The sequence below is a fragment of the Chenopodium quinoa genome, unplaced genomic scaffold (assembly GCF_001683475.1).
Source record: "Chenopodium quinoa cultivar QQ74 unplaced genomic scaffold, ASM168347v1, whole genome shotgun sequence".
Taxonomy (NCBI): Eukaryota; Viridiplantae; Streptophyta; class Magnoliopsida; order Caryophyllales; family Amaranthaceae; genus Chenopodium; species Chenopodium quinoa.
The window spans coordinates 4,683,079-4,755,167 of record NW_018743697.1 but is presented as its reverse complement, the minus strand read 5'-3'; the positions used below and the strand labels follow the sequence as shown (position 1 = coordinate 4,755,167).

At 33.8% G+C, this 72,089-nt stretch overlaps 5 protein-coding genes across 5 annotated transcripts; 2 read left to right on the top strand and 3 right to left on the bottom strand.

The window, feature by feature from the left end:
• Positions 1-993: 993 nt before the first annotated feature.
• On the bottom strand, positions 994-4,342 carry LOC110684407 (sm-like protein LSM1B). Its single transcript, XM_021860860.1, has 5 exons — positions 4,120-4,342; positions 2,603-2,671; positions 2,396-2,511; positions 2,243-2,305; positions 994-1,514 (listed from the first exon to the last, which is right to left on the bottom strand). The coding sequence occupies exons 1-5, from the start codon at positions 4,178-4,180 to the stop codon at positions 1,437-1,439; spliced, it is 387 nt and encodes a 128-aa protein (XP_021716552.1). The 5' UTR covers positions 4,181-4,342; the 3' UTR covers positions 994-1,436.
• A 1,850-nt stretch (positions 4,343-6,192) lies between these two features.
• LOC110684512 lies at positions 6,193-9,636 on the bottom strand. Its single transcript, XM_021860968.1, has 5 exons — positions 9,631-9,636; positions 9,453-9,525; positions 6,603-7,153; positions 6,322-6,496; positions 6,193-6,212 (listed from the first exon to the last, which is right to left on the bottom strand). Exons 1-5 carry the CDS (start codon positions 9,634-9,636, stop codon positions 6,193-6,195), a joined length of 825 nt encoding a protein of 274 aa, XP_021716660.1.
• A 22,147-nt stretch (positions 9,637-31,783) lies between these two features.
• On the bottom strand, positions 31,784-43,376 carry LOC110684405. The gene is made up of 13 exons (XM_021860858.1): positions 42,955-43,376; positions 38,519-38,671; positions 37,653-37,862; positions 37,370-37,459; positions 37,104-37,220; positions 36,651-36,920; positions 35,932-36,091; positions 35,715-35,792; positions 34,731-34,831; positions 34,048-34,218; positions 33,238-33,312; positions 33,011-33,118; positions 31,784-32,490 (listed from the first exon to the last, which is right to left on the bottom strand). Exons 1-13 carry the CDS (start codon positions 43,351-43,353, stop codon positions 32,152-32,154), a joined length of 2,271 nt encoding a protein of 756 aa, XP_021716550.1. The 5' UTR covers positions 43,354-43,376; the 3' UTR covers positions 31,784-32,151.
• A 10,200-nt stretch (positions 43,377-53,576) lies between these two features.
• Positions 53,577-54,380, top strand: LOC110684511 (uncharacterized mitochondrial protein AtMg00810-like). Its single transcript, XM_021860967.1, has one exon. It carries the CDS (start codon positions 53,577-53,579, stop codon positions 54,378-54,380), a length of 804 nt encoding a protein of 267 aa, XP_021716659.1.
• Positions 54,381-56,383: 2,003 nt separating this feature from the next.
• Positions 56,384-64,319, top strand: LOC110684404. The gene is made up of 8 exons (XM_021860857.1): positions 56,384-56,892; positions 57,244-57,560; positions 59,908-60,105; positions 61,185-61,457; positions 62,173-62,275; positions 62,410-62,528; positions 62,669-62,827; positions 63,033-64,319. Exons 1-8 carry the CDS (start codon positions 56,886-56,888, stop codon positions 63,840-63,842), a joined length of 1,986 nt encoding a protein of 661 aa, XP_021716549.1. The 5' UTR covers positions 56,384-56,885; the 3' UTR covers positions 63,843-64,319.
• Positions 64,320-72,089: the final 7,770 nt, after the last annotated feature.

Genomic DNA, 72,089 nt, shown 5'->3' with positions numbered 1-72,089 from the left:
AAAAAAGGAAGAAAATAAAGGATGGAGTAATAATTGAGGTCAGTGAAGAATTCAGAAGTTTTGTTTTAGGGTACTAAATAACTAAACACCATGTAATTACACAGTACTCCACTCCACTCCGTATATTTTATATGTATCTAACAAATAGGAGGATCGGACACTAGAGATGTGAACTAGTTAAGCTAAGTCATATTGTGTTTGTAGTTGTTTAATTTGAACAAGCTTGAGCTTTTAATAGAATTCGATAATTTGTTCAAGCTTGATCTATTGAGTAACTTACAATATTTGTGGTCGTCTCATGAATGACTTGTTTATAAGCGTTCCTTGTTTATAATCAAATTTTATGTTTTGTAGTACAACATAAAAATCAAATCATTTTGATGTACGCATATTAAGAATTCTTACATACACTCGAGTGTGCCTAGAGTTAAGTGCATTTAAAGATATCACATGAATAAAAACTTCTCTTGAAAGAACCTTTTCTTGTATTCATTAAGGTATACGATGTAGGGATTTAAAGAAAGAGTTTCAAATCTTCATACTACAAAAAAATAATCACAAAAGTCAGTTACGTAGTTTATTTTATTTTAGCCGAATTCAAGTTATTAACCAAACGTGTTGGGTACCTATCCGGCTATCCCTAGTTGTTTACTCTGTAACTACCAATAACATAAAAATAAAGATATCGAAATCACAATTAACAATGATTAATGATACAAATCTAGTTTGACTTATCAATTTCAGTGGAAAAAATAAAGCCAAGAGGAAAGTCAAATATATGAAAGGGTGAATTTACACTAATTCATTCGTATTATCCTCGTACTGTCGGTGCTGTCAGATCCTTCAACGTATTGGGCCTGGATCAACCACTTGATGGGCTTTATAATTAGTGTGAGTTAGCTGGATTGTACTCTCTAATCCAGGCCCAGGCCCAAGTCCACACTTAATTAGACAATTGCCTCTAAAATAAAATTAAAATGACTTAAATTTTCATTTTCTGCTGCTCATCAAATGGCTGAATCTACTAAAAATACTGAGATCTTCAAAAGTGTATAATTCTTCACAAGTCGGATCGATTCAACATTATATGAAGTAGTAGATGAGAGCCTACTCCAGTATACTAAAAGGTTAAACAAAGGTTCAGGCACTCATCTGTGCTCATTAAATCGAAGAAATGAACCAACACGGAAATAAAACAGGAGGTTAAACACTCCCAGGAGGTAATTTAGGACCATATAAAGCAGCCATCAACTAATAATTGTTAATTCTACACAACCTTGTACAGATTAGCATCTAAGCAACACTGCTTGCTGATACCGTGGCACATCATCCATTGCAAAATCTTGGTCTTTTGAATATTCAGACCGACTAGCAGACAATGTGGCATGGTGTTGACAAGGAAAAACAACTCTCTGAATACCAGCAATACACACGTTTCAGTCCATATCGAGAAACTCCATCCTCTTTCTTATTAGGCCTTTAAGATCAGAGGCATCCCTTTCTGCTTTTTGTGCCTGCAAATGAAAAAGTTGAACAATTGAATAGGTTCTCCACAAGACCAAAAAAAAAAAAAATGGTTTACTCAATGGGAAAGTATAAAACAGCTGGTGTCATTGCATTAGTAGAAATAGAATGACCCACTCAACATCTCAAATATGCACATATTATGGCATGAAGACGAGATAACATTTTCGATTGTTTTAGCAGAAACTTCACAAGTCTACTTAATCAAAATTATCCAATGACAACAGAACCACGTACATAAGGCTCATATATTATGGACAACTTTGTAAGCATAATCTTCTGCAAACATGTAATTCATTCTTCTTAGAAATAAAGTTTCTCCCAAGCTAATATTAGTTCTATCATTGTTTCAACGCAGGATTTAACTTCACGGCCTATGAAAAAGTTGCTCACTCATAAAAAAAATCCAATGTAACAAAGCTACTACGTTATAGTTCAGGAAGTTGGAAAATGAAGATAAAAAAAAAAAAATTAAATGAAGGGGAAAGCAGGATTGATTATTCAGAAACATCAGGAGACACAAAGTCTAATAGTCTTAAAGATTATTAAAAAGATAGCAGATACAGATGCAGTATAAGTATAGAAAACACCACGCTGCACAAGTGCACAGCATGGACTGGCAGTACAGTGTTTGCTAAAAAATGCTTGATATATGTACAAAACAAGTGATTTTAGTGAAAGAAGAACAAGCAGTAAGCATTTCCTCTTAAGCACCCACCTTTCTGATCTCAGCAACTGATACACGTGACATATGAGGGGGGAGATCTTCTTTTTCCGCATCCTACAAATTCATTGTTGATTATATCAAGCAGAAAATCAGGCACATTAAGGACACAAGAGAAGGCATAAGAATGACCATTATACAACATACCAGCTCACCAATCAAGACCACATTCTCCCCACGGATTACATACAAACCTAATGGGATGTCGCAATAAAGGTCACCGACAATGACTCTTTCACATGCACCTTCAAGAACAGCATTCGCTGCGATCAAGTCATAACAATGTACTCAGCTAGATATCAGGGAATTTAACTGAACTCATCAATAAAATACAAAACCATGCCAGAAATGTACCGAATTGATCAAATGAACAAAGTGTCCCTAAGAGTTTCCTTCCATCTCGTAGTAAAACAAGAATCTTTCCTGTATGATATAGAAGAAAGTACATATTACTACAAAAACAACTAAAGTTACGACGGTCTGCAACCCAAACAGGTTGACAGTAAGAAGGCAACTACCAACAGGTATTTTATGTTCACATTCCACCGAAATGATATTTTTTGTATACATAAAAGGTTACACTTGAAAAATGACCAACAATCCAACATGATATAGCAGCATCCAAATGATACACGAAGTCTCTTGGCCAAAATCTCTTTAGCACATACATTTACTATGATAGAATACCATATGATAGCCTGTTGTAGCATAAACAGCCACCACCACATAGGGATGCAACCATCTAGAACCCATTCCTCTATCACCTAGTGCATGAAAAGAAAACAGATATGCACAACAGAAAGATTGAGCAAACTTGGCTTGTTTAGATACTGTACAGCCTCATATGATGCACCTTCCAAGACATGACTTGAAGCTTCTGGGAAAGACTCCGGTTTTAGAACTAAAATACTTCGGAAGAAAAGAGAAGATAACCCATAAAGAGGGAAAAAAGGCTTTGGCTCTCAAAATGTCCAACATTTACCAAAAAAAATCAAAATAGAAGACCCATGTCCTTCTGCAACTAAACACACACACATTTGTAAATGAACAAACTTCCATGAATTGGAACAGCATGAAAATCAGGTCTCCTTTGGAAGTCAACTCTCACTAAAACCTTCACCATTGATTTGTATTCAACCAAACCCTAAAATAAATTTGCATTCCTAAGTAAATCAAGTGAAAACCCTAGCTATTTCGACAAGGTCCATCAATGAAAGTATTGAATTAAAGGTTTGAATAAGGCCAAATCCTCGGCAACTAAGTATTTGTAGCAAGAACTCAGAACTGAAAAATAGTTCCATCAGCTTTACAATCCACGGGTCACGGCTAACGGGCAACGTGTGGAAAACAGATGGCAAAGAATGAATTCAATTTCTTTGGTAACTCTATTGATTGTACTCTTGAGTCATAAACCAAATTGTCCCCCTTTCAAATTATTCACTCCCACCTTCACTCTATCTAATTTCCCATCAAACCAACTCAAGAATCATAAACCTAATAATCAAATTCCAACCTCAAAAAAGCAGCACCCACCAACAAGAAGCTATAACATACATTAACAAAGCACATAAAGATATGATGCCCAATAATTAAACTCAAATCAAGCATAATCAAGCCCACATCAAATAATTAAAATAAAAAATAAAAATAATTTAAGCCCAATAATTCAACTCAAACTAAACATCCCATCATCAACAAACAAGAGTACAAAATCAGAATCCCAATGAAACAGAAAGTAAAGTAAAGGGATTTAAAGTGAAACATACATGAATTAGAAAACAAAAAGATTGAAATTTTAGATAGAATTACAAATGAAATGAGATCTTTTGCAACAGAAGTTTAAAAGATGAGGAGAGAGAAAGAGAACAAACTGTCAAGATAACTGGCGAGAGAAGTTGAAAGATACAGATCTTCAGGACCGGCCCACGACATTTGAGTCTAGAAGTAGTTTGAACCCAGAAATCAAATTCAACCCAGAAATTCAATTTTCTTCTTTGAAGACAATACAATTAGAACTGAAAGCTCAAATATTTCTTCGTTTCTACACTTTTTTTTTTTTTTTTTGTTTTTTTTTTTTTTTTTGAAGGAAAGGGGGAGTGGTGGTTGAGGACTTGAGGGTTTGGGAAAATTTATTCAAAGGTTTTTTTTTTTTTTTTTTTATTTTTTTTTTTTTTTTTTTAGCTTATTAGAATTTATTTGAAATAAGTCAAAATTTCTTTAAATTAATTCTCTCTTTGAGAAAAAATGTTATGCACTTGAATGTACAATCGTAAATCCTCAAACAACACACATCTTTTAAGTGTTTTACTAGTTTTTAAGCCCGGGCGATATTCAGGTTATAATCTTTTGCTAAATATTAATATTTTGTATTTAAAAGATTATGCTAAATATTAATATTTTGTATTTACAAGATTACAGAAAAATCACGTAATCGATCCAAGAATCTCCTGAAATCGGGAGGGAAGTTCTAACCACTTGAGCTATTATTCACCTTTAATCACGTAGCTTAGTGATAAGATATTTAGTTGTAAAAGTATAGGTTGTGTGTTCAAATCTTGTTTTTTTTTTTTTTTTTTTTTTTTAAAATTATAAATGCATGATATGTAATGAAAAACAAATGGAAGGAAGAGCCACGTGGCATAATGAGTATTTCAGTGGATAATGTGGCGTAGTGAGGGGGGGGGGGTCGTGACACATGGATGTTCTTAGGAACCCCTTTTAATAGATTAGTGTAGATTATTTGTACTTTGAGCTATAAACATGTAATTAGTGGTAGTATTAAGTACTTGAATGGCATAAACAATTGTTTTCTCATGTCTGTATGCCATTACTATATATTTTCTGATATCTCATATCTCTAACATCATTTATTTTTAGAAAACCAGACAATAGTCACTTATTCTTGACAATTTCTCCTAAATGAAATACGAAGTAGAAATATTTATATTGCATTATCTTAGAATCACTTCTTCTAATTGAGATCGCATAGAGCATTTTGGTATAATTTGTTTTTATAATTTTGTTTAGTTTATATTTAATTCCTACTTGCACATATATTTAATTCCTACTACTTGCACATATATTAACGAAGAGGAGGTAGTAATACATTTGGAATGAATTATGCACAACTAAGGGCCTGTTCTCATATGATTATTTTCAGTTCAGTTCTTATCTTAATTTCCCTCTCACATAAAATATTCAGTTCAGTTCAGCTCAATGCAGCCAATGAGAACAGACCCTAAAAATGGCATTTCAACCTCTCTCCTTATTGGCTACATATATGCATACAGTAACATTATCTAACATGCTAAAATAAGCAATGTTAAATTTGTAACTCCACATGACAAAAAAGAAAATAACTGTCTTACAGATCTATTAAACTACTTCATCTATTCTTAGTTAGTATGAATCATACATTGTTTTATGTGTCAAACTCTCGTCCTATGCAAATTTTAACAAGCAGAATAACACAAAAAAGAAGAGAGGAAAAGAGGCTTCCATTTGGAAAATGGAAGAAGAATATCAAAGGGAAAGAAAAAAGGGGAGGAAAAAATTTTAAGCGTCTGGCTTCTGACAGCTTAAAATACAGAATGTTACATAACATGAGTTGATCTGAACATTAACAGATACAACCATGAAAAAAAGGGGCAAATTTTCCCGTTTCACAAAAGATATCAGGATTCTTTGAAGCGCCAACGGTTTCTTCTGTTATTTCCTCCATCAGTTTTATGAACTCATTCCTCTGACAAATCCAAGTTATTGAACAAGAAGACGATGCATACATATACTTAAATCTGCCAAGAAATATAGAGCAGTAAGTTAGATAAACCAGTTAAAGCGATAATTCAAGGAAATTCTTATTAATTTAAACCGTTTCTGCTAGGATGAACATGTAACAGGTTTTCATACCTTGTATAATATATCTGTATAGGGGTGATAAAATATCAAATCTCTAGAACAATATCTGCAGCAAGCAAGAACTTTAAATGATCAGTGGCACGCTCATAAGACACTAGTGAGCTTAACATACAAATTATTTTCATAACTGAGCATAACGGTGCAAATAAACTCACAATCTGAATCTGTCTTGTCCCATTTACATCCCTCGCTTGGCCTTGGTTTGTCATCTTCCTCTTCGTTAATTTTCTTTTCTGTAGTATTGTGTTTATCTTCAATATATCTCTTCATCGATGATGTCCGAGAAGCATTTTTAGGGTACATCTTCTTATGAATAATGGTTCGCAGTAGCTGGTGCATAGGCAAATAAAAAAGCATAAGCCTATCACTACACACAGAAATCCAGTAGAAGATATCAAGGGTTTACTAAAATTTTTAGAACTGATAAACAATGTACCTTCTCCATTCTGGTCTCTTGTAGAGTGTCCCTCAAACTAGGAGCTGGCGAGAACCCATTTGCACAAACGAACATCTTCTTAAGAAGAAAAGAAATAGATTTCTTCCCAATCGCATTCTGAGTCTTCTCTGCCCGGACCTCTTTGCATTTACCAATTATTACACTAATTGTGCGTTCAATATCATCTTCCTTGTAATCAGGATCAGTGCAAACAGCATTTGAAATCCTCCTGCTGACTTCCAAACTTGAAGGGCAGTTAAGGAATCTGTCCAGAGGAAGATCAGAGCTTTCCTCTTGTTTAGCTGATTTTCGTTTTAAGAGCTTTGTCAATTCCTTTTGCAATTGAACAAACTCTTCTGGAGAAAATTCTGACAAGTCCGGGGATGGAGCAGAGGTGGGATTCTGTTCTAGTTCTTGATCATGGGTGGCAGTCTGAATCTCAGAACTAGCAGCTTCTTCTTTGAGATCCTTGATACCAAATGTCCCAATTGTTAGCAGTCCATGAGGCCAGTCATTGAACTCTTCTCTCTGGGAAGATTGTTTTGGAAGATCTGTCAAATTGACAAGAGGAATTAGGATCCAGTTAACATTAGAGTATTAGACAATGAGAAACTTAGAAAATGCAGCAAATTTTTAAGATTATGAGGAACATAAAAAACCATTAAGTTTATTAATATAAAGCTAGCCACGGATTCATAGGTCCTAGCAAACCTAGTTTTGAAGGAGCTGCATACAAAATTCTATTTCTCTATCAGAGAAATAAGTTTCATGGCTCATATCCCTACACCAGATTCATAATTTTAAGTGTTAATCAATTTATGAATTTTTAGACAGGCGTTGGAGATGACATAGAAATTTCCGTGCGAGGTCATGTTTTTGCTATGGTCATAATATCCTTGAATTTAAGAAACTATATGTTATCCCTGAAATCCAGAAAAGAAATTGGTCAAGACATAGCCAATGAATTTTCTTAACACTTGAAGTATAACACACTGTGTTGTCTAGAATTAGCTAGGGTCTTGCTTCTCTTGAACTCTAAGAAAAGCACTTGAACAAAAAGTCTCATAGTTGACCTCAGTAGTACAGATATATGAGTTCCATAACGTGAAATTCATCATTTGCCCATGGTGGCTTTCTCTACAACAAAAAAATATTGTTTGTGGCTAACAGTTCTAGATAGTAAACACGCGAACCTAAACTGGTTTCATCTTAGAAAAAGGAAATAATGAGGCAAAGAGCCAATGAGGCATAAGCAATTGTGTAGAATCTAGATGTAGGATCTTAACACCCGACTCATTAGCTCAGCTAGTAGTAGGCTAGACAATTATTCGTACTTGTGGTCCTAATGGGTTGATTTCCCCAGTAAATTGCTATTGTACCTTGCACCATCTAAACAATGTTTAGTACCAGAAAAATCTAAGCATAAAATACACATTTCCAGACAACCATGTAGGGTGAAGCTCCCTACACAACCAACCAAGTCTTCCACCTTGTCTGTAACCAGAAGAAGAAAGATGCCAGTTTTCTAGTCAGGGCATTGCCTAGAAACTGAGAGTAAGGGCATATCCACTCATCACTATGCTTGGCAATTCTACGACTAAGTTAGACAATCTACGTTGGTCATTCTAAAAAAAGTTAGAACGCAGAGCCATAAAAATCACAAAAAAAATATATACGTAGTACATAGCACACAACTCAAGTGACTTAGATAAAATAATCCAAGTACTTCTTTAAAAATACAAACCTTTTTTTTTTAAAATAAAAATATATTGATAAGCCTCTAAAGTCAAAACTCTATACCGCTAGTACCGGCATAATTTATAATATCAGTATTATCTGAGTCGTTAAAGATGTGGCAGGGTTAGAAAGGTGATTAAAAAAAAGCTAATTATAAATCCCAGGCCCAAACTACCTTAAATTTTTTGGTTGTGCTTCTAGCTAGACATGTGGTTATGGGATAGTATGGGATGAAGCTTTAAGAGAAGATTATCCTAATTTTGAATTTAAAGCTGTTGAAAAAAAAAAATAATCCTCAGCATCCAACAATTAACTATTGATCTGTCACCAATATAGGGATAAAAGAGTTGGAAGCCTTCAAGAAAGCCTTAGAAGCACGGATCTGAATAGCTAACCTGCTGAAACATCTTTTGTAATTCAAGACCATATTTCTTATTGCTTAAGCATAATTAGGAAGTACGATAGAGACAAACACAGGAAACCAAGGATACCTAGGATATCAGAACAGAGATAGTACTAAAAAAATCAAAATATAGCAAGCATAGCATAGCATCAGGAAACATGGAAGGAGGCGCATACATCTGTAGCAGTATGTATTCTTGCTTATAGACCTCGAAGAACAATACATGTAAAGCAATGCAAAGCGGATATAAGTTACGTAGAAGTAAAGACTTCATCTATGCATGTGCATGCCAAATGGTTTTCAGCTCTTTAACTTTCCTTTATTCCCTTTTTTCTTTTCCAGTGTTTTGAGAAATTATAAAGATCAGAACTCCTCATACTATACTATAAGCCTACATGGTTGAGGTCAAGCCTCTCCTTTACATAAATATTACACAAAAAAAGGTATCCCCAAACATTGACCTTAGAAGGGCAACGTAAATCTCTAAACCGTAATAATTTATGAAGAGCCAACGAGGATCTGAATTAAACGGAATAAAAATTGAAGGAAGAAAGTTGGAACCATGAAATCCTACTATAAACATGAACGCATTTCTCATGCAGGTTGCATGAAATATGTGATTTGTGCAAGTATATATCGGTGGAGGTAATGTAGTTGTACCACCAAAAAGTCGTCTGTAAAGAAAGATAACAAGAAAAAAGAAAGCTTACTACTTGGTGGGACTGTATTCGGGGTTTGGTTCCCTGGTCGTCCATTAAGCTTGTTCTGCATCCAGTTGAAGAACTGCAATATTCACAAACCAGATGGTCTTTGTTTAGCAAACAATGATATAACTACAATGAAAAAGTTTACTAAAGCTACATCATGCACATATATCTCTCTCCTCACCTTCATTGTCACCAATGTATTTATTCTCTAGAACAAGAACTTTGTAAGAATGTCGACTTGGGGAGATAGAAAAACCTTCGTAGAGTGAGTTGTTTTTAATAAGCCAATAAGCTTTGAGCAGTAACAAGACAACGCAAATGAGCAATTATAAGGTCAGTGCTACAGCTTAGGAGCTCTCTATTGGTGCAAGTTCCTAAACAGAGGGCCTCTTTTTCTCAATTAGCTTTTCCTAACAAACGTTCTCTCTCTTCCTCCCCTTTTCACATGGATCTCAACCTTTTACTACTATGTTCTCTTAACCTTGTTTTCAGCTATTATACTCCCATACCTCTCCAACTAGCAAGGATATCTATGCTAAGAAACATTCTCTTATAATATTGTTTAATAGTAAAGGGTAATATTTTAATATTGGTCTGTGTGAGTGTGAGGATTTGTCGCAGGCATGCTTCCCTAGCAATTCTTACTAAGCCTTCGTGTCTAAACATTGGTCCTTAGATCACTATAATAGCCTATCCCCAAAAAACCTTGCTTTCAGCAAAAATGTACAAGCGCAATCCCCACAAGATTTACCATTTAAAGGTAGAAATCATGCATGACATCAGTAATGAAGCTTATTAACAGGGGTGAATTCTCAGTCGGTAAATGGAATTTGATTCAGTATTTGATTCGAGGACTACAAAAACTGCAAGATTTTACAACTAATACTGCTATAATTATCTTCCACATTGAAAAATATAATGACCAAAAAGATATAATGACCAAGTATATTTCAAGGAAGCCTTGTTTACTGCAAGTCTGCAGCGCTTTTAGTACTAACAAATAACAATGTTCCTCTTGTCTCATAGGATCGATCAAACTATCATGCAACTATGCAAGATATTTTTCACATAAATGACTAATGCATACAAGTCCAATCTCTAAGTAATGGAAACCGGCATAAACAATGTGAGATCATTTGCCAAAAGTTCAAAATGTGAATATCCTGGAATGTGATACATAACTAAAAACTAGTCAATCAATAAAAATATACTGAAATGAGACTATGAAATTATTTGCCAAAAGTTCACAATGCCATACATCCTAAATAAAGATACAGAGTTCAAAGTACATAACTACAAACTAGCCAATCAACAAAACATTAGTCTCGATTATAAAATGGCCACCAGTGAATGCATGCTAGAAAGAATAACAATATATCAAATTCTACATTTTAAGTTTCCTAATGACTTTCCTTTTTTAGATATATTGTTATTCTTTCTTTCCATTTGTATTTTCCCTAAAAAAAATCACCATGTGACTCCAATAGTCTCGTCGTTGACCCTTTTTCCTTGGTATGCGTAGAAAAAAAATCGTACAAAATACTTAAATAAAGGGGGAGTATTTAACTAAGAATTGAATAATAGACATTATTCATATGGTGGAGACTTTAAGATTCAATACTGAAGAATAATTATGATACTCTAGTTCTAATTAGCTATATACAAGATATTTTAGACTTTAAACACGGTTCATGTCCAAAGCCCTAGTCAACAGTAACTTCCTACACTAGTAGCAATGACTCATTTTCTAGCTCAATAATATGAGGCTACCCCATCTCTCCTGTCTTCTCTTGTAACTACTTTTTCCTTATCATCACCCCAAATCTAAGGGCCAACCTTGCTAAAACACATGCAATTCCTAACCCTTCTTTAAACTTCATAAACAAGAAGGAAAAAAACACACACACACAAATTCCTACAATAATATGATCCAAGTTAATGACTGCATCATATTAAATCTTATTTATACAAACAATCACATGTAAACAGAACAAAAAAGACTGCATATTTGCCAAATAAGCATGGAATTAGTATATAAGAAGATTTGTTACAAAAAGACAATAGAAAAAAGGACAAAGTCAGTAGGTCACATATAAAATTATAGACCGTAATTGCTGAATATGGCAGTTCACTAGCCATTGTTTGACCAATATAATTGATTGATTAATTATAAATATTTAATAACCACAAGCCACATGGATATGTAATCAAATAAGTAGGATAGAACATTTTGCCGTCGAGAGGGTGACCATTGCACCTGATCTTCCAATGCCTTACCAGTTAGTAGTTTCTATAATATCCCAAGTTCCAACAAAATAATGCCAATGAATGCTAGAATATATTCGGGACTTTTTGATTCATGCAATCACTCAGATTATATATTTATAATATTATTTTTTCAGATAATTCACTTGGTTCAGCAAGTCTTAAAAAATGTCATGAAGGATTACACATAAGATAATGTAGCTACAAACTCAAAACACGGTTCTATTTTTATTTTTTTTTAAGAAAATTACACAACATTGAAAGAATGGCTCAACAATATTAATACAAATGAGAAAATTCATACTATTGCTGACTAGATTACTTCATTCCATAGTTCATTAGTTATAGCATGCAAACTGAAGCACCCACTTATAAGCCAAACAGAATCACTTCTATTTCTACATAATCATATGGAAAAACTCAGTGAGAAAATGATCAATCAAGCATAATTGGGGGAAGATCAAGGGATGAGAGTAATGGACGAGATATTGGTAAAATAGTTCTTGACAAAATGGAGAAACTCTTGCACATTTTAGTTCATAAGTATTTTAATAAACAATTGAATTACTCCCTTTTCTCCCTTGTGCAGATTTTTCCCAAACTATTCAACTACTATGAAAGTTATTGGTTGACTTTATCTTATATTGGTTGATTAAAATTCTTTTTGTCACAAGTCAAATTAAGTTGAAAAGAATGAAAACAATAAGGTCCAGGTCCACTATTCAAAACAAAATCTTTCCTCTTGAGTTTCGGCTTTTTAAATATACTTGCAACACTTTCTACTTTGACATGGAACAATTAATATTTTATCGTTTATTTTTACCATTAACCTCATTCGTACTAACCTCTTATTGTTTCTCTCTCCTACAAACTGCTAAAATATTTCCCATCAACCCTAATGGCACATTAAAATAATCACTTTATATATACTACCCACTTAATCTCCTAAAACTACATGCAAACATAAGTGTTAAATATAATTAGGAGCAGAGGAGTATCTACTAATGTAAGTTAACACATGCCTGATACTGGTCACATTGCCTTGATTCTATTGGGCAGGCAAGGCGTTGACCTCTTATAAACAAAGGACAAAGAGCTAATATCTTTCCAATAATAGTATATACTTTGTATATTTTATACTCTATATATTCTATACTCATTATTCTGTTTAGGATTTTCTTGAGAAACCTATTACAATCCTCTAATAAGCAATAACAAGCATATACTGTTTAGAGTTATAAGTTACAATTTACTTCCTTTGTGCTTATGGCATATGTTATAGGCTAGAAACTGCCTAATAAATGGCATCTACTTGAAATAAAATCAATCAGTTCCAAATATGCAACTTATTTTAGCAAATTTGTAACACATAATATTATCTATGATAAAACTTAACTTATGCTAGAAGCCCAGAACAACCATTATCAGATCAGAAAATAAAGTAACTCAGATCTAGTTAGTTTGGGCTCGGGCATTTTTAAGTAGTTTGTTTAGGGAGATTTCAAGTTCAGGTCCTATTGGGTATTTTTTTGGTTGATTCCTTTACCAATGTACCTATTTTAATAAAACAATTATAATTATAAATATTAATTATCGGGTTGAATTGGATCAAGCAAATGAAGTTAAAAACTTGGCATATCCCTACTTAAAGAATTTTTTTATAAAGTGGATTTATTTTAACGATTTTGACCAACAGATGTAAATTACACTTAATTCAAATTGTTGCTAGCCCATCTTCCTAACATGTGCTACATATCCATACTTGCAATTAAAAAAGTCAACTTTGCATGGATGGAAACAGCTAAAATAGTGAAATGAATCAATTACTAAGTCTCGGTACCTAAAACGGTAATAATACCCAACATACCACTACTATGAATCTGTTGTTGGTAAGAAAAAAGAGAATGTAGGTTTTGGAGACCACTTGCCTCATTTATTTATTCTTAAAGAGAAAATACACTGTGAGTATACTCTAGTAATGAAAAGTATTGAAGATAAAGAGTGTTGGCCAATGTCCACAAACAATTTTCTAAATTTCTCCGTAGAAAGTCCACAATTAATATACCAGCAACTTACGAAGTAAAAGAAAATATTCTTTTGATCAACACATTTCGACCCGATTTGACCAAAACTTCATATTTCGCAATAATATTAAGTTTTACACTATTTTTGATTTTTTTTAAACATAACCCGAAATCTGACCCAAACCCGACCCATTGACCCGAATTGCCACCCCTACATGTGAAGTGACTATAAATTTCCTTCACATGTGTTGATCAAAAGAATATAAGAAAATATTCTAATAACTATCCTTCTCACTCTCACCTAGTCACCCTACCCTATAAATTTCCTTATATGTTTGTATATAAAAACTTCACAATTAATCTTAAAACCTAACATAGGTACATCTTCAAGGTTGAAGGTAGTGAGATTATTAATTTATTACTAGTAATGAAAAGAGAAATCATAATCTAAAATAGTAGCTGTTAGAGCATCCTTGATATTAATACTAGTAATGCATGCTTGCCCAAATACACTCTCCTCATTAAGGAAATTGTGCATTGTGAAAGCAGCCCACTCTATAAGTTATTTGGGTAGGCAGAGTTTATAAGGCACCACCACGTTCTTGCTTTATTCAGGTCAGATGCCCATTTTCCAAGCAAATCTAAGCACTTGGTTCTCAACCATGGGAAAATAGATGCACTGTTTGAGAAGAAAGGGTGTAATAGGTGGTGATTAACAGGAATAGTACAATAAATTTCAGTGCAACTCAGCCACATTTCAGAGGTAACTGATGGAAAACGCTTAGATCAACACAGCTGAGATAGTATTCATCCATAAGTTGATTTTATAAGTAGGAGAATAAAGATCTGAACATCATATGGCAATTTAAACGAACCAATTATGTGGTGGAATGATGCAAAAATGGCAATTCTGCATTTAAGATCATGCTTTTGCCCTCAACTTCAATATTAAAAGGAAGACAGGAAGAGAACAACCTCAATTGAGATTAATATACAAGGGAAGAGAGTTATATAGAGTATTTAAGAACAAGAGAGGTTAGTTGGCAAGGGGTTTAGTAGCATGAATCAACGAATGCAACATATGTATATCAATCTCATATCTCAATGTCACAAACAAGTCATAAGAAAAGCAGATCAAAGAGGATTTAATGTTTACTTCCTATATTTTATTTTATTTTTAAATTGTAGCATTACTTTATTTGACGAATGATTCTCTTTTCCCATCACATGCATCCATTTCTTAATCTATCTCTCCTTTCTCAAAAAAGTGTACCTTCCCCGCCATTGTTGTGAGTAACAGAGAGCACGTGATTTTCTATTTTCTATCTAGTAAATAGGAGACGACACAACATATAAAGGTGTTTAAAATAGGAGACAACACATGCAAGCGAGACTCAATCTCAAGCAAAAAAGCACCCCTCTCTAGACTTCAGCGAATAAAGGTGCAACCTTCTTACCTAAAATTTCTTTGTAGTATCTAAAATTTTACCATCAACCATATTTACTTCACTTTAAAAAATAAATTAAAAAAAAAAAAATAAATAACAAAAACCTTATCCAAACTAAAAAATCCTTGATAGCCTTACCTTTAATAATTAATATTATTATACCATGTACAGTTAACTAATTTTTTTTTTCCTAATATCAAATACAGTCTACCAAACACCCTCAAAGTTTTCCTATGTAACATGCACACAAGCAAAGTTACCAATATAGGATTTTTTTTCTTTAGAAAAGGATTTGTAGCCATAAATTGTCAATAACCTTTCCACTTATTGAAAGGCCACTACCAATCAAAAACAGCCACAACAGTTAAGCTAATCAAAGCTTTAATAAATATCTTATTTAAGCAATTCAAGCTGTAGTAAAGAACTGAAATGAAGTTCCACCAAGAACAAGGCCACTACTGAAACGATCTAATTTGACTAGCCTACAAATGTAAAACATTTTGTTCTAAGTTCTGAATCTCTGATCCTCTACCGACTCCTAACTGTATTAACCAATCAGAATGGAAAAAAATGCATCGATGATAGCCAACCCTGGGTTTTACAGAGCTGCGTCCAACTAGATAATCTAATTGGCAGACACAAATCTCAGCTGCACGAGCAACCTAAGTATCCACGTGTCGCGACTGCGAAAATTGTCAACTTTTAAAAAATTCAGAAAAAAGAAAAGGCGCTCATGTTTAAGAATGCAATGTATTTTAATACTCTTAAAACCCACCATTAAGCTATGTGTAAGACATTCTGTGGTTTACAGAAAGGTTTTAAAAACAGAGCCTAATCACAGATTAATTAGAACATAACCAATCAGATTACGCAAGAAGAGAACCAAGTAATAAAATAAAAATCTCAAAATTATTTAAAACCCATGGATTGTTCCGAAACTCGAGACCCGATTTCCCTGGGACTTCCCTTCAAAACTCCGAAAACTCGATCTCGAGATGGAAAGGGCAAGAAAAAGGAAGAAAATTTTAAAACAAAAATTACACCCACCAAGAAAGAAATATGTAGACTTTTCTTAGGCAAATGGGAAATCAAATGCATGTGAAATTTACTAGATGTACGTATGTATTATTGTATAAGGAATTTGGGAAACCCAACTTATAACTAAAAACAACAAATAATGAGCTAAACTTTCCTGAAACGGAATCTCCACTAGCACAATGAAAGACCATGATGTGGAACTTTATCCTCCATGGAAGTGGCTGTAACTATAAGCCTAAAAACTTTGACCATACTTCCATTGGATCTTTCGCAGTTAAAAAAATAAAAGTAAAAATTACTGCAACTAGTTTGCTAATCAAATATAATTAAAGTAAAATCAAGTTACGTGGCAACCAGTACATCATGTAGACAAAAGCTTAGAATATGTTGTTAACTTCCACTTTGCCAAGAGAGGTCCTAAAAAGGAGTAAAATGTAGAGATAAGGTGTGCACCTTGTGGGGGCCTTTGATGATCATAGCCCGGATTTGATGGAAAACGTAGTTCCATATTTAGTACTGGTAAGAGCTGTAAAATTTGGTAACTCGGCATCAGAACATTTCTTACATGATTTAGGGGGAGTGGGTTTGACACTTTATATATTTATATTAAACTCTATATATACTAGTATATATTTTTCATAAGAACCAATAGAATCAGATGAGTTTATACACAGAAACGCCAAAACTTCTCTATTTTAACTTACCCATGCCCTTTGGAAATAAATGTTTTATGTCATTTATAGTCTTCTCATATGAAAACTGCATTTATCTTAGTATGCACAAGGTATTAGTGAAAACATCATTAAAATTAGGCTCATTGAAGTATTGCCTCAAAGAAAAAAAAATTACTAGGAGGTTTGAACTACATTAGGGTTGAACTTGCTTGAGGCAACTAATCTCAAACACGAATTAAAGTAATGAATCTTATAATTAAAGAGACTCAAAAAAAAAAAAAAAAAAAAAAAAAAACTTTTTCTATCTTAGATTCATAAATAACAAACCTTTGATCCAGAAATTTCACTCAAAAAATAAAAAATTAAAACGGGAAAAAGTTATTAACTCTTTAGGTTGACAATTCCCATGAGAGAAATATGAGATCACAAGCATAATGTATTTCGTGACTTTCTTCCTCATCATTGTTGTTTGTATTAAAGTTTTCTCTAAATCTCTTTCAATCTTTCATAGGGTTATCAACCTGAAAATTACCAAACATTGGTCAAATATAAATTACAGTATAAGGCCCTAAATATAAATTCTACAAGCCATTTGTTGAGGGCATACACTTACAATAAACTAATTTATACAATATGTCAATAAGGCTTACTTTCTAAACTTGTATCAATGGCAATTAGGATACTAACAACCCTTCCTACATTTGACTAGGGGTGGCAAACGGATCAGGTCAGGTCGGGTTCGTGTTCGGGTTTTCGGATTTCGTGTCAGCTAAATCCTAACCTGAACCTGATCCATTTAAGTTTTCGGGTTGAAAACCCCAACCTGAACCTGATATTTTCAGGTTCGGGTCAACCTGAAAACGACCTGATTTGACCTGATTTTTTTATTTTATTTTTTTAAATTTTCTTTTTGACTTTAATAACCTGATTTTTCAGCCTGATTTTGTACCAATTAACAGAATGTATTTTGTACCAAGAACTTGTTTTTTTTTTCAGCCTGATTTTGTACCAAGAACCTGTTTTTTTTTTTTACCTAATGTTTTCAAACATGATTTCCAAACTTAAAGATTTTAAGAAAAGTAGAAAACCAAATAAAGTCTAACAAGTCTAAATACCTAATTAACTATTACATAACAAAATTAGTCTTAAACAAATTACAAACCACAATTAAAAAGAAATAAATGTTTTTTAAAAAATCAGAAATGATCAAACAATGTTCGAAGAAGCATTCTCATCAAATTGTTCAAGTTCGGGCGAGGAACGTGGTGTGTCATGATTGTCGTTGTTGTCCTCCACCTTAAGCTTCATAACTGATCCACATAGCATTTCCATTTGAGGATCCATATTTGCTACAAGAAAAACAATAGCAAATTACAATCAATAATGTATGACATGTACTAAAAATAAAAGTTAGAAGTATTGTATTACTTCATTACTTGTATAAAAAATCATTTATTACCTTCCCCAAAGGCCCAATCCCTTAAGCAAATGATAGCTTCCACCGTTTCTGATTTTAAAGAACTTCTATAACAATCAAGCACCCGACTTCCAGTACTAAAAGCTGATTCGGAGGCCACGGTTGATACGGGGACAGCAAGAACATCCTTAGCAATTTTAGCTAATACAGGATAGCGGACCGAACAAGTTCTCCAATAAGACAAAATATCAAGGTTGGTGCCTCGAGGGATAAGTGGCTCCTCATAATACATATCAATTTCAGATTTGATTGCCACACTTGATTGCTCTTGAGAGAAACTATCAAAATCCTATATACCAAGATTTAGATTACATCAGAAAATAAAAATCAGATTAGATGACACAAAAAATCAGAAAATATAAATCAGATTATAAAAATCAGAAAATAAAAATCAGATTAGATGACACAAAAAATCAGAAAATAAAAATCAGATTATAAATAAAGATGCAAACTAAAAGCTGCTGAGTTATATAAGGATTTGCTACTCAATCATTAAAACTTGGCATTTGTTTCACTTGCAATATAGGTCAATGCATCAGAAAGTTTGTTTACCATCATAAAATCATCAGAAGCTTCATTGGAAGCATTAGTAGTGGGAATAGCTTTGCTTGATGAAGAATGAGTATATTCATAAGCCTCGTATAACCTCCGTAGAGCATCCTTAACCTTAGAGAACTCAAGCTCGTATTCAATACTATGCTGACCATATATCCTCATGTAACCCCAATTGACACATTGCAACTTATATCGTGGATCCAACACCACAGCAACAGCCATAAATGTACTAAATTCTGACCAATATTTTCCAAATTTCTCATACATCTTACAAGCCATTTTTTGCATAAAAAGATCTGAACTTTTCATTTCATTTTGTAACAACAACCTAACCTGCAAGACTCTATGAAAGTAGAGATTGGAAGTTGGATATTTGGTCCCGGAAAAGGCAAGTGTGACATCATGGAAAACTTTCAAAAACTTGCATATTTTCTCAATTCTACCCCATTCTTCCGCAGAAGGACAATGCACATAATTGGCATCAACTTTTTGAAAATGAATTAAAGCTTTTTTAAAATACAAAGCACAATCAAGCATCATGTAAGTTGAATTCCATCTAGTAGGAACATCTTGTTGTAAAATTCTAGTAGATTGAATTTCAACATGTGCTACACAACTTAAAAACCTTTGTTTCCTACCTTGTGAACTCTTACAATACTTGGCACTCTCTCTAATCTTATACACAGCCGCATCAATCTCTTTTAAACCATCTTGAACAATTAAATTAAGAATGTGAGCACAACATTAATCAACTCAAGTTCCCCTTTTAGATTTTCAGCAAAAACATCATTTGAAGAAGCATTATCTAATGTAATTGAAAAAATATTTTTCTGAATACCCCATTCCTTTAACAAACCATACACATGATCACATAAATGAATTCCTGTATGGGGAGGACCAATGTAAGAAAAGTTCAAGATCTTTTTTTGCAAACACCAAGAATTGTCAACATAATGAGCTGTTAATGATATATAACCATCGGTGGTTAAAGAAGTCCAACAATCAGAAGTCAATGCAATTCTACTACAAGTTGAGCCCAAAACCGCTTTTAATTTCTCTTTCTCTCTTTTATACATCTTAAGCACATCATATTTGATAGTGTTTCGAGTGACAGGTTTGAAATCAGGATGCAAATAATTAAAACATCTCCTAAAACCCTTGAACTCTACAAACTGAAATGGCATATCATGCTCCACAATAGCAATAGACAATAATTCACGGAAATAACCAGCATCAAAATCAGGCAATCTATTTCCTAAACCAGAGGATGTTTTCTCTAATATCATTTGACCAACATCCCTAAAAGACCTTTGTTTACAATTTTTCAAATGACGATGAAGATTCCCAGTTCCATTCTTACTATCACCATTAAAACGTAAACCACACTTTTTACATTTGCAAATCAGATTACCATTTTCATCAGGCTCATCTAAAAACTCAAAATGCACCCAAACACCAGAAGAAAGACGACGTGGACGTTTCTTACCAGTAAGAATCACACGAGGTTTATCAGAAGAAGTGTTCTGGTTTTTACCCTTTCCTTTGTCTTTTATTGTAGAGTCAATCTCCTCCTCTTCCCCGGAAGAAAGCTGGTGAACATGGGTGTCCATTATTTCTGCCAAAAATTATAACAAAATAAAACATTTAAAACAAGAGACAAAACCTGATCTAATAGTAATTAGTAAAAGATATAATTAGAAACACATAAAGAAAAAGATACAACTTGACATGAAAGATATGGAGATTGAAATTAAAAAGGAAGTTAAATGCAAGAATATCTAATATCCATACTCCATGCTCAGATTGCTCACAAGATCAGAAGTCTTATTGATTAATATCGTACCTTCTTAAGAACTAAGAATGTGATCGACTCAAATGTCGTGAGTTGCAATCAAGGTACTAACTTTCTGTGTGAATATCTTATTATATGAAGTAGATTAAAATAAAAATTAAATTAACACTATATTAAGTATAAGTGTATAACTCTACAAGACCACTAAGGCACTAATATGAGTAAAAGCTAAAGACCACTATCAAAAAGAGCATTAAAAGTTTAATACATTAAATTACACATCTAATCAGCCTTACACACAAGTAAGTAATAATTACATGTAACCACTTGATCAGTATATCTACATATACACTACAAAACGAAACGAAACGAAAACAAATTAACAAGAAATTACCTTTGAAACAGAAGAAGACATAATTCAGAGAAGAAGATTAGAAGACAGAAGAAGAGGAGTGAACTCAGTGAAGAAGACAGAAGAAGAGGATTAGAGGAGTGACGAGAGAAAGAATTGAGGTTTGACTGTTTGAGGAGAGAGAAAATGAAAAAAGATGAAATGATGAAAACGGCTGATCAGCTAATGAAAATTTTAGGGTTTTAGTGTTTTATAGTTCCTTTTGGGCTTGGGCAATGGGCAGTTGGGCTTGGTTAGTTGGTTGGGCCATAATAATGCCATATATATATATTTTTTTTAAAAAGACTTTTTCGGGTTATAAGGTCGGGTTCGGGTTGACCCGAAAATAATTTCGGGTTACGTGGGTCATTTTCGGGTTGAAATTTTCAACCTTAACCTAACCCATTTAATTTCGGGTCGGGTTCGTGTCAACCCATTTAAGTTTTCGTGTCGAAATTCTCAACCCTAACCCGCTGTTTTCGGGTCGGGTTCGGGTCGGGTTTTCGGGTCGGGTCAGTTTTTGCCACCCTTACGTTTGACCACTAAATTCCCAAACTAGAACATCTTGACAATATGACTTTACAAAGACTAGCGTACGTAACAACAACTTGCTAACATAGGTGACAAATTTTATTGATTCCTTAACTTCATACATATCCAAACAACAGATTAAACAAGTAGTAAATAGTAATCCAAGCAATAAGTGTGGGTCTAAACAAATTGCTAAGCTTAGCACATTAAAGCTGAAATGAGTCAATCCGATTTTGTAGCAAGTCAATTCATGGTCAATCCTAGCTTCATGTTTTATAAAACTTGAAATATTTGACTTTAACAACAATTCATTTACATTAATATTAATTAAGATGCTGGTCAAATCAGGTACATTGACTCAAAAGTATCAGTGTACTCAGTCTTAAGGTCTAGGGAGAAAAGAGCAATATCCATATTTGTAAATGTAAAAAAAAGGCAAACAATGAAGTTTAAAGCTTTTTTTTTTTGACAATAAGGATGCAATCATTAATTAATAGTTAAGTTACAAGCCAAACTTGGTGATATATCACCAGTCGAAAGAGAAGAGTTCTCAACACAAAAGTTAAGGTCTTTCACATAAGTGCCATGTAGTTTAAAGCTTAAGAAATGCATATGTGCCATGTAAATTTGGACCAAAAACTAATCTATACCTAGTCTACCAAGTTTTTTGATCCTTTAATTTTTATGTATTACCTAGTCTCCTCGTTTTTTCCCCTTCATCTTCTCCTCCAAAAAGTCAATGTACATTGCTTCCTAATCCTTAAATTTCTTAAACTTTCAAATTCATCCTCTCGGTTATTTGATATCAATTCTCGATTCTCTTCCCTCCCTCTCCGATTTTGATTCAATAAATTAAAAGAACAATAAAAACAAAAAAATCAATCAGATGATAGCTCAGGAAATGGAATAAATGAATTTCACAGAGTTAGGGATTTTTATAGGTAATGATTTATTATTAGATGAATTAATCCCAACTATGCAGTTCCTCCTGCTGCAACTATCTTATTTATTTTTTGGTTATTTTACTTTTGAATTCAAACCTTAAACCAATTTACAAACCTTGCATCGCAGCGGCCAAAGTCCTAGTTTAGATTTAAATTTGTCTGGAATGCTGTTTTTTTTTTTTTATATACTATCATGCAGACTTGGTCTTTTTACTTAGTCCCCTTCTACTCAGATCTTCAAATACTACACCATTATTGACAAAACTCTAAGATCTTACCATTTTATTTAGACAATCTCTTATTAAAAAAAGGTTTAGTTACAATGTAACCCCAAAGTTGTAGGAAAGATTCTATCTCAATAGCTCATATCACAAGCTGTTAATCTGCCTAAGTTAGATTAATACGGCAGAACCAAATCAAAGCTCTAAAAACTAAACACATAAATTATGGTTCAAAGATAATCATTTATTTTGAAGCTAACAGCATTTGCTACAAAAAGCCCTAGTCAAAAAATTTGCAAGAATACATCTCTAGTTCTCTACTATGCCTTCATTCAACAAAGTAACAGATACAAATATCTTTCAACAGAAGAAGTTAAGCTTAGACTGCTTAGTTGATCTTCTGAATGAAAGTCAAAGAATTTTTTCTTTTTTTCCTCTGTATAATATATACAAGTGTTTTGTTTTTTCCTTCATAGAGAACTTAAAGAGCAAAATAAGAGAGCAAGAAGTCCTCAATAGAGAAAAAGGGGAAAGGGAAACATTAATACATCATTACAATAAACTCCTATTGTGAAAATATTTTGAGGCTATGGCTTTCATAATCCTGACTTCAAAATCTCAAATCCTCTAATCCATCCTGGAAGGCAGAATCAACCTCTCAAAAATTAAATCTTTTAATATGCTGCCTAAAAGCTGTCCTGCTAAAGGAGTTCCCTTCTCTTTTGCACCACTAGTATCATACACCTCAAAGTAGTCAGCCTAATTTATAACAGAGAGCTTTATATCTTCAGGCTCTTGAAAACTCACCTAGGAAGGCAGACATCCTCATTACCATCTCCCACAACAGAAACAACGTAAGCAATAGTAACTTCTAACATCTTACATTTACAGGTCTATAGATGGAGATTCAGATTCAATTCATCAGCTCCAAGCTTCTCAAGAATAATGATTCGTCATTAGTGCTCAACTGTAATGCTAATGACATTAGGCTCCCATGTCCAAAAGCTACATCAGTTCAAAGTCAAAGCAAAAGTTTTCTAAAGAATATAAGAGCTTCCTATGAAGACTGTATCTTTAATCTTGAAACACTGGAAGGCCCAACCCTACAAGGCTACAACTCTTTTGGCTATGTAGCAAAAGAACCATTCTTTAAGGCTACTCCTACAACTCGACAACAGGCAAATGACTCTCAATGAGCAGTGTCAACATACAAGCTTTCTTATGCAATTTCAAGAGATTGGGCTTTCACTGTGTGATCCTCGTACGCTTCTGTAATTGGTAGCTTCTGCTTGATATGGACATCACCTTTCTGCCCCAATATCAATATTTTTGTATTTGGAGCCTAAGAAAGGATATTTGGCACTCTAAAGTCTAAACTTCTTATAACTATCAATGTTTTTGGATTGAGATATTTTAAAAGAAAGCACTCCAAATTATTAACTACTACCAATCATGTGATCTATGAAGGGGTGAAGTTGTGGATGGTTGTCATATCTACACATGCCATTGAATGTGTCTGTGTGTTCTACAGGATATTTCTTAGTGGATTGAACTAACTGCATCTTGTTGATGGTGAGTCTGTGACTTGGAGCTTCAATTTTTTTTTTCCTTTAATTTTCTGATAGATAAAACTCTATTAACGAAAATCAAATGGAGAATAGGAACAAGAGTCCTCAAAAATCAAATTAATAATTAATTAGTATGGCACTATGCTAGTCTCATTTAGTATCAATACTCAAAAATCAAATTAATAATTAATTAGTATGGCACTATGCTAGTCTCATTTAGTATCAATACATGTTTCTCTTTTTTTTTTTTTTTTTGAAATAGCATCCATACATGTTTTTCAGTAGATCTTTGTTGGAACTTGGAATACAATCCTACATAAAAATTAAAAAAAAAAATACCATAAAGAGGCAAGATACATTATTCTTAGCAAGCCACCTAACTAGAAGTTCTGCTCCAAAAAACCGATCATTCCTTTCCAACAGTGACACCCAAAAAACAATAAAGCATACTTACCGGTCATAAAAGTTTCCTTTCCTTATTACTACCCAAAAATGAGAGGAATGTGTACGTGCAAACTCTACAAGTGCTCCACGAGGATTGCAAACACAACCAACTGTTTCAACAGCAAACAGCCTATTCAACAAAAAAGGAAGACATTCCAGAATGGAGGAAGTAATAGCTCTCAAACTACTCACTTCCAAGATGCATGGGAGATTATCTCAAGGAAAGATGCTAATAAAGAGGCAAAGATCTTGTATTAATTTCTATTTATGCTACCAAAAATTATGGTTAGGGTCAATCATGGACTTGGGTAATTCAATGATAGTAAGCAGGTGACACATAATTATAATTGACACTAGCCTATAGAGAATGCCCAAGTTTGACTACAAAAACTCAGATAGGTCCTACAACCATTTCACATCTGGTCTAGAGATAACATTTCTGCCTAGAAAAGGTTGAGAAGCTACAGTCCTCTGCAAAAAAAATCTTATCAACTTTAATCTAGTATCAAAACTATAATAGAACATTTACCTGATGAAAATAGCACATTATGCAAGCCAAAACCACCTATCAATCATTTGTCTACCTCTTCTTATTTGCCTAAATTAACATACATCGCTGATAAACTATTCACAAAAAGATCATCAAAACTTCAACCAATAACTGGCATATAAAATGAGCCGAGTAGCCCTAAATTAAGTTATGCAACCCATGAGAAGCACAATCAAATTAAGCCTAGCTACCTCATTTTCCAAAACAATTTGGCCATTAGTAAAGGCCCCTAAGGGAAGGAAAAGGAGCTAGACCTCAATCGTAAATCATTTAAAATTACATCATATATTCATGAATACAAAAAAGGGATGTATTGTAAAAAAAAAAGGATAATTATTTGGCTATGGTGTACCTTCACAACTCATCATGTCGTATGTCTTGTGCATCTGCAATAAAGTGAACAAAGAAAAAAAAAATTTAAAAAAAAAATCAACTAGTAAATGATTTACCATCAAAGTTTTTAATAATAAAAATAACTGGTCACAAAAAGCTTTTCTTAGTTCTAAAAGATCAAGCATGCCAATCTCTAAATGCTGGCCCATAATCTATTAGCCAAAACTGAAACAGAGACTGATCAGACTTTAACTTTCTTTCACCGTTACAACATAACTCTTAAAGAATATCACAGTTTAATTAAGCTCAGTCACATAAGTACTCTACTACTCTCTTAAACTTAAGAATTATATAATAGCTCAAAACTAAAGCATCCTAAACAGGAAATTCAAGTATTCTGACTTTTTACATGTATTTTACAAATCATATTTTCAAATGTGAATGTTTAAAGTCTTAACTTGCCATCCACTAATAAGAGTTTAACTTATCCAATTAAAAATACTCGAATTGGCACTCATCAGTGGTAAAGTAAAACATCTATTATACCCTTGTTCCATATGCGCATGTTAAGGTGGATGTGTGGGTACACTCTAAGAGATAGAATCAGAAATGAAGTGATTCGCAAGAAAGTAGGTGTAGCAGGCATTGCAAATAAACTAAGGGAAAATCGCTTGCGTTGGTTTGGGCATGTAAGACGGAGACCCTAGGGTGCACTGGTTCAAAGAGTGGAAGAGTGGAACTATGGAAGGGCAAACAAGGGAGAGGGAGACTGAAAATGACTTGGTTGGAAGGAGTTAGGAAGGATATGAATTATATGGATTTGCATGAGGATGAAACATTGGATCGTAAGGGATGTAGGAGGAAGATTTATGTCAATGACTACACGGAATAATCAATTTTGATTCATGTTAGTCGACCCCACTTATGGGATTAAGGCTTTGATTGATTGATTGATACCCTTGTTCCATATGAGCTACTAAATTATGTACTTCCTCCATTTTCTTGAGTTCTACACACTTTTACTTTAATCCCTTTATGTCAACCTTTTATACATTTTTTTGTCATTTCTTACCCCACCTTGTAGGCTTGTAATATTCCTTACTCTCTATCTCTCCTCCTAAAAGTAAAGTACCCTCATGCTATGTTACTCAGCCTCTTCACTCCACCTCAAGTACCCTCATGCTATGTATGATCTTCGACACTCCAACATGAGAAGTACAATTGGACACTTCATTCTGGAGTCCTGAACCAAAATCAAGGAAAAACTCCACAAAATGTCCGAGAACACTTGTACAAGTACCCATGTCTGAGAAGTGTACCCTGACTTAGAGATGGTCCCCCTCTTGAATTTTCTTTAATTTATGTTTGCTACTAAAAATAAGTACAACTCAGAGGTTTTACATTATATTATTTCTAATTTTTGTTCAGTCATTCCTGCTGTTTCCAAAATCCAAACACGATAATATCTAATAGAGAAGCATCTTGTTGGCATTTTTCTCAAACACCTCAAGCAACAGTTTGGTTTGCCTTAATTAATGAAAGACCTTGTTAAAAAGAAAAAAGAAAAAAACATGCGATCAACAAACATACCAAAGAAAAATGACATCTCCCTTGAAGCAGATTGAATAGAATCAGAGCCATGGACGCAATTCATCTCTGTGTTTAAGCCACACATTGCTCTGATGCTGAAAGCAAAATGGAAAAATTCAAAATTAGAAGCAAAATTTGGCAAGATAAAAAGTTCTCCCGTTGAAACAAGTGCCTGAGTAAACCATCAAATAGTAAGCCAACTTTAAGCCCAAAAGAAAAGCATGGAGGCAGAAGGAAATAAAGATTAAAAAAAGCTTAAAGAGTGAGGATTCTGCAGATGCGAACAACCTTTGAGGATGAGTGACTTTTGCCTTCTCCGCATCAGTGGGTCCAATCAGCTTACGCCAATCAGCAACAGCATTGTCCTTCTCCAGGATCATTACCAAGATTGGACCACTGGACAACAAATGTCAGATTGACAAGAGATATAGAAGACAAGAGGAGAATGCAATTCTTGCTTACAGATGGATGATTAACTGGACCATTCAGTAACCTCCCCCACGGCCCCACCCCACCCCACCCCCCTTTGAAGAAAAAATCTTCTTATATATATTTTCCACACATAGATAATATTTGGGCTTTAAGGAATTGCCATAAAACAAAAACATAATTGACAATTTGACATGCACTAATCACATTAGAGAAACATTCATAGTAAAATCGTTATGACATAGTGCTGTGGCCTGTGGGTATAAGAATATATACATAAGCAAGAATACTGATGCAGAAAATGAAACTTTAGTAGGCTCCACATGCACTACTACACCACCCTTACCCCATTTACATAGCAAAGATATAATTTGTGAGACATAGATAACATATCTTACTGGCCTTTGCCATTAATACATGGAAAATGCCAAAGTTAGTGTAACTTTAAGCTTCTTGAAACATTCAGAGTTTTCTAACATAACGGAGAGCCAATTCCCACCACTAAGACAGCATAAGCAAGTTTCCCAAAATTCAAACAAAATGAGGCATCAAACATGACATAATCTAACACTAATACATGCTAGTGACTGGGTGCATCTATCCAAATACTAGCCCTGTGACAGCACATGGTGCGCCCAATTGACTCTTATCTTATATGCAAAAAAAACACCTACAAGATCACAATAAAATAACCAAAGGGCAGACAGTTTTATAAGCTACATACATCCTAAAATTCATATGTTGGTAAATCTTTGATTCCCTTAGGAAATTATACCACACAACTTAAACAAAAAGTGATCAGAGAGCACAATACTGATACAATAGCCCCAACTGAAACTTAAAAAACCAACAATCCACATACTTTTACACTTCTCTATTTCTCAGAAAGCATCTTTTAAGATAAGGTGCGCATATAAAGAAATTGATTATTGCATTGTAATAAAAACAATTTGAGTAAAATCACATTGGTATTTTAAAAATGAAACTGTTAAGTGGACAGAAAACAAGGAAGAAAGATGGAAAAATATAAAGATAAACTATTATAATATAATTCCAATTTATTGAGCTGTATATTAATGACTGTGTTAAAGTAGAAATGCTTGATCAGCTGATCACATACCTTATCATGTATTTGACAAGACTGGGGAAAAAGCTTTTAGAAGAATGTTCAGCATAGAAGCTTCTTACAGTATCCTCATCAAGCTGAACCCTCATCTCCCTCTTAATACTAAACCCAGAATCCATGATTATAGCTTTTATTTTATCACTGTAATTACCATGAACTCCATCTGGCTTTATCATAGCAAATGTTTTCTCCTTCTCCATTCCTCCACAGCAAGAAAATCTGCATAATTTCATGTGGTTAAAATAGTCTAACCAAATAAAAGGACGCATCATTGTTCTAGGGAGAAAATCTCAGAAGTTGAAACTGCATCTACTGCACAAGTGAGTAGTACATTGGTTCTGACTCAGTAATTAATAGCAGAAATAAAAATAGAAAAATGAAAACTTAAAGCAATTATCTCAACAGATGAGGTATTGAGGTTAATCAACAACTGACAAAGAGTCTACCACATCTATGCAATGATAACATGATAATTATTTACAGAGTAATAACTTCCCACAATCCAGATTTATCATTTATGTCCACTCCAAAACAATTCAAGCAAAATCTGCTGCTAAGGGCTTAGCATAATCTTACTTTGTCTGTCAAGCATACTATGATATTAGCAAAAACAACCTCAAACAAATGACATAGATCAACAAGGTAGGAGAGCATGTTATAAAAAGTTCCATACTTATTAGGCTCTCAGCTACATGAATGCTATAAGCATCTACTTCATGTATGTTGGAACACTTGCTTGTGTCTCATTTTCCATCAGGACATATTGACATTAGAAAACACTTCCGTTTTTTGGAACTCACAACTGAATATTTTCAACCACTATCCTAGGATGAATATCATCTAGATGAATGATGCTGAAAAAAGCTTCTGGACAAGACTTGGACGAGAAAGGGACATAGAGATCTATGATTTCAAGAATGGATTATACGTGAGAGTGTGGGACTGAAGTAGAACATAACTGACATAGCATGTGACTCATACGTTCCACAAAATCAAGGATTAAGAACACAAAATGATCAGACATCCAATTATCTAAACCAAGGTAGTTCTTATCAAGAACTCCATCCATCCTAACAATTATATATGAACTTCATTAAACTCTTTTGTTATCCCCTAAAGATTTTTACCTTGTGCCAAAGGACATCAAATCATAGTATCAACACGGAAAGTGGAACCGACACGACAACAACCACAGTTGCAAACACAACGGAAGCCTCAACAACTGAATGTAATCGCACAGATGCAAAACCCTATGTTTGATACTAATGTCTATCATCAAAAAATTACTAATTACAAAAATGCACACAAATCAATGATCATCAAATCAACACTAATGATCATCGCAATCATTCAATTGAACAAAATCATCGAACGTCGTCAGCATTTGCAATTAATCTCAGAAATCAGCAATGAACATGAAAATTCACAATATTTGGAAAATAAAAATATTAAAAAAAAAATTGCGGCGAAAAACATTGTTGATTTCAGCGATTCAACTAGCATAAAATTAAACGAATAAACATCCATCGCACTTTATAATTTGAAGAAATAAACTGCAGCAATAATTTAGCATAAAAAAAAAAAAAAAAAAAAAAAAAGAAAACAGAAGAGAGAAATGAAAAGAAAAAAGAAAAAAAAAATACCTGCTCAGACAAAAGGCGGCTAAAATGATGAAGATGGAGAGAAATCTGTGAAATTGCGAAGCCATTGATGAAATAATTGGAGATTTGCAGAAAAAATTGGGAGAAAAAAAGGTTAATACTGCAGAATTTAAAAGATTAAGGGTTATATTTGCAGAAAAAGGGGATACTTAGATTAGAGAATTTAAGAGCGGGAAAATAGAAAGGGGGCTAAAATTTTTTGGTACCAAATGGTCCAAAGGAAAATTATGCAGTGGGCCACGTCCAGTGGGTCGTGAGGGGACGTGCCTAATTTCCCCTTTACCGGTAACAAGTTCAAAATTAAGGAGTAAGTAAAAATATATATATATATATATGGATTGAGCATTTGAGTCGCCCTATCATCTTCTATTTTGTTTTAGACAAAATAGGTTCAGGTAGTATTGATAATTTAAATGAATTCAAACAAAAATATGTAGGTCAAATGAATTCTTTCACCATGAATTTATCAATTAAGTTGAATACATAAAGATTAGTTTAGACATAGTTAGGATAAAACAAATCCTATATGAAATTGGTTTATCTCTAAAATGCACAAATGAACTATGAGTAATTATATATAATGATTAGCCAAAATGGTATCAGAATAATGCAATGTTATTATGAACATACAAAATTAAGTCACCTGATTCAGAAAATGTTTTTTTGATTTAAAAAAAAATTATGTGATATGTTCCATAACGGGTGTAGCATTTGTTTTAAAACAATTTATTAATGGAAGAGCAAATTACAAAGAGCAGTAAATGGTATAAAAAAAATCATAATAATAAATTATAGGACTAAAGGGACAAAGGAGAGTGACGTCAGGTTTGCCTCTAAATGGATTGTCTTTAAAGAGTACAAGCAACATTGACTTGTTACTTGTTAACATTGTCCACTGAAATTAAATTTTTTATAATCTTGAATATTAAGTATATATTACATACAATTACATACAATTGAATTGTTTCCTATGACATGCGCCACATATGTACGACCCATGTCTTGCCTTGGGGCAATATAGATTGTGAGGACATGAGGTAAGAAAATTTTAGTGTTTATGATTTGCTTTTTACATTGTAACTCGTCTATCTAGTAGAATCATAAAGAACAAATCCTATGGATATAATTCAAACCCTAATTTGAAAATAACCATTCAACACATTAACCTACTTAGCTAAATTCAAGCCCTCAAGTTATTAAAGCACCAAAAAAATCAGATCCACTATTAGTTGTAAGTCTTGTAACACTGTTTCAATTAGTACAGATGATCATCATGATTAATGCTCGAGTTTATGTTGTGTCTTTTTTACCAAAAAAGAAAATACAAGCAAGCGGTATCCTTGTGTATTATTTCAATTCCCTCCTAAGAAATGGAAAACATTAACATTGCATCCCCATTAATCCACTTCTTAGATTTACTCAGCTAGGACCAAATAATTGGATTCCATAACTTCTTTTCCTTCCATTGTCTCCCGCAACAACTAAGCTAATAATCCCAAGACCAGCACTTAATGTAGCTAGATCCAGAATTAATGTAGAGTAACAACAAATTGTCTCGAAAAGGATCTCACAACTCACAATTTATACATATACATATATTCATACATATTTCTTAACAATACATTATGCTTCGGTCTAGAGCTAGCAACAATTGTCGCAAAGATCAAAACAACAATCGATGCACTGACAACATGCGAGGGCTGCACATACTTGAGAGAAAATGATTATGCATCGATCATTCACCGTAGAGAGTGTTTGTATAAAACACATGCAACAGAATCGATCAAGCAACTTGCCACAGTAACCAGTCGCAGCATTGACTAAAAACTCTGTTGTATCAGGAGCTTTCACGACCACCCCTGGAGGAAAATTTTGAGCAGTCTTTTCCAAATCCCCAAAGCCAACACCCATACTTTGCAATAGAATTATCTTCTGACTGTTGATCATCTTTTGCAGACTACTTTTTTCATATGCTTCTTTCTGTATAGATGATAAGGAACCAAGAGTTGTATGAAAAAATTGACCATGGTCAAATTGTGGTTAGGCTAAAAGGAAAAATTCATAAGCAACCTTACACTCAATAAAAGATGTGAGACATGATAATCTTCCAAAGTTGCTAGCTGTGGGATTATACAACACCATTATACGTACTAAAGGCCTAATAACCATCTCAGCTAATCATATTTCATGTAACAAAAGGCAATAACATAGCATATAAACTGAATTTTCTAGGCATAGGGGGGCCATGGCCTGGGTAGGCCCGCCCCTAGATCCGTCCATGCAAACAAGAAAGGGTTATATCGGCATCAACTAAGGAAATTTAGTATTTTACTCAGACAAGGACAAAAATCTTTCAATGAAAATATAGGCTAAAATTATATAGCCTATAAGAAGGTAATACTCAATATTCAAGTATGCTATGTGATAAAAGAGACTTGTCAAGAATAATTGCATAGCAAAGGTGGATCCAATCTTTAAGATAGGATCTCCAAATACATACCCCTTGTATTGTGATGGCATCTGGTCCTTGATTCCACACATCAGTCTGGAAAAGAATCATGCGAGTGTATTCTGATAGGACTCCTGTTTGCATACTTATCTCTGCTACCTACAAAAAAAATCAGAAGTAAACATGAACTAGAAGAGTATACAATCAGCTATTATGCATAAATGTATCAAATATCAATACAAAATAGATATTCAGATTAGATAGATAAAAATTCCAACCTGCCTCTCTACTTCCTTGCTTTCCATAAACCAAGCTTTTGCTGTTAGTGCATCAACATGCGCCTTTGCAAATACCTATTCAAGGGGAAAAAAAAAGGTTTAGATTAAACATCATACCAAAAAAAACTCAGCGATCACAAACTAAAAGGTCATATTAGCATAAATATTGACATTAGGACCAAATATAGTTCCGTAATTTTGATTCACTAAATAGATAGCTTATTACATTAGGCCCAAATAGATAAATTTAGTACATTCAGGAAACAAACAAATAGCTTAGTGGTTATGGCCAATGCAAGTACAAAGAGGTTCACATCCAAGAGCCAAGCAAAGAATCATAGCGTCCTGCTTTTCAAAAAAAGAATCATAGTGTCCTTTTGGGAGTGTCACAAGCATAGAATGGATAGAAAAAAATGGAATTATTATAGAAACAAAATACCGGCATAAAAAGATATGCATAATTGTTTTTTTTTTAGAAGATTTTGGCAAGATAATCTATTGCCTGAGCCTAAGTTTAGAAGAACGATCAGAATAAGAGGATAGCAAAGCAGAGATCTAAAAAAAGTCAGAGGGCAAAGTAGTAACAATTAAGGACAAGAAAATTCCTGTCCATCAGACAGGTAAGCAGGGAAACACTACATGGATGTAAAACCCTTTACCCTCATTCTCCAGTCCCTCTCTAACGTGTTAAATAAAATCAAATGCTTCTAATATGAACAAACGATTCCTGGATATTGGCAAACATGTCTTATTAGGTAAAAATAAGAAACTACTAATAGATTTATTTGAAATTAAAAAAAGTAAAATTACCTTGTCCAAAGGTATATCTTTTTCCTTCCATATCTTAAGGTCTGTCACAAAATTACTCATATCTGCCAAGGTACCACGAACCATTAGAGATTCTGGTAGCTTGCCTTCGTATCTTCCTGATATTATAATTGGGCATCCATATGAAAGGTCTTGAATCATGGATGGATACAGCTGCACAAAATAAGCACAAGAAAATTTAACAATAAAAAAATAAATAAATAAATAACCATTCCATTCAATAAACTACTATCATGTATCAAACAATATGATAAATCTTCAATGGGCCAAGCACAAGCATATGCCAAAGAAGAGTCTGACTGACAACTTCATTAGTCAACCTCATTCTACATTTTTCCACTTTTCAAAACACACAGGACATCTTTTTTTGTGGAGCAGGATCATAGCCAACCAGGGAGATAAACAAGAGTGTACACTTCTTCAACTTCTAAAAAATCATTTCTTGCAGCTTCTGAAACAGCTTCTAAGATTATCAATAAAAGACAGGTCTGATTCAAAGTCGTTGGGAGCACAAAACTGGCACGCAATAGTTGGGAGGATAAAAAATATCGGATTGCAGAAAGCAAACAATTCTAATTTCTGATCTTATGAAGAAAAAAAAATGCAGCAAGGCATTCCCAAATAAGTTGCCAAATATTACTTTAAAGTTTAAACATGTATCTCACCGTGAGTGACTGAACATGGCTCAAGCCATCAACTTCAATATTTGAAAGAATTACTTGCGAAGACACTGTGCAAAGTCTCTGCAGTCGAGGAGCAATAGATCCTGGGGAAACAGGAAGGGGTTTATTTATACAGTATGGCAGTATGTCATCATCATGAACTTGAAAATGCTATACTGCTGATCCATGTTCACTGCCTCAATCTTTCTAACAATTACATACATACTGGAAAATGTATTAATATAAAACCATTACATTATAGAACCTAGAGCAAAGGAAGAAAAGGGCAGTCTTGCACTAAATAGTCCTATGGGAATTGGGAAACATATCAGCAATGGTTAAGAAATGACGATTTATTAGCCAAAACTTGATAGTTACTCCATACAAGAGGCCAAATTTTACCTTGGTGCTTCTTAGGAACCTAGTGTGAAAAAGTATCATATTCCCTGTTACATATAACTATATAAGAACCTGCTCACTCTAGTAAATGTGTGAAATGATGCAGATGCTCTTTTTTTTTTTTCCCCATTGCATCACGAAATTTCTGCCATGATGCCATTGTCGCATTCACCCATCAAAGTCATAGATTGCACGCATAGTAAAGAGCAAATAGAGTATTACATTATATTTTTTTGAAATTGAGTATTACATTATTTAAATATGCAGCAGTAATTCAAATTGTATGTAGGAGTAGATATTAGTCAAGTCACTCAGTCTGCAATTTTAGTCTATTTACTCATCAGTGACATAAAATACAAGCTGGTTGAAGTGCAAATAGAGATTTATTAATGGAAGTTATTTCCAAACTTTGATAGTAGAACAATTAACAATTTTCTCCAGCAAATATATGAAGTATTTATTCTTGATTAGTTTATCAGTTGCAAACATGGACACGCATGATTGCATATTCAAGACTAGAGCAGTAACGTATGGAAGACAATAACTAAAACACAACAAAGAAGCAAAGCTCGAATAAATAGAATTTACCAGCATCATAAGCAGCATCATAATGGCCTTTAGCTTTCTGTGCCAAAGTTTGCAGGAAGTAGTGATTACAATATGAACCTGTACAGAAATCCGCAAAATAACGAACCTGAAACATATTTTGGAATGCTAAAGCCCCTTCCCCAAACCCCCTAAAAAAATGACAAAATACATTGCTTAGTACCATTTTCGAACAAACATATACACATTACATGCTTACCTATGCCAAAGGTAGAAATACGGAGAAAAGGTAATTTTTCCTTTGTTATACAGTAATCTTGCACAACATTGCAAATGTCTCTTTCATTTTCAACAGCACCATCAGTAATAAGAAATATATGAGCCATTGAGCTGCTGTCATGTGACACCATTTCTAGAGCCTGTACAAGCAGCAAATGAGACAAGACAAACACAAGAATGCAGAATTTTATAAATCAAATTACATACGCAGATACGTTGATACGCATACACAACTTTCCCAGTGAAAAAGTACAGAAATATTACATGAACAGGTTTATAATAGATCCAACAAGGCATAGCAGTATTTTTTATAGTAAAAGCAACACTTTCATTCAGAAATGCCACCTAGCCTGCTACTTTTCAACAGGACATATTGAGAGATAGAACAGCATTTATTGCAAAAGGAACACTTTTTAAGCTAGCTATGGGGAAAAAATGAACAGTCACATACATGTATAAACATAATCACCGCAGTGCATTGTCAATAGAGCTACATAGTAGAGTGAAAATAACACAGAGATAAGCTTTTTAAGACAATCATAATTGACACGAAAACTAAGAATATGTTTCACAAGGAGATTATATGTATGGACATCACCATTCACCACCATACACAATATAAATAAAAATACAAAGCAGGCTGAAAGTATCACAGACTGTTTGTAGTCAATTATAAAAATCAAGAGAAAAACTAAAAACCTGCTTCATTGGGAGCAAAAGGTTTGTGTCTCCCTCTGGAATTAACTTTATGCTGATCCACTCACTGACTCGTTGTAGTGCTTCATGGGTTGCCAGTTCCATTGATGAAGAAAATGAGTGACTATCCCCATTAAATGCTATGATATTGAAGAGATCATCTTGATTTAAGTTGGATAGAAATGCCAAGACTTCCTTCTTGACGTTTTCAATAGGAGCACCTTTCATGCTACCACTTATGTCTACAAGGAATATGACTCTCTTCTTAAACACCTAATAAAAATGTATGTAAAAGGGAATTAATATATAGCCAGAACCATTTGTTCTTCAATCACTAAAGGAAATTAAACACTGCAAAAGGTGCAAGACAGCACAATGGTGAAATTTTTTTAAAAAATCAATAATGAAACTGACAAGTTAGAGGAGGTAATCATGTGTGATGAAGAGTGAAGTCACCTTTCTATTCTGAGTTTCCCCAGGGAAAAGATAAAAGGCAAACATTTCTCTTTGATCAATATCATTTGACGAAGGAGAATGCAATAGAAATCCACCATGTATGTCACTAAAAAAGACCTGCAAGGAAAGAAATAAACAACTTGAGCAAGAATGAAACCCAGGAGTCCTGTAATTCAAGATGTGTACAGCACTGTAATATGCATAATTGCATATGATTATACACTAGTTTTAGAATTTTATACAAGAACCAGAGTATAATGTCTTACAGAATATGAAAATTCAAAGTCAGTTTGCGACCAGGTATCAATTTCTTCTTCATACAAAAAACCAAATTTGCCAACCTGACGCTTCAGTTCCTAGAAGAACAAAATAATTATATAACATACAGATAATGCTATTAGCAATTAATAAAAATAATAAATACAGTAGTGAATAATAAACTTATCAAGAAATGAAAACGAACCTATACTTGTATTAAAAATAAAAATAGTAAATACTTGTAATAAGCTTATTAAGAAATACAATGACAGCATTGGGCAAGACAAGTACCTTCAACGGGTGGGTGGCAGCTTTGCATTGAACTTCTGCATTAGTACCAGAATTGACATTCAAAAGTACCTTCTGTTTTTTAGAAATTTTCCCGCCTGGAGTGACGTACACTGGAAAACTAAATGGCAATTTCAGCAAGAACCAACCATTCTCGTACATTAACCTCTGGGACCACTTAGCTTTAACCAGAATCTTAGATCCTCCTTCAACCTTGAATAACAAATTAAATCTGTCATTGCTAAGAAATACTAAGAATTAAATGTAATGCACACAGGTACACATCTATCGACCTTTTACTTTTATTTTTGGTACGTGAAAAGTGGAACATATATTTCTTCCAATCATCTTTGATACTATTTAAAATCCCTCCACAAATGCCTCCAGCCTTCAGAATTACTTCACTCTTGATACTTTGCATTGCTAAGACAAATGAGAATTTGCAGGTAAAAGAATTTTTTGCACAAGACTCTATAAGATACAAAACTCTATAAACATCTGCTAACTCCTTTTGGAACTTCAGCATTTACCTCAGTTAATGTTACTATGGCTTGACCAAAGTTATTGCCTGCAAAAGCTTTTTGCTTTGCCAAATCTTAAAGATTTAAATGTCTTAAGGAAAATGTGATTGTTCCAAATTCAAAACTCCTTTTAATGTTTCTAAATTCAACAAATCGATCAGAGCATAGCTATCTAAGAACAGCCAGCATATAGTCCAACTCTTTATCATTTCTACTTTTCTAGCACTCTCCCACCTTAGAAAAAGATCAACTCCCAGAGTTCCCACAATCCAGTAAAAAAATAAGGATACGATATGTAATCACTCGTATCAGCCACATGAAAACCACTAAAAGTAAAGAATGTAAAACCTTAGGGATCTTCAGAGTGAAAATATTGGGCTTCAGGAAGCCTCCATACTCAATTTTGTCTGATCCATCCAGATCTGCTGCATCTTCTACCTTGACAAGCTGAGAAAGATATGAACCTCCAGAAGCATCGATTTCAAAACCTAGAACTGAACCCTGTTAGCCAAATTATGGTTTTCTTGAGAGCCCAAACCAAACAAAAAAATAAACCTTGTAAAAACAAAATAGCAACGATAGCAAGGGATATGTGTGCGTGTTTACGTGTGTGTTTATGTAAGATACCAAAAAGCTTCATGAAATGTAGTGACTCTCACCACAAGATAAGTTTTCATCATAAGCAAGACTCTTCCATGAACATATATATTTATGTATTGACTGCTTCAAAATTTAATGGACAAATGATTTAACTTATAAAATCTAGTTCGTTTAGCCTGTTGTATGGCCAAGTTTGAAAATGAATTTTAATCAAAACATAGACAAATGAAGATTGCATAAATGCATGCACAATACACGTGCAATTTTGTAGTGATTTTTAAAACTATAAATTACAAGTCCAAGCATATCTGGTAACACATTTTCATGTTATCATCACATGTTATCATACTTCAATCACATTAATCATCGAAGCCTATGCATAACTGTTGCAATTACATGGATTCTGTATTCTATGTTTTCGAGAGAGAGGGAGAGAAGAGCAGCCGGGGAAGGGGGGGGGGGGGTCTTGTTTTGTTGACTTTTTGTCATTATCATCACATCCAACTAGGACCAGAATCATCAAATAACTCCAATTTCATCTCTCATACAATTCATAGCATACACATGTACTAAAGAGCCACATGAAAGGGTTATTAACAGAATAGAGAAGATCCACAGAAAGCATTAGGCATCAAAATTTGATCAGGAGGAAGTATGTCGCAAATATGTTTCACGAGCCACAAAGTTTGACAGCTGTACATAAAAATCCTAAGCCGGGACCACTGACAAAACACATTCTGGTTTTCTGACAGCTTTGCATTGAAAGGCCCATTTGCCCTGCCTACTCGCTTGGCAGTAAGATAAGCAATTTCCCAAATAATAGCTTCCATTCAAGGAATTCGGGTCCCAGAATGGATTCATTGAAAACAAAATGACAGCCCAAAATATAGACATTCTGCACATTCTGCTACAGTGCTACCTTCTTCCAAAAATCATTATTCCGTACTAAACTTCTATATTGGCCTATTGTGTATGCCTGCTAACTTCTCCGGTAAAACATCCACTCAAATCACAGTGGTACCTTATAGGGAAAAATCTGGCTATGATCACTTTGTGTCATGTCATGATCCCGGCAAAAAATTAACAAGGCTTGATCCTACTTCCTAGTTGAGGATGACATAACTTTTATTCTTGTCCAAACCGACAATATTATAACTAATTCACTTTTGAATTTTTGATATGCAGAAGTATAAAGCAAAGGTTACTCGCAACGCTACCAATTTGGCCCAGAATTTGCTCACTAGAAAAATTGTGCCACAAATATATCTTTATTAGCCAAAAAGTTTGAAAACTTTGCAGCACTTAATGACCCTTATCAAGGACCGTTAGTAAATAATTGTACAAGGTCTGTAAAATAATTGCTAGGTCCTAAGAGGCCCACGTAATATTGTAAAGTCTAGACAATAAATAATGAAAAATCGGTCCCAAATTGGATTATTGAATGATTCTATAGATAGCAAAAGAAAGATCCAAAATATTGCATAAAGATTTGGCATTTTGCTACCTTCGTTTTTCCTTTTTTTACTTATAGGAGTTATAGACAATATTTTGCTGCTTTTTTCTGTTTATTATCAGTAAAAGGGCACTACTGCAATCAGCTAGATTCTCTGATAAATACTCCACAAAGTAGCACCTAATGCCAAAATTGCAGCTGCACATTATAACTTTCCACACTCCGTACCAACAAAATAATGTACTCCATAGAATAAATCATACCAGCAAAATATTGCACCACTTTTGATATGAGAGAGATATTATGTACTAGTAATAGTTCCCTTATTACGAGCAAGGGCCTCACCTAAACATTGGACTTTTTTTTTAATGACAATAACACAATAATTACTCTTCTTTACTTAATGACTTCTTTGAAAAATTTCATATTTCTATACAATTCCAAAAGGGGTATTACATCTTTTGTCTATTCAAAAGTTCAAATCCTAAAAAGTTTTGTAATCAAAAGCCATCATAATTGTTCAGCAAAGTTGTATCACCATTAAAACATCGACATAAATTTAATGTTTTCCAATGTAGGACCCTATAGTCATTTCAAGGCCAATAATTTTGCAGATGAATGGCTATTGCCTTCCCAATTTCCCATCGCTAAATAATACTAGGGAGTACCAATTAGTTTGAGTTGACAATTGGTAATTAGACTAATTACGTACCATTCACAACATAATTTTTTAATGTCAAGTACTCTGTCAGTACTTACTCAATAAATCTCCAGGACATCCCCAAGCTATGGCCACTGCTCACTGCATTATACACCCCCATGTGCCATTCCGCCATCACCGATACAGGGAACTGCCATATACCACTGCCCATTTGTCCCCGCGAAAGTTGGCTCGTTAAATAATGACAAGTTAACCCAATATCCCACAACAAATGTGTCATCGTTTTAACCTTTCAACAATTGATGCTAGTTCAATTAGTATCATATGAGATCCTTTCAACAATTGATGCTAGTTCAATTAGTATCATATGAGATGTTTAACAATGTATCCTTAAACAAGGAATTATCTTTCTTAAAGTGAAGATTTTCTCTTCATGAGACGTCCAACAATTTATCCTCTCTTCCTATTTGGAACAAGGGAATTGTTAAAATTATACTCAATATACTTTCTCTGCTGTTTTAGATTAAAAACTTTATACCTTCAATAATTAACATGATCAATCATCAATAAATTAACAATTACTTCGTAATATTTTGAACGTATAAAATAAAATGAATCTTCACATGGTGAGTGAGGTCGTGTTTTTTGAATCCATAGTTAAGGATGTCAAACTTTCATAATTTTAACTACTCCATATCATGTTATTATTGATATTAACAATTAAAAATGTGGCAAATGTGTCAAAAGAAAATTACTTAGGGGCAGATTGAGAATTTGGGATAATTAGGCCATAGGCCCTATTCTCAAACGAAAAAAAAAAAAAAAAATCCATTTTGATAAAAACAATCTTTAGTCACTAAAAATTAGCAATTTTCAAAAACAAATATTTTTTGGAATCACTAAAAAAAATTAATTAAAGAATTATATTGTTTCCTCCCTTGGTTTTTAATAAATGTTATACTTTGATTGACACACAGTTACAATTTTATTAAGTTAAATAAAATAAGAAGTGAGTGGGGTATTTAGATTTATAGTACAGTATTAAAAATTGTAAAAGAAAAATAGTGGGTTTAATAGTTTATTGAAAAGTAATAAATATAAGAGAGAAAGAAATATAAAATAAAATAAAAAGTATTACTCCCTAGTGGGTTTGAATGGAGATCATTAAAGGCAATAAAATGATACTCCGTGTTAAAATGTGTTCCGTAGCTTTTTACTCCATATAAAAAGGAAGTGTAACAATTATTAACATACGACTGCATTTGGTAAGCATAACACGTATTAAAAAACAAAGGGGTAGAGAAAATTACGGAGTATTTAATTTTCGACCAAAATAAGGTGTAGAGAATGGAACCTTTGTTTAGGGTTTTTTGACAAATTTGGGTATTCAGTACGTATTTTATTAAGGTAATGCTTAACTAAGAGATATCAAAAATTAACCCGATATTGATAGTAATTAATCAGATTTCAGCTTATATAAGAGGCTGGGAGCAATTATTTAGATGACTTAACTTAAATCAAACCAAAGGAGACCCAATCTGATGTAATCCGATTCATATTTCGGCTTATATGAGAACAAAGGATTAGAATTAGACCTGATCCAACTTAATCGAACCCGATTCAATCACCCGTTTGACACACTCTAAGCTTAACTAATTTTGTATGCACGCAATGTGCGCTAGTAAAGCACCATTTATGATGCCAAACGCTAAAACATATTTCCGGATATAAAGATAACGACTAAGCTAAACTCCGTATTTCAAGTCCGTTTATAAAATTGGACACCAAAATTCACACAAATTTTTAGTACTAGTATTATTGGGGTTACTTCATCAGTGTTTTAGAAGTTATTTTTTCTTTTACAATTGACGACACCGTGTGACCGGGCACATATAAAACGAGGTAAAATTCTCGAGAGTTACCAATACTGCTTTCACTTAAAAGTTAAAAATTCTTTAAGATTGCGTATATCATTTTCCTTTAAGCAAACGACCATTAAAAAAACAAACAATTAATAGTACGAAAAATCAAAATGCAACAAAACAAAAGACATGAGAGTAGCAAAACTACCTGCTCTCCCATAGGAATAGCGAGAAGACAATCACACTTCTGAGCAGCATCAACACAGTGCAAACGCCAAGTACCACTCAAATTAACAAACGCCATATCCAAATAACAATCAACCTCAACTTCAACGCCGTACATATGAAGCGGAATCAACGCCGGAGGTTTACACCGGCCATGAACATACGGTTGATAACTCTTAATGTCAGGATTATCGATCATCGAAGGGTTAGAAACCACCGCATAAACCATCGGAGAAGTCGGAAGAAGAAGCTGATCTTCCGACGAAGATTTCTCCATTGACGACGGAGGTTGCGGCGGCTTCATCGACGGTTCTTTGCCGTAGTAAATGCGTTTAGAGAGCTTTAAGCCGAGTTGGACTGATTTGTGGAAGTCGTCCGCCATTGTTGGAGCTTGAGGAGAGAGAAAGTTTCTGGTAGTGGGAGTTTGAAGAGAAGGGATTGGATTCTGATTTTTGAAAGGGAAGGAGGGAAGAGGAGGTGGTCTATGTTTGGTGAATTTATGTGAGGGTAAATTGGGACCGTTTTTTTTTATTATTATTCTTGACTTTTGGTATTTTTGAGGGGTTTTTTTTATAATGAGAGAAAAAATTGAATTAAAAATTTTGAGTGTTGTTTTCAGGAGTGTAGCAAAATTGGTTATTGTTGCTTTGTTAGGAATTGGACCATTTAATATTTGACACGTTGAAATATGGAAGGATGGAATGGGAAGTTCACCGGCCAAAATGGATTAATTTAAGTAATGGTCTTACCTAGTTTGAAAATAAATTCTCTAATTTTTTAATACTTTGAACATGTTGACAGGTGATGTATCGGGTTTTACTTTGAATATCAAAATACTAGGTTAGAATCCGTGCGATGCACGGTTTATATAAAGTCTTTTTTAATTGTACATTATAAAAATAAATCGTTATTATACATGAATATAAATAAGAATTACGTATACTTTGTAATTGTAAATTTTTTTATTTTAATCAAAATTATGATATAGTATCGGTTCAACGTTGTCGAATTCATAGTTAATGTAGGAGATCATTAATTAGTGTGCTGTTTAAAATTGTTTCAATTTCCTACAATGAATTGATAGATTTTAATTGTAATGTAGAAGCTTCCAATATTTAAATATCTAAAATGTTAAATATGATAGCTTCCCAAAAAAAAAAGACATCATCATTGCATTTAGGCGGGAAATTTTTTATTGAGAAAGCGACACGTCGGCAATTGTGATGTCAACAACTTCTGTTTTAATAATAGTTAATAGATATTCCGTATTATTTAAGTTATAAAATATTAATTATTAATTTTATAATTAAAAAGACAAACAATAATAACTAAGAATATTGTTTCAAAAAAATAATAATAATAATAACTAAGAATAAGCACTCTCAATCAAAATTTTGTACAAATTATTTAGCATACAAAATTGAATGTGAAACATAAAAAATAAAAAAAAAAATTAAAAAAATTACGGAGTAGCAAAGATAGTAAGAATAATAGCTTATTCTTTATTGGTCTTGCGTGATGAGATCTTAGTTGGTTTTAATAGTGTAAATCATAAAAGTGATGCACCCGGTTTGCTATTTTCTTTGAAAAAACATAGAATATACCGTACAGGCGTACAACATGAATCTAGTAAGATCTTGTATGAGTTTACATACATGAGTATATAAAAAAAATTAAAAATACAATGTATACATCATTACATTAATTAAGGATATGAATAAGCAAGAGATTAAAAGTTGTGACTAGAACAATGGAGTTGTATTTGGTTTTTTTTATAAAAGATGAATAATTGGAGTAATTATGTTAAGAAGGTGTTTTTATTCACTTAATTTGTACTTGTCTAAACATACTTTATACGATATAAACTTATCAAACTTATTAGACTTTATTATTAATTATTTTTAGCTACAAAAATGAATTTGGACCACCCTTAGCTTATCATAACTTAATTATTTTGTCCTTTTTTGAGCTTTCTTCTAAGATAAGTGATAATAAGGTGGACAACAAGAGATAAGAAATTAAAAATGTTGTACACGACGTATAAAGAGCTAAAAATGGACATAAAGAAAAAAAAATGTAAATATAAAATTAGTTACGATTTGCGAGTAATTTTATCATGCATTTCTAACTTTAATAAATTATTACTCCATCCGTCTCCGAAAGAACAACTCATTTGGCCTAATTTTAGTTCAAAAAAAATGACCCCTTTGCATTAAAACACCCATCAATTTGCAACAATATTTGTGCAAAATTAGCTTCCCCATATAAAAATTTTGATTTTTCATGTAATTTTATTACTTTCTCTCTCTATTATTTTACAAACTTCATGTAAATTTATCTTTTCAATATATTTTTACTTCTTTTTATTTAACTTTCTTAATACCCGCGTAATTAACTCAAATGGGTCGTTCTTTCGTGGACGGGGGTAGTAGGAAAAATCTTAAAGGCTTATTCAATTATCTAAAATTAAACATGGAATAGTAATTATTTTTAAAGAAGTTAAAGAAAAGAAGTCCATTAATCAAGAAAAAAAAAACTAATAATACTCCGTATAATTCTTGCATTATTTTTTTTTTTTTTTTTTTTTTTGAACGGGCATTATTTTATTTGTTGAACATTCCAGAAAGGACAATATTTATTTTATTTTAAGCAAAACCAGGTAGGACAATCGATAGTACTGTACTGTATAATGTCTAATATCATTCATTGATTTCATTCATTCAAGATTCAAGTCATTCATCAGTAGCATGGACCACGACAATAGTAACAATTTAAAAGCAAAATAAATAAAGTTAACCTTAAAATAATAAGCAATTATGCAATTAATGGGGCCAAAACTGCGTTAATTAATAATTATGCTTTTAATCTAGTAAAGGAATGAGAATAATGCATATCTTGCCGTATTGGTGTTAGCTAATGATGAGCATGTGCGTAGCTTTGCACTGAGATTTGAAACCAAATGAATGAAAACAGCAGAATAAAGACAAGGAAACCACTCCACACTACTCTATTCACTTTTTCACGAGGCTAGGAAAAAAAAAAGATACGATTACTTGCCATCATTTTGGGGTTAAATTGTACTTAAGTAATTTATTAATATGTTAATACAAAGACACATGAGGCATGACATAATATATTAATGTTAATTTATTATGCTTTAGACTAAAGCATAATAAATTAACATTAATATATTAGTTTGAGTGGATCCTAATAGAAGCATTTTGTGGCAAAGTATCTATAGGATCAATTTCCTTTGTTTTTTAAATGAACTACTTTTACATATTCTATTTACGTTGAATAAAAAGATAGTGGATTATGATTATAATGGTTTGGAAGAGCATTTTAACCATATTCATGTAGTCATATTATCAAACAACGTGACATTTAGAAGCATATGATATAAGTTAAACATTCTATTAGGAAGCCTGGTCTTAACTATTGTATGTGGTATTCATTTTTGTTTAGCTCTTCAAATCTGATTCAGCTGTGGTTGGACCAACTTGCAAAATATAACCATTTCATCCACATCATTGCCCTCAGCCGTTTCTTTCACCTCTATTGAAACACAATGGTTTCATGTACTTTCATCGAATGGTCATATTTTACATTAATATCTTTATCCAATTTCAGTCTATATCAAAATTCCTTTTATAATACTCCCTATGTTTTTTAATGCATCATACTGACATGACACATATGCAGATACAAAGCTTTAACCAAATAACCAATAATATCCTTAATCATCAGTAACTTTAAATCATAACAACTGAATATCAATAATCTACTGTTTGAGAAAAAGCTCTATTCTTTAGCTTTTTACAAATTAGCTAATTTGCCCCAATCAGCTCTTTAAATAAGCTCTTTTACCAAACAACCAAATTAGATGATTTTCGTAGTCAAACCTCTAACTTGGTCAAATAAGCTCATTTTTTTTTATCAAAACTCTAATTACCAAACATGACCATAAGCTGATATCAAACTAGTTCAAACACTTCAAAGTACAATAACACAAACCATTTTCCTTACATTAGTTTTATTTATTTATTTTAAAAACATTCTACTAATAATACAATAAAAATTTTGTATGACTTTGCACATTTTTGCACACTAATTAAGAAGAATTACTAAAGCCGGGTATTATGTGTAAAAAAAAAATCTAAAGTGAGTCATTTACTCATTTGTACATTGAAAGTAGTATGAGACTAAGGACTTGTTCTCTTCGGCTTAATTTCAGTTCAGTTCACTTCATCTCTTATCAGTTCAGTTTCTAATTTTCTTCTCTCATAAAATATTCAGTTCAGTTTAATTCCAATAAGTCAATTTAGTTCAGTTCAGCAAATCAAAACAAGCTCTAAAAGATAAAAATGTAACAAACTACGTAGTATATTAAAAAAAGTGGGATAAAATATCAATGTAAATTAAAGACTAACTGTGAAAAATATAAGGAAATTAAAGAACAGATGAAGTACAATATTCCGTATTAAGTTAATACTTTGTAGTCGGTAGTAAACGTCTAAACGATACAAGAAGATTAGATGTTGTGATGTGTGAATTCAACGATTGGGGGAAACTTTGTCAAAAAAAAAAACGATTGGGGGAAACTGACAATACATGCAATAATGAACTGAAAATTATCAAATAATGCTTTATGGTAAGGCCACGAAGATCATATATGAATACAAATTCTTCTATGGACCCTGGTCCACCTATTTTAGATGGACCACTACTAAACACATGCTTCTCTGAATTAAACGCAGCTTCATTTTCTTCTCCATTTTCTTCTTCTTTTTTTTTTTTTATTTGTTATTTTTTGTTTCCTTCTTCACATGAGCTCTCTTTCCCTTCTTAATCTGATTGTCTTTTTTTTCTTTCTCGATTATAATTCTTTTGTTTTTCAAATTCTTATTTCCTCTCTCCTCTGTTCTTTGGTTTTTTTCCCATTATATTTTCCATTGGTTTGCTGCGTTAAACATGACGGAAACTGTCAAAATTTCGGAAGTGATCAATCCAAGTTAGTTATTCTGAATTCATTGTGACCAATATTGATTTATTTTTTGTTTTTGAGATGAATTTGTGGATTTAATACTTGTTTTAATATTAATTGAATTTCTTGAAGCTAATCTAATCGATCTCAATCCATTATGATAGATTTCAATCAATTATGATCGATTAATTGATATTTTTTTTTATTGTTTTCATTAATTTGATCGATTAATTTTATCGATCTTATTAATTTGTATGAAATTTATTAATTGATTGTTTCAAAATTAGTTATATGTACCACGCCTATACTTTTGAACATTTACTAAAAAATTATGAACGATTGCAATTTTTGAACATTTAGTAAAAAAAATCCGCACAAAACATCGAAAATTTTGAACATTTAATAAAAATATTTGAACAATCGCATTATACCATGCCCATACTTTTGTACATTTAGTAAAAAAATCTGAACGATTGCAAATTTTGAACATTTAGTAAAAAAATTTGAACTGAACATCAAATTTTTTGAACATTTAGTAAAAAATTTGAACAATCGCAATGTATCACGCCTATAGTTTTGAACATTTTGTAAAAAAAATTGAACAATTGCATATTTAGAACATTTAGTAAAAAAAATCCGAACATCGTAAAATTTGAATATTTAGTAAAAATATTTGAACAATCGCATTATACCACGCCTTTACTTTTGAACATTTAGTAAAAAATTTGAAAAATTTCAAAATTTGAACTTTTTATAAAAAAATCTGAACATCGCAAATTTTGAACATTTGGTAAAAATATCCGAACAATTGCACTGCATGCCTTGAAATCGATTGGATTAGCTTCAACAATTCATCTTCATCACTATTGTAGAATAATTTGTCAAGTTTCTAAAAAAATGTGAAAAATAATATGAAATAATTCACAAATTACAAAAATTTAAATAATTTTAACAAATTACAACAATTTCGAAGGAAATCATTTAACGAATTTAAAGAAATCTAATGAAGTTTTAAGTTGTTCAGATATTTAATTACATTTCTGGACCTTTTTCTTGTTTATCTTCCATGGATATTCATAGAGGAGAGAGATAACTAGTTGAGCAATTGAAAAATGAAATGAAAGTAATAAATGAAAGCTGTTGCAGAGGAGAGAAATATGTTGTTGTAGAGAAATAACATAAAGAAAGAAACTGAATAAATTTTGAGAGTGTTTGGACCGCAAGATATGAGGTTTGTAGTGTATATTGGCCCGGTGGTCCATCTAGTTCTAGATGGACCAGGGTCTACAATAGACTTATTGATATATGAACAATACAAGCCCATAACAAAATTGGGTTACAGGAGTGGCCCACTAATCCTTTGAGCTAAAATCCAAGCTTATAAAAGTACATTCCCATAGTCCCATACAGCCATACTCCCATGTACTCCGTGGTCCGTATGATTCTATTCGCGCAGGACAACGAGTTATCTGATCAAGCTAGACTTAATGATATTGATTTTACCTTTCAATTTTGAGTAAGAGCCTTTAATTTCTATGTATTCGAAGTTGGAGATCCAATTTTCTACCCTCATCCTCAAAATGTCTAGTTCACTAATCCACTAAATGAGAGTGAGATAGAACTTTACTAATCTGCTAAATGAGAGTGAGGACATTTCAGGTGGTTAGAGGTTCCCTTATGATTTTAGTAAATTATGTTGGACCATATATTATGTATATAGCTAATGGGCCGGTGTAATGTTTTGCCCTACTCTCTTAGGTTGTATATATATTCGTGTATACGTTAATACGAGATACAACACTCTATTCACTCTATTCTCTCTAAATTGACATGGTATCGGAGCCTGAACAACACTAAACCCTACGAATCCTAAATTTTTCTCTAATTTTTTCTCTAAAAATTTCTCTAATTGACAATGGTGGACGACTCAAAAATCGATTCTTCATATCCCTTTTATCTCGGCTCAGGTGATCAACCTGGAAATTTGATCACCCAAGTGATTTTGAAGGGTGAAAACTATCTCTCATGGTTGAGGGCTATCTCCTTGTCCTTGAAATCTAGGCGCAAATTCGTCTTCATCGATGGCACAATTTCAAAACCCACCGAGAAGAAGAAGATGCTCGACTGGGAAACAGTCAACTCTATGTTGGTGTCGTGGGTTTTGCGGGCTGTCGATCCGAAACTCGCTGCATCGATTCCCTACTTTGATGAGGCAAATAAGCTTTGGGATTATTTGGAGAAGCGTTTTTGTGAAGCAAGCGGACCTCGGCTACAACAATTGAGGGCTGCTATCACTAATTGTAAGCAAACCAAGAACATGTTCGTTGAAGAATATTACACTACGCTGATGGGCTACTACGATGAACTTCTTCGATTGCAACCACCACATGGCTGCGAGTGTGGCAATTGTTCATGTAACGTGGCTGCCAAGTATGAATTAGACAGGGAAGTGGAGAAATTACATCAGTTTTGGGTCGGGATTGATGATGAAAAATATGCGGTTGTGCGCACCAACCTTCTCTCTCAACAACCCCCTGCTAATCTTGATCGTGCCTACCAAGCTCTGCTGCAGGAGGAACGATCTCGTGCAATTGCTGCCTCGAAATCGCAGAAGGATGAAGCCCATGTATTTGCGCTACCCCCTGATCGAAGGTCTTCTCAATCCACATACTGAGTGGATAAATCGAAACTCTATTGTACCCACTATAAGCGTGTGGGTCATGATAACGTGGGGTGTTTTATGCTTCACGGATATCCCGACTGGTGGCTCGAGAAATATGGAAAAAAGGGGGGGTCTGCTACGGGACAGCAGGGGTCCCCTGCTTCGAGCAGAACCGCTGCTACTGCTGCCCCGTCTTCTGTGGCTGATCAGGTCAAGCTCACGGCTAGAGCTAATGCCGTGGGTGCTTCACTCACTGCTGCTGTCGCATCTCTGCCTTCACAAGATACCCTCTCGGCTTTGGCCGAACTCCAACCCGAGCATGTTCGTCTTCTCTTAACCATGGCTAATAATCGTCAACAAGATAAGATGACGGGTGAGTCTCCTACATTGTCTTGGATCATCGACACCGGCGCTTCTCATCATGTTACCGGTGCCGAATCTTGTTTACTGGATGTGAAATTCATATCTCCTTGTCATGTCGGTCTTCCGGATGGTACTCAAGCCATGGAAACAAAGGAGGGCCGAGTGGTTTTAGATGATAGAATAATTCTTGATAACGTGTTATACGTTCCCAAATTAAATTGCAATTTAATTTCCGTCTCTAAAATGATTGATGATTCTACATGTTATGTACAATTCACTAACTCTTTATGTGCTATACAGGACCAACTCTCGGGGAGCCTGATTGGAGGCGGTGAACGGATAGATGGGCTCTACTATTTTCGGCGACTTCCTAAAGTGTGTGCGGTGTCAAGTTCGGCGGTTTCGACATTCGAGTTATGGCATCGTCGTATGGGGCATCCGTCGGATAAGATTGTCAAGTTAGTTCCTGCTGTTAGTTCTAGTTCTAGTAGCAAATTTTTGAATAAAGAATGTGATGTTTGTCCTCAAGCTAAACAATCTAGAGATAACTTTCTAATAGTGATAGTAGAGCTAGTCGAATTTTTGAAATGATTCATTGTGATTTATGGGGGTCATATAAGACACCTTCTACTTGTGGAGCTCACTATTTCTTAACTATTGTTGATGATTATTCGAGAGGTGTTTGGGTTTATTTATTAAATGACAAAACTGAAGTTTATTCTTCTTTTTGTTCATTATTTGCTATGGTAAAATGTCAATTTGATGTTACTGTTAAATGTGTACGGAGTGATAATGGAACCGAATTCAAACACATGCTTCCGTATTTTAATGACAATGGCATTCTTTTTCAAACCTCTTGTGTTGGCACCCCTCAACAAAGTGGGCGGGTAGAGCCTAAACATCAACATATTTTAAATGTGAGTCGTGCACTTATGTTCCAAGGCAACTTGCCGATTGATCTTTGGGGTGAATGTGTGCTTGGAGCGGTTTATTTAATTAATCGCACTCCCTCTAGTTTATTAGCCAACAAAACTCCATTTGAACTTCTCTTTGGCAAAGCCCCTAATTTTGATGAATTGCGTGTTTTTGGGTGTCTTTGCTTTGCTCATAATCAAAAAGCAAAGGGTGATAAATTTGCTCCAAGAAGTAGAAAGTGTGTATTTGTGGGCTATCCTCATGGCAAGAAGGGTTGGAAATTGTATGATTTAGATACCGGTGAAATATTTGTCTCACGTGATGTTAAATTTTTTGAGAATGAATTTCCGTTTGTGAAAGGGGATGAGTCGGTTTCTAGTCTTGAAAATGTTGCGGATATGTCTCACGAAAATGTTGGGGTTGATCATGATTTTTTAGAGGACTTGGAATATATTTTGGAGGTGGGTGAGGGGTCACTTGTCCCCGAAAATCAACCCCCCACCCCTGCCCATGTTGCCACACCTACGGCTGCCCAGGACAGCAGCCCACACCGCAGGCCACCTGCGGCTACTGCCCAGGATAGCAGCCCCCACCGCAAGCCACCTGCGGCTGCTGCTGACGCTGCTCACATAGCAGCAGATGGCGCTGCTCCCACTGCCACTGCCTCTGCCAGTTCGGACAGCAGCTCCACGGACCCAAACGTGGCTGCTCCGAGCACTTCTACTACTCCTACACCGGACCTAGGCCGTGGTCAAAGGTCTAGGAAAGCTCCGGGTTGGCATCGAGACTACGTCGCACATACTATTTCTCTTGACAGTCCATCTATCTCCCCTTGTTCACCGTCTACTCCAAGCTCCTCAGGTACTCCTTATCCCTTAGCACATTTTGTGAATTGTAATAACTTTTCTGTCCCACATCGTGTGTTTATTGAAGCTGTGGATTCGATTGTTGAGCCTCGTAATTTTAATGAGGCTATGAAGCACGATGGTTGGAGGGAGGCAATGCAAAAGGAGAATTCGGCTCTTGAAAATAATAAAACATGGGTGATGGTAGAGTTGCCTCCGGGAAAGAAAGCATTAGGGTGTCGTTGGGTATACAAGGTCAAGCTTAATTCCGATGGCACAATTGAAAGATTGAAGGCTCGTCTCGTTATATTTGGTAATCATCAGGTTGAGGGTATCGATTATAACGAGACGTTTTCTCCCGTGGCAAAAATGGTTACTGTTCGTGCCTTTCTTGCGGTGGTTTCTGCAAAAAATTGGGAAATTACACAAAATGGATGTTCATAATGCCTTTATACACGATGATCTTGATGAGGAAGTTTATATGAAGCTTCCACCTGGTTTTCATGGTTCTCAGTCTGGGTTAGTTTGTCGTCTTCTCAAGTCCTTATATGGGTTACGGCAAGCGCCTCGCTGTTGGTTTTCTAAGTTGGCCTCCTCTCTGAAAAGGTACGGTTTTGTACAATCGTACTCTAATTACTCTCTTTTTACTCTGCAATCTGGGCTATTCAACTTAGTGTTCTGGTGTATGTTGATGATTTGATTATTTCTGGGAATGATTCTTCTGCAATTTCCTCATTCAAATCTTATTTGAGTGACTGTTTTCATATGAAAGATTTGGGTGTGTTGAAATATTTTCTTGGTATTGAGGTTGCGCGTAGTCCGGAGGGCATATTTTTATGTCAACGGAAATATACTTTGATATTATTACAGAGACTGGTTTGCTAGGGGCACGACCTGCAGGTACTCCTATTGAGCAGAATCATACTCTGGCCAAATCAGAGTCTTCTTTCTTTTCTGATCCTGAAATGTATCGTCGTCTTGTGGGTCGCTTGATCTATTTATCCTTCACGAGACCTGATTTGGCTTATGCGGTTCATATCCTGTCTCAATTTATGCAACAACCGCGTCAGGATCTTTGGGAGGCCGCTCTTCGTACAGTGCGTTACTTGAAAGGATGTCCGGGCCAGGGAATCCTTTTGAGCTCTGATTGTGATCTGCATATTACAGGTTGGTGTGACTCGGATTGGGCTAGTTGTCCTCTCACGAGACGATCTAGTTCTGGTTGGTTGGTGTTTCTTGGTGCTTCCCCTATATCCTGGAAGACTAAGAAGCAGGACACTGTGGCTAAGTCTTCCGCTGAGGCCGAATTTCGTTCAATGTCTAAAACCACTGATGAGTTGAAGTGGTACAAGGCTCTCCTTCTGAGTCTAGGTGTTATGCATCCCCGTGCAATGAGTTTATTTTGTGATAGTCAATCCGCATTGTATATTGCGCGGATGCCGGTCTTCCATGAGCATACTAAACACATTGAGGTTGATTGCTATTATCTCCGTGATGCGATTCAGGATGGAATTATCAGTCCGTCGTATGTGAAAACGACGGAACAACTTGCGGATATTTTTACTAAGGCATTGAACAAGCAACAATTCATGTATTTACTGGGCAAGTTGTGCATTTGTGATTTGCATGCTCCAACATGAGGGGGGGGGGGGTGTTGGACCATATATTATGTATATAGCTAATGGGCCAGTGTAATGTTTCGCCCTACTCTCTTAGGTTGTATATATATTCGTGTATACGTTAATACGAGATACAACACTCTATTCTCTCTAAATTGACAAATTATAAGATTGATTCTCATCACATGTTCTTGTAGCTCTAACATTAAAAAAAAAAAAAAAAACCAAATTAACTTATGCAGAATTTTAGCGCGGTAGAACAATCCTCCTTAGGGCCTGCCTGGAATGGGTGTAACGGGAGAGGAAAAAATACACGAGTAATAACTTCGGAATTTTTTAAGTTTGGATCTAGCTAGGGTAATTAATTAGTGGAGGTAACCTATTCCCCCTCAAAAAGGAGGTTATAATTACCCACCCCCCTAGCATAACTATTTTTCCTTGTAAAAAAAAAAAAAAAAAAAAAAAAAAAAACTCCTCTCCTATACACTTTATACACTTCATCCTCCCTTGCTATAATACTATCTCCTTCACCTCCATATCCCTCCCACCCAATTGAAGTTGTTGACTTCCATTATACCCGCCCGATGGAAGCTGCTAGCGGCCATCATAGCTAATCATTTATGGCAAATTACTAACAAGTATCTTAAATTTTAGCCATTGGTTGAAGAGATAGTTGAACAAAAGGTTAGGACTTTTAATTTTTCAAGTGAGGCGATGTAGTGGTCTCAAATTTATCAATGACATGGTGGTTGCCACCCATTGCCATGAAGTGGTGGTCTTTACCCCAATATTGTTGCCAAACCTTAGATAATTAATTAATACTCTCCAAACTTGACTCATGGCCCGAAATTACTCGAAATCATTGACCTGAAAATGACCCAACCCCGAACTAACTCGACCCGAACCTGAACTCGATCCGAAAATGGAGTTCACCCAAATGTGACCTAATGCCTAAAATGACCCGACCCGAAATTGACACAAAACCCGAACTTGACTCGACCCGATTTTAACCCGAATCGACCCGACCCGAAGTAACTTGTCCCGAGGCGACCCGACCCGACCCGATTCCTGAAATCAATAGGGTGAAATGGTTAATTACGTAGTTTAGGGATTCTTTCTTTCCTAATAAGTAATAGGTACTCACGTTTTTTTTTTAAATTTTTTTTAACGATTTTACTTTATTTTTCCAACTATTTTTTGTTAGTGAATTTAATTTGGTGACCCGACACAAACTTGGCTTGATCTGAATTGACCCGACCCGAAAAGTGATCATAAACATTACTCGACTCGAAGTGCTGACCTAAAATCCGAATTAACCCGACCCGAATATTTGTTGACCCAAAATTGACCCGAGCCGAATTGACATGATCTGAACCCAACCCGAACGACTCGTTTGTCAGGCGTACTTTAGTAGAATATAGCAATCTACCCCATTAGATATTATCCCCTTCATAATACTGGAATTCCAGACATGCCCGTAGGAGTGAAATAATGTATTTTTTCATTTATTTTTCTCTCCTGTTGCGATTTTTACCGTTGAGATATTTAGTAAATTATGTCATTAATTCATATGATTTTGTGAAAGGTACTTTGTGTTTCGGCAAAAAAATGAGCAAACCGGGCCTTGTAGGGTTGCTTGTGGACCTCGAATTTGGGACTTGAAAGGACCTGCAAAATAAACCTCGAGCCCCGGGGGTGGACCCCGGGGCGGAGCCTCCGACGCACAAGTTAGTAGCCAAACAATGCATATTTTTAGAGGAGTTTAGGGGAGAGAGTCGAGGAATATGATCATCTTAAATGATAAGATTGATCTCCCTTTACCTTTGGCCCCTTGAGGGGTATATATAGTAGTATATGGTGGGTGTATTGTGAACCCGTACACATATGGGCAATTATAGGCCATATTAATGCATTTGACTGATTTGGGGCCTTTTGGACCTTTTTATGCCATTTGGGCCTATAAAGGTAAAATTACCCTTGATTAAAATGGGTATGACTATTTTAGTACCCAAACACTTTGTATTTATTTAAACTTTATATTATTTCCATCATTAATTAAGATTTACCTCGCAAGCACACAAAAACATCATCATAGAAGTTCAATTACAAACTTAGGGAAAGAAGAAGAGAATAAAATACAAACCCGCGTTTTTTGTGATGAACCAAATTAGGCAAACTTTCATACGTTGTTTAGCCGGTAGAAGTCGGTTACTACTATTCACAACATTCAATACCTGCCTTACTAATAAAGGAAACACAAACACCCAAAAAAACCAAAACTCCTTAGAATTACAATTTCATACACAAATAAAAACCCAAACATAAAATTAAATTTATACACACAAAAAAAAAAAAAAAAAAAGTAACGTTAACCTCTCAATTTCTTCCAATCCTTAAACTTCTTTGCTTCGATCCAAAAACCTTAACCCCTTTTTTTTTTGTAGTTTTAAGGAGAGAGAAAAGCAAGAGATCTTCCCCCAAATCGCATATTCTTTTTTTCAATTTTCCAAAATTTCTGGAATTTTTATGCCAGGTTTCTTCTCACTCCTTCTTTTTCGTTGCTTTAATTTGCTCTTTCTTTTCAATTTCTCTCTCCTTTTTCAGTTTTTATTTTAGTTTCATCGTGATTATTTGATTTATAGTAGAAATATTCAATTTTGGATTTTTTAGGGTTTTTGCGATTTAATTATCTCGTATTTGTTGAATTATTATGTTCAGGTGAAGCTCTTCTGCTTAACACTGTTATTGTTTTTAGTTGAATTAGTTTGTTAGAAATTTCTGTTATTATTAGGAATTTGAATTTGAGTGCAATTTGTGATATTAATATTAAGTAATTAAATTTATGTAAGTTTATTGATTTTTTTGTGGAATTTAATTCGTAGAGATTATTCAAAGCTAATGGCAACAGTAACAATGGCATCAGCTGCTGGTGCAGCTGCACTATTGTATTATACCTTAAACAAGAAGTTGCAATCGGGTACAGTTGAGATTGATGAAGAGGAAAATGTTGCGGTTATAACCGGAAATAATGGTCCTTTAGGGATTGAGAGGGTTTCTACTCGATTAATTCGAGCGCCTGCAACGTGGTTGGAGACGATTTCAACCTTATCGGAGACGCTCCGGTTTACATATTCTGAGACTTTGGGGAAGTGGCCTATTGGGGATTTGGCCTTTGGCATTAGCTTTCTTTTGAAGAGGCAGGTATGCCTTCATTTGTTTATTTTTATTCACTTTGATTGTGTTGTATTAGTATGCTACTGCTCAGTGTTTGTACTTTGTTTGTGTCTGATAACCATTGAAGTCAATAAGTTTTGTTCTAGCTAATATATTGTACCAATGTTATTTCATGGGGTGTTTTTTAAGGATTCGAACCAGTTGCCTCTTTTGAAAGTTGGAAACTTTTTGGTGCCAATGGTTGAGCTCATTAAGGGAGCATAGGGATTGCTTATGATTGACATATCTTGTTTATACATAATTACATATAGTTTGTGTAGTTGATTAGGTTTAAATTGGGGGGGGGGGGAGGTGTTGTGGAAGTTTGTCATTGCCCTTTAGCAACGCTTATCATTGTATATTGCACCCTTTTGCTGGTCATGATTAGCTGTTTATGTCGTATAAATTATTGTCCTGCTAATGTAGCTTACATTTAGTCATTTAGATTGATCATTGATTTGATGGGGAAGTATGTTAAGGAATATGCAAATTAAGAACAAAACTTCTTATGTATGGCCGAGTTAGTTATAGTACACAGAGCATGGATGATTACTTGATTAGTTAGCTTACTTGTCCTGTACACTTGAGGTTTACAGGTCAAGGGTCAACATTGATTTCATTTTATTGTGACATAGCTGATGCACTAGTGTGAGCTTAAAACAGCTTCGAAGGCGATGATCTTAGAAAAGTATGTTCTTAGGGGATAGGGAGCCAAAGATTGACTATATAACATTTGGAGCTTTTATTTTGCATTTCTAAAAGGTAAATTCCAGAATAATAATCCAACTATAGATGGTCTTTCTAGATTATTCTTAACTGCTGGTTATGGAATAATCCTAACTTTAGAGGGTACCTTCTCATAATGGATCTATGTTACCTGATTCCTGTTAATTAGTTATTATTTTATTTATTTATTTATTTATTTCACTCTTTTACCTCTTTTCTCCTCTGATTGTCTTCCTTCCCTGCCTTAGCTAATCCAATCCCCAATATGCCTTGTCTTGACTCAGTCTCACTTCTTTCCCAGCCAACCACCACTCCCTTTCTTGACCAACCCAGCCAGCCCAACCACCATCACACACCCCATCCACTACCAACTCTTTCATCACTTGTTAGCAAACACCATTGCCTATCAATTTCCCTTACTAAGTTTTCTAAGCCTGTTAGGCAAAGGCCGTACATCCATGTAAAATGGGTTGGTATTGCCAACTCCATTATTCACTGCTACAACTGTCTTTTTCTAGGCAGTCTTCTTCTAAGCACCACTACTTAAAAAAAAAAAAAAAAAAAAAAAAAAATCAAAACTCCAAAATAGTCACTATTAACACATTCTTATAAAATGAGAGAGAGAAAACCGAGAGAAGGTGAGTACACCATACCGATAAGGAAGGAGTGAGAGAGAGATGAGATTGGCAACGACAATTAGGTTTTTTGTCAGAGGGAGAAAGCCTTAATTTCAGATGACAAAGGGAGAAGAGTAGGCTCCTAGGTGTGTCTTGGAGTTTTGGTGGGGGAGGACTGAGGAGTTTGTTGTGTTGCATGGGAAGGGGGAGACAGGAGATAGGGGCTGATTGTTTAGTAGAAAAAAATTAATAATTGTCAGTCACATATGAAAGATCGGTGGAAACCAGTTTATTTTGGGAAGATACATCCAATAGCTTTGATTTACTAGAAGAAACCGTAATTGTGATTTTTGGAAATAAATACATCCATTGTTGGGAATCTTGGGACTAGTGATATAAAATTTTTCTATCTAAAATGATAAGTATCCAATTGCTATTTATTTGCTGATAACAAACAATTATACTCATGTTCTATTACACTTATTCAATATTTTTCTCTTAGGACTGTCTTAAGGGTTTTGTAAGTTGTGATCAAGCCAATTATCTGGTGTACAGTGGCATAAGGATTCATGACTTTAGTGTTTCATATAATTATGGAAGTCTATGTTGATCTGGGCTACTTTTTATTCATCATTTGAATTAGATATTTTTATGTGTTTCTTCATCTCTTTTTATGCTTCCTTGTGAGTGGGGAGTCATAACTGTTCCATTTCAAGTCCTTAATCTTCTTACTCTTCTTAGGTTGTTTGGTCATGTTCTCTCTTTGATCTTTTTTATCCAGGACCTTTTCGTTTGTTTTTTTTTTTTGATTTTTTTTTTTTTTAAAATCTAAATTTGTTGCTTAGAAATTGACTAAATTTGGAGTGCTAAATTATTTATAGTTCCAGCTGCTTATCAGCTATACTAGTGCTACTGTTTATTACTTAGGTGCCTAAATGTACATGGCTTTGGGTCTTGCTTGGCTAATTATCTAATGTAAAACTTCTTTCCAGGGAAACTTATGTGTCCAAGATGTATTTGGAGGAAACGACAGTGTACAGTTAAAGGGGCCAGAAATAGCTGTGGAACTTAAATATCTCCTGAAGTTGTTGAATCTTTGCTGGCATTTTTCAAAGAAGCCTTTCCCACTGTTTTTGGAGGAGACAGGCTATACTTTAGAAGATGTTCTTCTTCAGGAACCTAAAGCTGGGGTAAATGATGGTGCATTTCCTTAATGTAAATAAAGGATTATTCTGGTGCATCTTTTTGCATTTTGTGGGCTTTTTTTTCCCCTTGTTTTTCTCTGTTTCATGTGCTTTGCAGGGGTGAAGTTAGGATTCCAATCTTAGGGGCTGTAGTTAGGATACATTAGTTATATGATGAACATAGTATTTAAAAATATCTCTTCCGTCAATCAAAAAAAAAAAAAAAATCACTTCCTACATCTTTTATCATAGGAACTTCAGCTTTTACAAATTGTGGCTTTGAAAAGCTAGTATTTTAATTAATATGCGGGTCAGAGGGAGCTATCAAAAAGAATGTTATAGTTTTCCATGGAGAAATTTTTAACCTTCTACTACAGTCACTTGCTCATAACAACCAAAACTTTCTTTTTATTGAGTTATGATAAAAGATGTCACTTATTGAGCATTGCATTTTTTTCAAGGTGTTTAACTGTCAAATTTATAGGATTTGTATGAACTTGGATTTGTGAAATGACTAAAGAGAATTGATGTGCCGGTAGAGATTTAATGTTTGAAATTTAAGTTGAAAAATTAAAATTTTGGATATGTTAAAATAGGCAAATAACTATAACAAAGGAAAATGAGAAAATTGAATTGTAGTAAGTTAGTTAAGTGTCAAGACTGTCAAACCTTGGAAAGCTGCTTAAAATCATCCAACTATATGCTCACTAACCATTGCAAAGAATTTACATGCTTTTGTATAGAAAATTTCTATTTTTAAGTAACATTGGCATTTAATAGATTGTATAATTGGGGTGGGGGGAAGGGGCTAGGGAGGAGTATGGGATTATGCCAGCCCTCCAGTAGCTTGTGAAATTAGACAAAGCTTCTTCACAAGGATTATGAATATTGTTTGGTTTTTCGAATCCTTATTATCCATGGGTGAGGTACAGAGGAAAGGGAGTAAAGTGAGGAAGGGAGCTATTAATAGTTCATGGCTGATGTTTGTTAGATCGAAATTCCAATTTGATGATAATGTTTGTGGTTCTGGTCTGGACTCTGGAGGGAGCACTGAATGAAACTAACCTGTTTGTTGTGCTTTGCAGATTCTGAAGCCCGCATTTACAGTTCTTATAGATCACAAAGATAAGTGTTTACTGTTACTGATTCGTGGAACTCACAGTATCAAGGATACTCTGACTGCTGTAACTGGAGCGGTTGTACCATTTCATCACACTGTTGTTCAGGAAGGAGGTGTAAGTGATTTGGTTTTAGGATATGCGCACTGTGGAATGGTTGCAGCTGCTCGATGGATCGCTAAGATAGCAACACCATGTATTATTAAAGCTCTTGACGAGCATCCTGATTATAAATTGAAGGTGAAGACTTGTTTAAATTAATTATCTATCTCTGGGAATGTTTTGTGCCCTCGCGAGATTATGTTTGGTGCATTGCGTCTTAAAATGAAAATTTATTTATCTTGTTGACTTTACTGGTTTTGTTAAACGCACCTTCATGCATTCGACTGATAGGCAATTGTGGTTCTCACCATTTTGTTTACAATAGAGGACTCAGATCCCTTGGCATGAGATCAATTATATTTTTCAGCATGAAGTTTATGTATGGAGTGGAGGATCTTGTAATTTCCTTCACCTTGCTTAAAAAGAACACTTACGCCACTGCGGTTTTGGCTTCATTATTGTGAATTCCTAATTTGAATTGTGAATTAGTTATTTGATATCAGGTGGACAAAATATTGGTTCCCCTATTTGTTTTGCACACGGTGAAACGGGTTGACAAATAATTGCTTTATTCATGCTTCTTTACTGCTTGACATGCCCTGTATGACATGCTGTGTTCTGCATTTGCTGCCTGTCAGCTAATCTGCAGAATGCTTATAGATTGCTGAATCATCAATACTCAACTAAAGATTATTTCTATGTTTCTGAATTTATTGATCTTGGAATTTTGCTAGTTTCGTGGCAGTATTCTACTTTTGTTATCCCTGTTCATGCCCAGCAAATCGTTGGGTTTACTAGTTTCATGTTCTAGGGTTATTATGCTTATCTGAATGTGCTTACACTTGGCTTGCAGATTGTTGGGCACTCTCTTGGTGGGGGCACTGCAGCTCTTTTAACTTTCATATTACGTGAGCAGAAGGAACTAGCTTCCACGTCATGTGTCACATTTGCTCCAGGTTTTTCATCATAAAATTTATTTTCTAGAGCTCTGTAGTTTGTTGGATAATTATTTTGTGAATGGCATGCTAAATTATGTATGTAGTTATTTTGTTGCAAACCTTTCTTGTACTAACTTGTAATGTGAAAACAGCGGCTTGCATGACATGGGAATTGGCAGAATCAGGTGTTGATGTAATTACTTCCATCATAAATGGGGCTGATTTAGTCCCAACCTTCTCAGCGGCATCAGTAGATGATTTGCGAGCGGAGGTCTTTTCTCTAAATCTTTTTAATTTTTTTTTGGGTTTTATATTAAGTACTTGGTTCAGCCAAGAACTATCTCTAGGTCTTAGGCCTTTAGGGACAAGTGACATTATGTTAATCTGTAACGTACATAATTTTTTATTCAGGTGACGGCCTCAGCATGGCTGAACGATTTGAGGAATCAAATTGAGCAGACCAGGATTCTCAGCACTGTGTACCGTTCTGCTTCAGCATTGGGTGCTAGCGCTAGAGCAAAAGTTGCTGGTGCTGGCGCTGTACTTCGACCTGTTTCTAGTGGTACTCAGGTAATCTCCCTTACATGTGGATTTTATTTTTCTTTTTTCTTTTATTTTTTATTTTTTTTTATACTCGTATTTAGCTTATTGTTCTCATATTCTTTAATTCTATGGAACTAATTTTTGGATTCACTTTTTAATGTGGATCCTCCATTTGCTCCGAAGGACCCATATTTTGTACTGATGCTTGAATGCTTTTTGTAATATTATACAGGCTGTCATGAAAAGAGCTCAGAGCATGGCTCATGCAGCATTGAGACGGCCCGCAGTGCTTTCTTCATGGTCATGCATTGGACCTCGGAGACGTGCCAACACAGTGCCGTCAGACGGGCAAGAGCAATCCTCTGATTTTGCTCCTATAATCACTGAAACTTCCGAACCTCTCATCGGATGTTCACGTGAATCCACCTCTGAGACTGCGGATCTTCCTTTATCTTCATCTGAGGGATTACAGTGGAATTCAGAAACTGGATGCTCTTATTCTGAGGCAAGACATGTGCAGAGTGAATTGAATGTTGATGTTGCAGATGGTGAGGACCTTGTGGAGAGCCCAAGAAATGAAGATCTCATGACCGAAGTTGAGTTGTGGCAGCAACTTGAGCATGAGCTTTATGATCGAGCTGAAGGGGATGTTGATGTGGAGAAGGAAATTAGAGAAGAAGAACAAGCTGCAATGGAAGAGGTTGGAGCTACTGAACCTGAATGTTCAGCCCCTGAAGCTAAAGAAATACATAGATTTTTCCCACCGGGAAAAATTATGCACTTAATCAGTCTTCAAGATGTGGCTGAGGATGAAGGCAGTGTTACATCAAGTGATAGTGGAAGTAGGCAGTCCATGGAGGGTAAAGTTGGGATATTCCTCACTCCGAGGGCATTGTATAGTAAATTGAGGCTTTCGCATAGCATGATTAGTGATCACTTGATGCCTTTATACCGAAGGCAGATAGAAAAACTCATCAAGGAATTTGAGAATGACTCTTCTGAAGGTAGCCATTATAACGAAGGAACTGGAGTAGTTTTATGAGAGGCAATAAATATCTTCTGCATTTTTCCCGGGCAACTACTTGTGCAGAATCAGGCAACCACATTGTAAATAATGGTACTAGCAACTAAATATCCAAGGTAGTTGAAAAACTGATTAATGGCTATGGGATGCATCAAGTGCTGCATGTTTGGTTTAGAGAATGATGCACCTCAGCAGAAATCCAGAGAGAATACGCGACCTTCAGCTTTTTGTTAGACTCATGACTTCTAACCACATACAATAACAAGAGTGAGTTGAATCTGACAAAAGTCATTTAGCAAAGCATGCTTCAGTGCAATGTGATATCAGTGTTTCGTTCATGCTTGGCTCAGTTTGCTGTTTAATTTTTCTCTTCAATCTGAAGTTTTGGTTATTGTGACTGAATGTTCAAGTTTAGTTTAATGAAAAAAATACGTTTCCTATGAATCGGAATTGATGCTGAAAAAGGGATATATATATATTATGATGTTCGCTTACAGTAATACTGTATCTGTATCTATGTATATATTAAAATTTCTAAAGGTTGGCAAAATTTCATGCCGTGTTTTGTCTAAGCAAAATTTCATGGATTTTAACGTGCTTTGTCGTGCTGGGTCCATGTCTTATTGTGCTTCTCCTAAATAAAGGCGGTCCACACACAATAACGTGCCGTATTGTACCTACATCATCCCTGTCCCGTGCTTTGCATTTTGTACTTGCCTTGGGCTGGCCCAGCCCGGTGCCATCTTTAAAACAACATAAGCCAAGTAGGTACTTCAAGTCTTCCTTCGTATTATTACTCGTATTTAATTTAGTAAAGTACTGTAGCATTTAGATTTGGAAGCTCAAAATTTGTCCAAATATAAAAGATATGGATATATATATATATATAAAGGCGTTGAAAAGATAATAAGGCATACACTTCCTAGAAAGAGCAATAGTGGTGTCGTTATTCATGTTTCCTTATCCTACAAAACAAAAGCTCTTTTTGTGAGTACATGCTAGATGTATGGTAACATGCAATAATCAGAAATAATGAGTAGAAACATCCATCCATTATTATTAACTAATAAAGAACTCGATCTTTCACCAATTGAGTTATCAAATCAAATCTTAATCTTTATCCGATCCTATTCTAATCTATATTATATGCATATGATACTCCTTATGTGTATAAAAAAAATAGAAATAAATATTTAGTGAATAATTTTTAGAAGAAAATCAATGAAATGCATATTCTAGACGACAGACAGACTTGACTAGCAATGCTAATTATTGGAGGGTGTTAGATGGGGAGTCATAGGACAGGACAAATACATCCTAAAGATAAACATCATTTCATTTCGATCATTAACTTTAATTTGTATTACTTGTATTGTACTTTGTATGATATATAGTACTCCATAATATCCTAACATTTTAGCATATATATGATTCATCGTAGGGAAAGTTCTGATCAAAGTTTTCTATTTTAATTTTTTCTCCATAATATCCTAACATTTTAGCATATATATGATTCATCATAGGGAAAGTTCTGATCAAAATTTTCTATTTTAATTTTTTCTAAAGTGTTCTCATTTAATCTGGTCTAATCTAATATATTGATATAAATAATTTTGATCGTAAAACTCTAGTATACTAAGGCCCTGTTTGATTCACCTTAATTTTGCTGAACTGAAATTATTTTTACTGAACTGAACTTATTTTTACTGAACTGAACTTAATTTTACTGAACTGAAATTATTTTTACTGAACTTAAATTATTTTTACTGAACTGAAATTATTTTTACTGATTTTCTATTATAATTCTACAATAAAAAAACTGAATTTTACTGAACTGAACTTATTTTTACTGAACTGAAATTATTTTTACTTAATATTATTTTTTTAAGGTGAAGAGAACAGGGCCTAAGGGTATGTTCACATTTACTGAACTGAACTGATTGGAGTTGAGCTGAACTGAATTGAACTGATTGGAGCTGAACTGAATTGAATAAAGCTGAAATGCATATTTTATGAGAGTATAAAATTAGGAGCTGAACTGAATTAAACTGATTGGAGTTGAACTTAATTAAACTGATTGGAGCTGAACTGAACTGATTTGAGCTCAACTGAACTGAAATTAAGCTGAAGTAAATATGCCCTATTGCCCTAAGGTAGTAGAATAAGTTCACACAAGTTTTGATAAGGGTTAATAAGAATTACTCAAATTCAATTTACAATTAAAGTTCATGCAACATGTAAGTGAAAATTAGATGAATGGATGATATTAAATTTAGTTTAGTGTGTTCAAATCTATTATTCGGTCATTGAGAAGGGATGCTGGAATATTCAGAGCATATAATTTATGAATTTGCATTATTGCAGTCAACTAAATGTGCATTGTTATATTTCTATTCTTCGATCCGGCAAGTAGCCGAAGTAAAATTGTTTTTTCTCTATCAAACTAAAATGAAAAATTTATGTGATAAAAATTTAAAGAGGCAATGTTAATATATTTGAAATTATAAAAAATATATTGAATTATTCAAAAATAAAAAAAAATTAAACGAAATCAAATTTTTATTTTGTATTATTGTATATAATGTACCTAGTGGTTCTTAACAGAATACAAGTCCTTTTCTAGTTTTCCTAATTTCTTCTGATGGACTTCTCTTAGCCTGCTCCTAATTCATGATTGATGACAAATGATAATTAATGAAGAAGAGAAGGACTAGTCTTATCATTGCCTTGAAGATTTTTTCAGCTAAAAATGAAAATAATTAAAAATACATATATATATTTATGCACGAGAATGAATTAAATTGGACAACAATTTACTATATATGTATGCATGAGAATGAAATAGATTGGAGCAAAATTATACTATAATAAGTTCTTGCAAATGTTGGTTATTTTAAGTTTAATTTGATTACACTATGTTGTTGTTTGGTACATACTTTGTAGTAATTAGGAAGTTGTATGATATCCCTTGGATTAGTCGTATGATATCCCTTGGATTTGCAATTCTTAGAGAGTTTCACTTTCTATGGTATGAGTAATTTAATTTTTGGTTGACAATGAAGTTAAAATCCCATGCAAATTTCTACTCCTAATCTATATGGGGCATGGGCTAGGTTAACAACTTGTATTGTTAGGGCTTGTTCTGATTTACTGAACTGAACTGAACTGAAGTGAATTCAGCTGAGCTGAACTGAATTGTTTATGAGAGAACGAAATTAGAAATTGAACTGAACTGAACTAAAATTAAGTTGAAGTGAATAGATCCGTAGAAGAAGGATTCCTTAAGAATTATCGCTCCATATGTTTGTGCTGATAACATAGGCAGTGGGATTTCCTAGTCCACCCGTTTCAAAGATTGATTATTATCAAATTAAAGTGCGCCCCTAAAAAGAGAAGTTGATAATAATCAATACTAGTATAAAGATGGACGTACTCTGTAGTAATTATCATTTAATTAATTAGAGTAATTAGTTTAGATGTCTTCCCATGAAATTACCAATGCAACAAGCTAAGTATTCGAATGAGTACAAGCCAGCACCGTTGGATATTGATTAGCTTTAGGTAATCCCTACTCCACAAGGTTGCAAGCATAACAACAATACAACAACGATCACAAGAAAACACAAATGAAAGAGATGGTACAAATTAATGAATACTTAATAATCAGATGAAAAATATAAAATAAAATAAAAAAAAAACTATTTACATCAAAGCACAAGGAATACTAGAGATATATATACTTGATGGTGAATCTAATACTTTTCTAGTTGGAGCTCTCTCTAATTTTTCACGCAGCTGGTAATATCGCATAAACAAGTCATGTTCATGTCATTTTGGATTGTGCTGTTGTGCATACCAAAATATGTACATATTCATACAAAATCACGTTAGGTTATATCAGATTTTCTAATACTTTGTAATAATAATGAATTTAATTTGTGAGTCTCAGATCGTGTTAGCGTATTGGGTTAGTATTCCGCTCTAATTATGATAACAAATTTCTAACACCAAGAGAGAACATGAGTACATGCACTAGAGGTTAGAGAGCTTTACAAGTGATTCTTTTGAAGAGGGAAGCAGTTAATTGATCATTAAGGAAAAACAGAAGAGTCAAGAAAGAAGTCTTTGAAAGCTTAAACTTTATTTTCATCAACTGGCAAATAAATACATGACATGCATGTTCAAGTGTTCAACAATCTACATGACTACATAAATGGAAGTAACCATTTTTCTATTAATGGTTAGCTTTAATTGAAACATCATCCTCTTCAACGTGCATGCATGAGCTGTGATAAGTACATTGGCTATTGGTGTCATATAACACATGACACTTAGGTACTAAGTTAATTTGTCTCTAGCTAGCTAGCCAGTTGTGAATTAATTACATGTAGCTAGATTTCTACTACACCCTCCTACTCTCCTAGCCTACATATTTTTTGACCTTTGATTTGGTCGCAAGTGTAAGGTGTCTGTTGTTAAACATATTAGCCGTTTTATGTTTTTAACACTTACGGAATACAAATATACTGCAACTAAGTAATTTGTACTCTCACCTTGTTTTAATTAATGTTATATTTTGACTAAATACGTATATTGAGACACAATTTTGACCATTAATTTATTTAATTATATGTTAGTAAAATTGTAGAAAAAGTGATATTATGAAAGTATACGTAGTACTTCCTCAATTCTGTTAATATTGCAACAATGGACTTTTTGCATTATTCATCACTCTTGTTTCACCATATAATATGATTTATACGTTAAGCAAAATATAGTCATGTGGGATCTTGTTGGATTCGTCTCATAAAATACTTTCACAATATCAACTTTTTATAATTTTTACCCTTACACAATTATAGATATTTAGCATATAAAATGTGCATAGAGATGCGCAATTTCCTCCTTGTTGCAATATTAATAGAACGGAGGAAATATATTATAATGAATGCAGGCCAACAATGTATTATAAAATAACATTTGTTTATTTTATTATTATATTAGTAAATTAATCAAGACAAAAGACAAAACCATTTTGTGAACAGTGAAAAAAGTCAAAATGTAACATTTATTAAAACACAGAAGGAAAGTATTTATTTGCTCTAATTTCTTTAAGAGTCATATACTCATATTTTACTATTTGGTCCATTTCCTTTTTTGAAAACCTTTCACAATACTTGAATAATTTTTTCCTCTTTTAGTGGACTCTCAAGTCTCAACTCTCCTACCAACTATCTTACTTTATTTTTCCAACATCACTTTTTTCATTTTATTACTCCGTATTATCTACTATTTTTCCTAAAACTCTATGGGTAAAGAAATGGAACAAATAATAATACAAAGGGAGTAATTCATACTAGACAATAAATCTAAAATTTAACTTATTAGAATATGCTCAACTTTCAATTAAATCATTCAAAATGATTAAATACTTTTTTTTTAGCATTTTATATACTTCGTACTTTAGATCTTAGTTTAGGAGCACGTCAATTCTAGGATTTTGGGATATGTATGTGCCGCCTAATTCAATTTATAATTATTGTTTCTTACTAAATCCTAGAAGGTATATGAATTCAAGTATATACTTGCACGTCTTGCTTAAGACTAACTAATTAATTATTATTACGTCTAATTTTTCTCCGGATTATACTCTTAGGATTCATGTATCATAATTTATATAGGTAAATTCTATACAACTAACTATACATGTAAGGGTTAAATGCTCATTGTTCAAGCACATTCCAATTGAAGAGATTTTGATAATGACCAGTCTAGAGTAAAGAGATTGCGATGCCAAATTACCAAGTTGCCAACGAACTATAAAATACATTATACTGTGATTTTAATATTCTAATATAATCTACAATGTCATATTTAAGGTGGTTATATTTTTAGCTTCAAGTTGATCAATTCACTTAAAACTATATGTAGAATTTATCAATAACTTGTTACCTCTCCAAACAATTAAGTCATTAGGTTTAATGAAAATTCTAATGTGTATTATGACTTTTGATTACCACAATTTTTTAAAATAAATGACTGTCATTGTTTGTTTCTTTTATTTATTTTTAATTATTAATTTTAATTAAAAATTGTTATTATATATATTTTTTTTATTATTTCTAGAATCATGAAAATATTAAATATAATTTCAGTAAGATAAAAATATATATTAAAAAAAAAATCAATAGATTTAAGTGTTTAACCTACATGAACCTTATTAGGTTTAAGGGTTTTGGTAGATATACTAATGTAACTTTGTGGGTTAAGTAAAACAAGCATTGTCGGCAGGGCCGTAGCAAGGGGAGGGCAGTTAGGGCGGCTGCCCTGGGCCCCTTGTTAAAAAGCCCAGCTTCAATACAATACAAGACCCCAAAAAAAATACTACCTCCATTTCATATTTTTTTGCAACTTTGTAATACTTTATATCACAAAAAACACCCAAAGTTGCAAAAAATATGAAGCGGAGGTAGTACTTGGTACTAAATAGTATTACTTATATATACATTTGAAAAAAAAAAAAAGAAAGAAAGCAACAAGTGTGTATTGTACAACACTACAATAGTAGTGTAGAGTTCCAAAATATCAAATGGCATATTTGGTCAACGTATTTCTTCCCTAATTTTTTTGCCCAAATTATTCACTTTCCTAAGTGAATTTAATTAACAAAAAAAAATGTCATTACTTTTAATTGTACCCCCGTTTTTGGTAATTTTATTTTTCAAAATGTATCTCATTACCATTTTCAGTTAGTTAAAATTCTTCTCTTTCGCGATTCAATTGAAGATGAAAACTATAATAAACGGTCCTTTTACTCTTCAATTTTCAACGGAAATTTATCTAATTATATATAATTCTTCTTGCATACCCTACTTTTTTTTAACGGTGCATACACGACTTTATTCATCAAGATCTCTTCTTTGTATTAAATTATATTTTTCTTAACCTGTATAACTACTTTCATTCAAATATTACAAAATTTGAGGAAAAAAATCTAATTGATTGGTTGATCGAATACTTAGTTTGAATGGTTCGACTGGTGTAATTACTTCAACGAGAGTTACGGGAATGTAATTTCAATGTTTTATGAAATTTGATGTTTTTAAAGATTATTAACCATAATAAAATATGCATTTTCATTTTGCATACCATATTTTTTAAAATTTTATATAGTATACGTGAATTAGGGCTCCGATTTAAGTTTTTGCCCCATGCCATCGAAATCTCATAAACGAGCCTGATTGTCGATTAAGTAAACCAAGCATTAGATACATTTTCTAAAAACTATAATATTAATTTCAAAATGCATGCATGCATAACAAAAACACACTCGATCATTGATCAACTTTATATGTCATCCGATCCATTGCTATTAATAACACTTTTCGTGTTGTTTTAAGCAAATCCCATCACTTGCATTGGAAATATCCAAGTAATCCAACAAATTAATAATAATACACGTATCTCACCTCACTTATAGCTTGCATGTTTACCTATGAAATTGCCTTTTTAATTGTTAATTTATTATAAAAGCTTAATTGCATACGAGCTCAAATTAGTAATGCAAATATGAATGTTTAATTGAGCAGGAAAACGTGTGTTCATTCGCTATCATAAACCTACCTTTAGTATGCTAATTACTTAATTAGTATAATGATGATCACTAAAATAATGTAGGTCCCTAAGATTGTGGCCAAATTTAACTTTGCTACGAATTCTAGTATTGGTTAATCTAATTAATTGAATGGATGCTGACATAATAAGTGGGCCCTTAAATAAACTAATTAATAAATTATCCAAATATACACAATCATAATTTAGACATATGGGCCATTTATATATTATATAGTTTTGATACATCATTATACTACAAATTAAATGGTCAATTCTCCAATTTCAATTCATTTGTATATCAATTTATAGATTTTATTACGATTATATATACTAGTATACAAAATTCAGCGGTTGTTAAATCGAAGTTAGAATAGAGGGGGGACAGTCCAAGTTCTTGATGTTTTGTAATATACTATTTTTGTTGCATTACTTTCATGTATTTCTTGGCCTATTTGTATTCTTAGCTGCCACTATCAATTTTTTCTTCACTAATCATAAACATCATGAAGTTGAGTGTCTGGGCTTGTTATAGACTTATCATTAGCTTTAATAATAATCATATGTATTAATAGAAGACACCAATATAGGTTGCTATCGCCTCATCATGTCTTGAACAAGCTAGCTAGCGAATGGAATCGGCCAAATTTAGTT

Excerpts from the sequence above, each read along its gene's own strand:
- LOC110684511 (XM_021860967.1), top strand. The coding sequence starts at position 53,577 with ATGTCAACGGAAATATACTTTGATATTATTACAGAGACTGGTTTGCTA.
- LOC110684512 (XM_021860968.1), bottom strand. Across the intron at positions 7,154-9,452 it reads GAATACAGTCCCACCAAGTA|ATCTTCCAAAACAATCTTCC; the intron begins GTAAGCTTTCTT and ends TCAATTTGACAG. Across the intron at positions 6,213-6,321 it reads GGACAAGACAGATTCAGATT|ATATTGTTCTAGAGATTTGA; the intron begins GTGAGTTTATTT and ends TGCTTGCTGCAG.
- LOC110684407 (XM_021860860.1), bottom strand. The coding sequence starts at position 4,180 with ATGTCGTGGGCCGGTCCTGAAGATCTGTATCTTTCAACTTCTCTCGCC. Across the intron at positions 2,512-2,602 it reads TTGTTCATTTGATCAATTCG|CGAATGCTGTTCTTGAAGGT; the intron begins GTACATTTCTGG and ends ACTTGATCGCAG. Across the intron at positions 2,306-2,395 it reads TGGTCTTGATTGGTGAGCTG|GATGCGGAAAAAGAAGATCT; the intron begins GTATGTTGTATA and ends ATGAATTTGTAG.
- LOC110684404 (XM_021860857.1), top strand. Across the intron at positions 60,106-61,184 it reads TTCAGGAACCTAAAGCTGGG|ATTCTGAAGCCCGCATTTAC; the intron begins GTAAATGATGGT and ends TGTGCTTTGCAG. Across the intron at positions 62,276-62,409 it reads ATGTGTCACATTTGCTCCAG|CGGCTTGCATGACATGGGAA; the intron begins GTTTTTCATCAT and ends ATGTGAAAACAG.
- LOC110684405 (XM_021860858.1), bottom strand. The coding sequence starts at position 43,353 with ATGGCGGACGACTTCCACAAATCAGTCCAACTCGGCTTAAAGCTCTCT. Across the intron at positions 37,863-38,518 it reads TCACTCTGAAGATCCCTAAG|GTTGAAGGAGGATCTAAGAT; the intron begins GTTTTACATTCT and ends TTGTTATTCAAG. Across the intron at positions 37,221-37,369 it reads ACTTTGAATTTTCATATTCT|GTCTTTTTTAGTGACATACA; the intron begins GTAAGACATTAT and ends CTTTCCTTGCAG.